At 57.0% G+C, this 64,051-nt stretch overlaps 1 protein-coding gene across 1 annotated transcript; it reads left to right on the top strand.

Moving 5' to 3' along the window:
- The first annotated feature begins 15,774 nt into the window (after window positions 1-15,774).
- On the top strand, window positions 15,775-40,415 carry FGD2 (FYVE, RhoGEF and PH domain containing 2). The gene is made up of 16 exons (XM_056137339.1): window positions 15,775-15,842; window positions 20,371-20,551; window positions 21,720-21,800; window positions 22,277-22,425; window positions 24,237-24,393; window positions 24,516-24,654; window positions 25,290-25,348; window positions 25,469-25,615; window positions 26,294-26,386; window positions 31,915-31,994; window positions 32,077-32,107; window positions 33,072-33,161; window positions 33,992-34,123; window positions 38,891-39,037; window positions 39,930-40,076; window positions 40,212-40,415. Exons 1-16 carry the CDS (start codon window positions 15,775-15,777, stop codon window positions 40,413-40,415), a joined length of 1,905 nt encoding a protein of 634 aa, XP_055993314.1.
- Window positions 40,416-64,051: the final 23,636 nt, after the last annotated feature.

The following is a 64,051-nucleotide window of genomic DNA, read 5'->3' as shown; positions in this document are numbered from 1 at the left end:
CCAGTCCTGACTAACAACTGGACCCACTGGATGACTTTAATATTTTGCCCTTAGCCCTTAGCCCAGATGACTGACTCAGAACCTCTGGGAAAGAAGCCTGAAATGAAAAATTTGGTCCACGGTCTGCAGGTGATTTCTGTACACACCTTTCCTTTCTTTCTTCCCAAGATACAGTTTACAGTGCTTTTCCCCTGGATTAATGGAAAAGTCATCTGTGGCATCCAGTTGGTCTTGTTGGTTTTGGTTTTTGTTGTTTTGGACCCATACCTAGAGGCTTACTCTGGGCTCTGTGCTCAGGGATACCTCCTAGTGGTACTCTGGGGACCATATAAGGTGCCAGGGATCTAACCCAAGTCAATGACATGTGAGGTGAGCTTCCAGCTCTTCTCCCCTTTCTTGGTTGTAGCACCTACGCTTGCCCTACGTAAGAGGAAAGACAGTGAAATGTGTGTGACTTGCGGGTCCCCCACCCGTCCTGGGGATGAAGTCAAAGCTTCATGTCGGGGGCTGTAGGGAGTTTGGAGCCATTCACAAGTGGCCCTCGGGGGGGTCACCTCTGGTGGTGCTTGGAGGACCGAGTGGTGCCAGGGACTGAACTCAGGGCCTCCTCGCTGTGGAACCTATACTCCAGTGTTTTTTTCTCCTGAATTTAAGGCTCTTGTCTTGCATTCTGCAACCCTAGTTTGAAGCTCTGCCACTGCTTATGGTCCCCTGAGCACTGCAGAGTGTGATTTCAAAATAAACAAATCAGAGAATAGATCAGCATAAACCCATCATAAGTCGAAAATATTAGGGGCCCTGGAGGTAGCTTCAAAGGATGAAACACATGCCTGGCATGTGTGAGGCCCGAATTAGGATCCAGACACCCCTTCCCCCTTCCCCAGCACTACGGAGTATTGTCCTGGTGACCCCCAAGTACAGGACCTGAGCAGCATTTAAGCCATCTGGCTCGACTGGCCTGGTATCAGCTGAAGTGGCCCCAGAGTTCCCAAAGCATTGGTTGAAAAGACCCCCTCCAAAAAAAAAATATAGTCAAAAGCACATTAATTGGCTGGAGAGATTGTACAGAGATTAAGGCCTTATATTCTGCTTTGAATTCCTGACACGGCATATGGTGGCTTGAGGTCACGCCGCAGAGCCCAGAATAGCCCGTGAGCACTGAGGTGTGTGTGTCCCAAACCCAAACCAACCCAAAGGAAAACCATAAAACCCCACATTAGCACATCCCACCTAGGTGTTTCGGTCTCTCCTTAGACGTGTCACAGTAGCTGATAGTTGGGCAAAATCCAAAGCCTGTTCTGTAGTGGTGTTAATGCGTCGTGTAATTGAAGACTACGTGGAAGTGAAAACCAGAGCATTTGCATGCTTGGAGCACTGTGGCCCCAAAGGTCAGAAGCACCGACTCAGACGTCCCCGTCCTGCGTCAGAGCCCAGAGGCTGTTGGAGTCTGTTCTGTGGAGGATACCCTGTCTCCACTGCCTGTTTGCTGCTCCGGTCCCTACTGCTGTCTCCTGCCTCAGCTCTGGGAGGCATTCCTAGCGGACGCCCATTTCCCTTCACTCCTGGCCTCCACTGCTCATGGCAGCACCCCTCATCGCATCCCACCTCCACCAGTTTCTTCTCTGCACCCATGCCCCCCTCCCTCTTTATTTTCTCTATGTGATTTAAGGCCTTCTTTAAATCAGTGACCATTAGACAGAGCGGCATCTTGAACTCCCAAGAAACCTCAATGAGCTTGGTTACTGTGTGGATATGGCCGATTGTGCTGAATCCTCTGCGGAACTCAACTTGGTCACATGGTTGTCCTTCATCTAGTGTTCTGCCAATCCTATTCAGGAAGACTCGAGTGAACAGCTTGTAAACAACAGACAACAGGCAGATCGGGCGATAGTTGCCAATGTCATGGATGTCTCCCTTCTTCTACAGTAGAACAGTCCTGCTGGTTTTTCATTGGGACGGAACCTTGCATTCATCGAAGCCCTAGCCAAACAGGGTGTTCAAACTCAATACATCAGGATCCTCTGTGAGTTGTATTATGAATTCACTACCAGGATCTCACATTCTACAAGGAAGTGATCATCCATGTCAAGAGGGGTTCGGCAGGGTGATACCATTTGAACAAAACTCTTCAGTGCCACCCTTGAGAACATCATGCGACGACTGGAATGGGAAGGAATGGGAGTGAAGATAGACAGTCGGCAACTACACCACCTCTGCTTTGCGATGACATTGTTCTAATAACACCAAACATTAGAAAGCGGCACAAATGCTGGCCGACTTCACTTGTGTGGAAAGGTCGGAGTCCAGCTGAATCTCATGAAGACAATGTCTATGAGAAACAGTCTTGTTCCTGATGTTCTATTCACTCTCAATGGAATGAACGTCTTCGAATGCAACAGTTATGTGTACCTAAGTGGAGAAGTCAACATGATGAATGACCTGGCACCTGAGTTGTGCAGGAGGAAGAGAGTGGCTTGGAATGCCTTCAAGAGCGTCGAAGAAATAGCTAAGAGGATGAAGAACCTCCGGTTCTGGGCACATCTCTTTGATTCCACTGTTTTTCCTGCATTATCATACGCCTCAGAGACCTGGGCCCTACGCAAACAGGATGAGAATGCTATTCGGGTCTCCCAAAGAGGAATCGAAAGAGCTATGCTTGCAGTATCATGCTTCACTCAAATGAGAGAAAGAATCCGGAGTTCCGACCTCCGTCAACACTCAAGAATCAGGGACTCTGTCTCATTTGCCAAGGCATCAAAAATCAGATGGGCTAGACACGTAATGAGATTTGAAGACAACCACTGGACTAGAGCCGTTACTGACTGGATTCCACAGGACGTCAAAAGATCGCATGGCCACCCACCTATGAGATGGTCAGACTTCTTCGCCAAGACCCTGAACGATCGGTTTGAGGCTCTTCGTGTTCCTGGAGTGAGCAGACGCCACTGGAGCAGACGCTACACTAGCGTGCGACAGGGACTAATGGAGATGTTACTGGTGTTCGCTCGAGCAAATCGATGAGTAACGGGATGTCAAGTGATCTCCAAAAAAAAAAAAAAGACTTAAGTAACTTAACAACATGGGTAGAAGAACATGGGCACCTTGATGGTGGTGAGATGCGGCAGCTGTATATCAAGACCATAACTGATAACACTATTATAAACATGCTACTGTAAGTACATATTAAATGCAAAAAAAAAAAGAAAAAAGAAACTATCTTGCTTTGGGGCTGGAGCGACAGCCCAGCGGGTAGGGCGTTTGCCTTGCATGCAGCCGACCCGGGTTCGATTCCCGGCATCCCATATGGTCCCCAGAGCACGCCAGGAGTAATTCCTGAGTGCAGAGCCAGGAGTAACCCCTGTGTGACCCAAAAAGAAAAAAAAAGAGCAGAAACTATCTTGTTTCGGACACACACACACACATGCACACACACACATCCACACTCAGAGATCTGAAGCTAGAGTAGCAGACAGGCAGCAGCTCTGGTTCTAGTTTGCCCTGTGGGAATTGGGTGGCAGTGTCTTCACGTTCTAGCATGAAGCCCCCGAGTGGCTGGAAACTGCAGAACACAGTGGCTCCTGGTCCCAGACCCTGGGGGAGGGGACAGAATTGGAGCTTGGTGGAACCCAGTCAATGGGACAGGGGGGCTGGGAGACCTTCCCAGAGGAAACAAGCCAGTCTACACTCTCCCCCACGATGCCCACTGCCGGACCTACAGGATCGGGAGCACCCACTCTGTGGCAGTGTGGTTCTAACTCCTGGGAATGCTGGGACCCCCATCCTGCCCTGCAGCGTCTCTCATGGACTTCAGCTGCCAGTGAGATTTGGAGTCAGAGAGATAGTCCAAGGGCTAAGAGACTTTTCTTTCTTTTTATTTTTATGTAGGAGTACTGCTATTTATTCAGCCACTGATTAGCTGATTGAATTGGCCATGAACTCCACCTTACTTTTTTTTTCATTTTTTATAATTTTATTTATTGAATCACCGTGAGAGCAGTTACAAAGCTTTCAGGTCTAAGTCTCGGTCATACAATGAAACACCCGTACCTTCACCAGCGTCCTTTCTAAGAGACTTTTCTTGCTTGTAACCGACACCAGCTTAATATCCAGTATAATGTATGGTCCCCAACACTGCTGGGTATGGGTCCCCAGAAGCCCTCAAATTAAAACATTTAAATGAAATTTTAGGTGGGGGGCCAGAGAGACAGTACAATGGGTAGGTTCAGTTGCCTTGCATGAGACCAAACTGGATTTGATTCCCAGCACCCACATCGTCAGTCCCCTGAGCCCCACAGGAGCACAAAGCCAAGTAAGCCCTGATCACCACTGGGTGTGATCCCCAAACAAAAGAAAACAACAGTTGGAAAAGCTTCAAGTGAGGTTGGGTTTCTTTCTTTCTTTCTTTTTTTTTTTTTTTTTTGGTACAGAGAAGGAGCAATTGCACAGCGGGTAGGGCATTTGCCTTGCACGTGGCCAACCCGGGTTCAATTCCTCTGCCCCTCTCGGAGAGCCCAGCAAGCTACCGAGAGTATCCTGCCTGCATGGCAGAGCCTGGCAAGCTCCCCATGGTGTATTCGATATGCCAAAAACAGTAACAAGTCTCACAATGGAGACGTTACTGGAGTCTGCTCGAGCAAATTGATGAACTACAGGAGGACAGAGCTACTGTGCTACAACTGATTGGCTGAGAGCTCACTACTGATTCTGTGCTCGGGGGTCACTCCTGGCAGTGCTTGGAGGACTGTATGTGGAACCAAGTTGGGACTGGCTAAGTGCCTTGATCCCCTGTGCTGTCTCAGGCCTCTTCAGGTGGGATTTAAATGAAACATCTAGGGCTGGAGTGATAGCACAGCAGGTAGGGCGTTTGCCTTGCACGCGGCCAACCTGGGTTCGAGTCCCAGCATCCTATATGGTCCCCCGAGCACCGCCAGGAGTGATTCCTGAAGCTACCCCTGTGCATCGCTGGGTGTGACCCAAAAAGCCAAAATTTAAAAAAATTAAAAAAAAATGAGACATCTATGGGCTTCTTCAGAAACATGGAAAGAACTCAGAGAAGGGGCTGCTGGCCGTGAGCGGTGAGATCCCACGGGAACGCCTGCTCTGTTGCTGGGGCTGGGGCTGGGTCGCAGGCGGGACGCAGTGGGCAGCACTCTGGCCACGGGCAAATCACAGAACGGTTTGTTCTTTCCGCCCTGGGAGCCCGTCTGTCATCCTCGCTGCTGCAGATGAAGGCCCGCAGCTGTGGAGATGAAAGGAGGCGCCACGGCCGCCCGCGTTCACACTCTGGGCGCCAGGCCCGGCTGCTCCCGCAGGCGCCTCCCTGCCTGCCCCCCCCCACCTGGCTCTGCGGGGGCCCCTACCCCGAAACACGCTCCCTGGCCCTCAAGCATGCCAGGCCTGCTGCCCTCTCAAAGCCGCCCCCTCTTCACGCCCAGGACCTGCCTCTGGTGACCTCGCGTCCTTCCTGAGCCGTGGGGTGGCTGCCAGGACCTGGCACAGCCTCCTGCCCAACCCCCAAGCATGCCAGCGCTGACACCAGACAGTCCACACGCCGAGAAGAGAGGGCGTTCCTGCTCCACACAGACGCCGTGCCGCCACCCACCTCCCCAGGGCTTGACCCTGCGCTGTCTCGTCCTCTGTCTGCGCCCCGTAGGGCAGCCCCCCTGCCCCATGCGCCCATCCGGGCACAGGGTTTTGCCTCCTGCTCCTCACGACACGGGAGGGCTCTGAATGAGGACCTTCCTCCAGCTGACATGACAGTCTGGCAACACGCAGGCCGGAACTCAGCTGCCACGGCGGTGAGGTGTGGAGCCTTGTGGGAAGGTGAAGAGCAGGATGGCCTGAGACCTGCCTCGCCCCCGCACAGGGGCAGGTGGCAGCAGGGCCCAGAAGACCCGTGAGGGGCGTTTGCCAGCGGAGGAGAGCAGGGGCCCGCTGGCAGGGTGGTGGGACAGGCCAGCTGGGGAGGGGGGGCCGGCTTTCCTCGGTGCAGGCAGCCCTCCCCCGGGCAGGGCTGGGTGGGCTCAGGAGGGATCCCGTCACTAGTTAGACGGCCCCTCACCAGGGCTGGGGGTCCTGCAGCGGCAGTGATGAGAAAGGCGGCAAGAGGACCCCAGGGCAGGAGGAGTTCCCACCAGACACCTGCCCTTGGCCTGTCTGTCACAGGGGCCCTGGGGGTGTCCGGGAGCTGGAAAACTTCTCCGGGAGTCCCTACTCGCACTGAAAAAGCCTTACGGAGTCCCCACACACATCACACATACACACTCAACCACGTACCACACTCTACACACACCTCTCACATGCACAGCTCACACACAATGCACACCTAGGCACACCACACGCCTCTCACACGCACAGCCCATGCTCAGCACACACCTATGCACACCACACGCCTCTCACATGCATAACTCACGCACCACCCATACATGCCTGACATGCTCACAAACACACTATGGAGATATACCACTTTGTATACATATCACACATATACACCACACACATGGTTCCTATACACAAGTCATAAAGGACACGTACGACATACATATGTACACCACACACGCACACCGTCAAAACACATTAAGTCCACATGCACTCACACGCCTATACCTTACACACTCACATATTGCCACATGCACACACACCACATGCACAACATACTCACCACATGGAGATACAAACCACACAGATGAAGCCCACGCGCACATAACATACCTGACACACAAACATATATATACCTGCAATATCCAGGCCCTCAGTCTTGGCGGTCCCTAGAAGCCCCTGAACGCGCCCTGCTGCCCCACGGCTCCAGTGTGAGACCCGGGAGCATCCTCGCCTTCCAGATCCCGAGTGGGAGCTCAAGCAGGCCAGGTGGCTTTAAGTCTCCGCCCCTGGAAGTGGTAACCAATCAGAAGGGAGAAGGGGATGGCCGGGGGCGGGATTTGGCTACAGGTAAAAGGACGCCCCTCCCCCCCATCAGCTCACCTCCTTCTATGAGACCCCTCTCTCCATGGGAACCTTGTCTCTCTTCTGAGGAGCCTCCTCTCTATGGGACAACCCTCTCTCTCCCCGGGATCCCCCTCTCTACAGGACCCACCCCCTTCTCAGAACCTCCCCCCCTCTCCGGAGACCCAGGTCAGGCAGGGCTGCGTGATGGGCCCAGTCCAGGCAGGCGCCAGGGGCCACAAGGGCTTGGAGGCCTTCCCCGGATAAGGCCCTGCGCTGGGACTCAGTCTCGGGCGCAGGGTCGCAGTTGGAGGGCAGAAAACCCGAGACCGGGCAGCAGGAAGGGTGGGGTGCAGGTGGGCAGCACAGGGGTTCGGCCCAGGTAGGGGGCAGCGTGGGACAGTCAGGGAGCCATTCATGCGAACCGGGCAGCACAGGGCAGGACCGGTCGGTCACTGGTCACGGGTCAAGGAGACTCTGAACTTCCTGAGAGGGACCTGTACATCTTTTCTGTCCAATAAACTCCTGTTCAACCCCCAAGTTCTGTATGCAGATCTTCTATACAATTCTCAAGAACCCACCAATGGCAGGAGAATTCTCTGACACTAGTTCCACTGTATCTGTCCCTGCGGGCACTGCCAGGTGTAGCCAGGACAGCTGACCACTGACCACCAGGCCCACAACACCGCCCTCAACAACAACAACAACCCGCAAAATTCACAAATTTATGAATCGAATTAGCTTTATTTAACAATTCCCGATAGTGCTGAGGGGTCAGGCATTGCATGTGGCTGGCCTGTGTGGCGCCAGGCGTGTAGTGCTGGGGACCAAGCCCTGTGCTGCCACACGCAGAACACGTCGCCCAGCCTGTGAGCATCTCTACGGGCTGGAAAGGGCCCTTCTGAGCCAGCTCCCCGAGGAGCAGAGGTAACGTGGTGAAGACGCGGGCTGGCCCTGGTCCTGCCTCGCTCCCTGATGTACTTTGCTGCTTGCTGGGTGGGGCACTGCCATTCATGAATTGTGTGTTTGGTTACTGAGCCACACCCTGCAGTGCTCAGGACTTACTCCCGGCTCTGTGCTCAGGGCTCAGTCCTGGTCTGGCTCAAGGGACCGTAGGGGATGCCAGGGATCAAACCTGGTCAGCCACGGGCAAGGCAAAAGACTATTACTGGACTCTGGCTTCAATCCCTGTCTCAAGTCAAGAGCCCAAGTGGACCAGATACGAGGACCTCGACAGTCCAGCATTATCCCGGGGGTGGGGGTGGGGTACAGGAGACCATCCTGGCTAAGACGTGGTGACCCTGGCCAGTGAAAGCAAGTTGGCCAGTCAAAAGGCAAATGGGAGGGGGGGATTGCTGGAGTGATAGCACAGCGGGTAGGGCGTTTGCCTTGCATGCGGCCAACCCGGGTTCGACTCCCAGCATCCCATATGGTCCCTTGAGCACTGCCAGGAGTGATTCCTCAGTGCAGAACCAGGAGTCACCCCTGAGCATCACTGGGTGTGACCCAAAGAGAAAAAAAAAGGCAAGCAGGCTACTGGGGAGGGTCAGGGCCTGGGAGACGGGCTCCTTCCTGTGCCAGGCATCCCTGTAGCCAGGGGCCCTCCTGCTGGTGCCTCTGCCCTCCCCCACCCTCTGAGAGGCAGGTCCTGCTGAGGCCCTGCTGGGTGGGGGTACCCAGCCCTGTTCTAAAGGGATGCTACAGCATGGTGGGAGGCTGAGGAGAAAGGGGGCCCCTGCAGTGCGGGGAGCCCCCAGGAGGGAGCCCCCAGGCTTGGGAGGACAGCCAGGAAGAAAGATTTAAGAAAAGATCCCACTCAAGGTCAGCTCAAAGCGGGCAAGGAATGAGGCAAGACCCCACAGGCACTCGGTTCTGTCCTGAGGGCTGCAGGCCCACCCTGACTCCCCGAGGGACCGGGTGGGGCACACGAGCAGAGTGATGAGACCCTCCAGCCCTTCAGAACTCGTGGGGCTTGTTTGGATCCTGATGTTTATTTTTATTTTTAAGCATGATGAATTGGTCTGCTCAGGCTGCCATAACAAAATACCACAGACGGGGAGGCTGAGGCCACAGAAATGTGTTGCTCACAGTTTTGGAGGCTGAAGTCCCACACCAGGGTCTGGCAGGTTCTACTCTGGCGAGGACTCTCCTGGCACAGAGATGGCCTCAACTGACCGCACATGACCCTTCTCCGAGAGTGCTTTCTGTGTGTGTGTGTGTGTGTGTGTGTGTGTGCGTGCACATGTGTGCATATCAAAAGGACAGAGAGAGAGAGAGAGAAAGAGCACTTCTTTAATGGCCCTGGAGTTTGGACCCCATTTTCATTTCTTTTAGCCTGAATTTTTCTGAAAGGAGCTACTTCCAGACACAGGTAGGTCGAGGGTGAATTCAGCATGAATGACGTTTATGAGAAATTGCCACTTTGGTGACTGGATATTTAATTATGTTGAAAGATTATTGCTAAATTTCTTTTGGGGTATGTAAAGTTACTGTTGCATACATATTATATATGCGTATATATCTGTCACTGTCCTCTCGTTGTTCATCGATTTGCTCAAGCGGGCCCAATAACATCTCCATTTTGAGACTTGTTCTGTGTTTGGCTTATCGAATACGGCAAGGGGAGCTTGCCAGGCTCTGCCGTGCGGGCGAGATACTCTCGGTAGCTTGCCGGGCTCTCTGAGAGGAGTGGAGGAATCAAACCCGGTTTGGCCGGGCTGGCTGCGCGCAAGGCAAACACCCTACTGCGGTGCTATTGCTCCAGCCCGTATATATAATATGGCATAAATCATATGCATGTAAGTACATATAGAAAATAATATTAACACTATGTGTATGCATCTCTCTCTATATGTACATTTTACCGTTGTCGCTCTGTTTTGTGAGAAACACATTTCAGTGGCCTCAGCCCCCGAATCTGTGGTATTTTGTTATGACAACCTGAGAAGACCAATTCATCATCATTAAAAATAAGAAATAAGGATCTAGTGATTCTTAGGCCTTAAGATCTTAGGCCTAGGGGCTGGAGGATAGCACAGAGGGTATGGTGTTTGCCTGGCACGCGGCCGACCCGGGTTCGATTCCCAGCATCCCATAGGGTCCCCTGAGCAACGCCAGGAGTAATTCCTGAGTGCATGAGCCAGGAGTAATCCTTGTGCACTGCCGGGTGTGACCCAAAAAGAAAAAAAATTAAATAATATCTTAGCTCTTACTCCAGTCTCAGAGCTCAGAGTGTCATTCCTGGTGGCTCTGGGTGTGGTGCCGGACATAGAAGCGAATCTGAGCTGAAGTGGCCATAGAAGGCACGGGATTGCCTCCAGTACTGTCCCTCCGCTCCATGTTTGATCTCTTACACACACCAGAATATCTATGAACAAAATCATCTGGTGCTGAGAATCGGCTTCAAGCTAATGTGTGACAGGGAGGTGGTGTGAAGGTGGCTGAGCGCTGGAGGCCCTGGGTTTGGTCCATCACCCGAACCCCAAACAAACAGACAAAAACCCTAACCTGCTACGCGGACCTGCTATGCACAGCAGTCGATAGAGCAGGGCTGACCATGAGTTGAAGGACTGGCTGATCTGTCCACAGTAGCACTGCACTGTAGCCTCATCCTCCCATTGTTCATGGATTTGCTTGAGCGGGCCCAGTAACGTCTCCATTATGAGACTTGTTGTTACTGTGTCTGGCATATCGAATACATCACGGGGGAGCTTGCCAGGCTTTGCTGTGCGGGCGAGATACTCTCCGTAGCTTGCCGGGCTCTCTGAGAGGGGCGGAGGAATCAAACCCGGGTCGGCCGGGCTGGCCGCATGCAAGGTAAAGGGAAAAAAAACAAGCAAGAAGCGAGGGAACCGAGATGCGATCCAAGGTCCGGGTGGGGCCTCTGCGGAGAGAGGAAGAGCCGGGCCGAGTGGCTTTCCTTTTCCTTCCCAGGGTTTGTATTCGTGAAAGTGCCATTGCTGGAGCTGCGCACAGAGGTCTTGTTGGCATTCACGAACATGTGTGTTTTTTTGATTCACCCTGAGATATAGTTACATTTGGGCTTCGGTCATACAATCATCAAACACCCACCCCTTCACAAGTGCACATTTCCCACCACCAAAATCCCCAGTATTCTCCCCCGAACCCCGTTCCAACACTTCCCCTGCCTGTGAGGCAGACAGTTTCCCCATATTCTCTCTCTACTTTGGTTACATTCAATATTTCGACACCTGTCTCACCACCACTCAAAACTGCTAGACGATTTGCTGTGTATTGCTCGTTATGGATAGAATATAATGTCCAGGAAATTCTGTGTCGTTCTCTTCCGGGACCTTTAGTTTATAGTCTCTGGGTCTTGGCCATTGATGAGATTACATGATCCGGAGCAGTTCACGGGTGTGACTATCAGGCAGTTGTCTTTCTAAGGAGACCAATTGTTCTACCTGTTCTAAGAGCAGAATTTCCCCAGTATTGAATATATACCTATAATACAACCTTAGCATTTGGAAGGAATCATTGGGGGAAAATTAGGAAAAGAGTTCAAAGGAATTACAGAATTTTTATAGTCTTTGAGTCTTGGCCACTGATGGGATTACACGGCGCCAGGGGGCCAGTTGGTGGGTGTGACCCCCGCCTACTGGAATTTGGAGGATCTAGGTGGAGGATGCTCGGCCCAAATCCGAGTAGGCTTGGAGATCTCGGCCCCGGAACCCGCGTGACTTTGTCCCTCTGCCAGTACCTTCATGTGTGCGGAGAGTGGTCTCAGCATGGTGGTGGCTGGTCCTGGAGGTCTTTGGCTGTCAGAGCCCTGGTCGGGGCGGGGAGGAAAGCTCAACCCGCTCCCCTCCAAGGGACCCCGGAGGCGAGGACAGTCAGGTGCGGGCGCAGGAGACCGCATTCGTGGCCGCGCGACATCTTATTATAACATCTTATTATCTCATTCCTACTTTGGACAAACTTGCAGGCTACCGAATGTAGCCTGCCCACACGGCAGAGTCTGGCAAACTCCCTGTGGCATACCCAATATGCCAAATACCAGTAACAATGATGGGTCTCATTCTCCTAAAGAGCCTTGGATATAATCTCAGGGCTAGGATGAAGGAGACGTTACTGGGGCCTGCTCGAGGCAATCGACGATTAACAGGATGATTTGTGATTTGTGACAGAATTTTAACTCAAACAGTATTTTCACACGAAAAATATCCAATAAAAATTTTCCTTCTTTTAGAAATTTAATAATAATCTATTACAAAACAAGGATTTCCATAATCTAGAATAAGAGCACCTAAAGTTTCAGATTCCAGGATTTAAACCCTTACCACAATATGTTCTTTCATATTCTTATTTGTACTTTCATTCAACTGTGTTTTCTCCAAAATGAGATATAATTGACATATTATTTTCAAGTGTACAAGAAAATTAACATGTAGCATATCAGTTTCAAGTATAGATGGTGACGTGACAGATGTGTGATGAGAGTATTTTCTGATAAAACTGTATATAGTATCATGTCATCCGCAAATTGGTCTATATCCTTGTCTTGGGGCTGGAACGATAGCCACAGTGGGTAGGGCGTTTGCCTTGCACATGGCCAACCTGGTCGATCTGGGTTCGATTCTTTTGCCCCTCTCGGAGAGCTAGGCAAGCTACCGAGAGTATCTCGCTCGCACGGCAAAGCCAGGCAAGCTACCTGTGACGTATTCGACATGCCAAACACAGTAACAACAAGTCTCACATTGGAGACACCACTGGGCCCGCTTAAGCAAATCGATGAACAACAGGAGGACCGTTCTACCATGCTGCATCCTTGTCTTGAAGTGATAAGATCAATTAAAAGTGAAGATGGACATTTTTGATTAGCACGTTTTTATTTTTAAAATTAAATTATTTTTGCATCTTTTGTCGAAATAATGAATGTAATCAATGAAGAGAAGAGTTAAGTGGAAATCATCTGCCTCACAGGCATTTGGAGGGGTGGGAGGGGGGTATACTGGGGTTCTTGGTGGTGAAAAATGAGCACTGGTGAAGGGAAAGGTGTTTGATCATTGTGTGACCGAGACTTAAACCTGAAAGCTTAGTAACTTTTCCCACAGTGATTCAATAAATAAATATAAAAAGAAAAATAAATAAATTAAAAAAAATTAAGGTGGAGTTCATGCCCAGTTCAATCAGCTAATCAGTGGCTGAATAAATAGCAGTACTCCTACAAAAAAATTAAATTATTGTTAAAATATTAGAAAAAGGGCATTAACTCTTAAAAAAAAGAAGAGAGGCTGGAGAGATAGCACAGCGGGTAGGGCGTTTGCCTTGCACACGGCCGACCCGGGTTCGATTCCCAGCATCCCATATGGTCCCCTGAGCACCGCCAGGATTAACTTCTGAGTGCAGAGCCAGGAGTAACCTCTGTGCATTGGTGGGTGTGACCCAAAAAGCAAATAAATAAATAAATAAATAAATAAAATAAAAAATAAAAAAAGAAGAGAGGAGGGGCTGGAGCGATAGTACAGTGGGTAGGGCATTTGCCTTGCACACGGCTGACCCGAGTTCGATTCCCAGCATCCTATATGGTTCCCCAAGCACCGCCAGGATAATTCCTGTGTGCAGAGCCAGGAGTAACCCCTGAGCATTGCTGGGTGTGACTCAAAAAGAAAAAAACGAAACAGAAAAAAAAAAAGAAGAGAGGAGAGTTCGTGAGATCTGGGGGTGGAGGTCCCGCCACCCATGGCGGGGTGGCCTGTGTGCTTGCACAGGTGCTGGGGCCTGTGATGAGTTTCCACCCGAAGCCGGGACAGAGTGAGTGGACAGCAAACGCGGACCTGAAGGGCAGATCTGTGAGGCTCCCTGAGGGCCAGACCCAGGTCTGCTTTCTGGGAGGGCCAGGAAGTCGCTTGGTAGAGGAGGCACCAAGCAGAGGTGACCAAGTGCCGGGGGGTGGGGTGGAGGGGCAGGAAGCCTGAGACAGAGCAGCAGGGGTGGGTGGTGCCCAGCAGGAGGGCATTGGCGTTGCCTGTGTGAGGCCTGGGTCAGCGCCAGGCGCCACTAGGGAAAAGAGGAAGAAGCCAAAGAAAGAACAGTGGGTAGGGCTTGTCCTTCATGCAGCCGACCAGGGTCCGATCTCCTGCATCCCTTATGGTCTCCCAAGCCCTTCCAGGAGTCATTCTGAGTGCAGAGCCCGGAGTAATCCCTGAGCACAGCTTGGTGTGGCAAAAAAAAAAAAAAAAAAAAAGGGGAAAAGGTCCTCTGGGGCTCTTACTAAATCGTTGGAAGATTTCTAGCACTTTTTACTTTTAAACCTTTTCTGTTTATTTTCACTTTGGAAATCCGAGCACTGCTGTGTTCTTGTGGAGAGATTTTGTGGAGGACAAGTTCCTTGGCCTCCCCATCCTCCATCGTCCTTCTGTGGGATGGGGACCGCGGGCCAGAGAGAGTCCACCAGCTTTGCACAGAGCAGGGCCAGGTCTGAGAACGGGCACCACATACGGGCCCTGAGCACCACAGGAGAGTTCCTGAGCAATAAGGCGGGAGTCGCCCCGAGCACTGCTGGGTGTGGACTCCCAGCAGAGGCATAACAAGGAAGAACTTCCTGAGAAGACGGGGTCCAGCTCTGAAAGGAGAACACTGAGCCAGTCTCACTATGGGCGCTTCAGGGAGGGCCTGAGAGGCAGACAGCGGCCTCCTAGATGACAGATTCACAGACCCTTGGCGCTGTCCCTGACTCACAGGGACCACACTGGGACACGCAGTGCTGGGCATCCAACTCAGGGCCTGGAACAAGCCAGCCATGTCAGCCACTTGAGTCACATAGCCTGTTCCTGGGACATTTTTGCTATTGTTACTGGACCACATCTGGCTGTGCTCAGGGCTCACTCCTGGCTCTGTGCTCGGGGACCATATGCAATGTCAGGACTGAGGTGGGTCAGGTGAGGCCAGCCAGGAGAGCACATTGCTGCATTTGCTCCAGCCCCCAGAGACTTCTGTGTGGTAAAGAGCCGGTGTCGACAACCACGCGCAGGCTGACATGCAGAGAAGCTGTGGCAAGGAAGCGGAGACCTGGATTCAGTCCCGCTACCACATGGTCCCAGGGTCTCCGGGAGCAGCCGTCCAACACCTCCAGATGGGGCCCTAAATCACACGCAAGACTTGTTGAGAGGGGCTGGAGCAACAGCACAGCAGGTAGGGCGTTTGCCTTGCACGCGGCCAACCCGGGTTCGATTCCCAGCATCCCATATGGTCCCCCGAGCACCGCCAGGAGTGATCCCTGAGTGCAGAGCCAGGAGTGACCTCTGAGCATCGCTGGATGGGACCCAAAAAGCAAAAATAAAATAAATAAATAAAAAATTAAAAATAAATGCAGTACTGCAGGGACTGGAGTGATAAGACATCGGGGAGGGCGTTTGCCTTGCACGTGGCCGACCCAGGTTCGATTCCCAGCATTCCATATGGTCCCCCAAGCACCGCCAGGAGTGATTCCTGAGTGCAGAGCCAGGAGTAACCCCTGAGCATCGCCGGGTGTGACCCAAAAAGAAAAAAAAAAAGACTTGTTGAGAAAGGAGCCGGTGTGAAACCCTCCGACCGTGTGAGAGTTCAAGCGTGGTTGGCGGAGACTCTCAGGCAAGAGGTCACCATTGGCAGAGGCAGAATCTGTCTGGTGGGCTACAGCAGGGTCAGCTCCCCGCCAGCGCCTGGCGGGGCCATGCTCCTCCTCCCCCTAGGCTGGGCCCAGGCCCACTTCCTCCAGCCGGCCTCTGAGGCAGAAGCAGCACACAGGCGGTTCCAGATGCTTGGGCCGCGCTCTGTCCTCGGGTGGGGCAGTGAGGAAGCCGTCTGAGGGGCCCCCGTGGCCGGTCCGGAATGGAGTGGACAAATGAGGACAAGGTGGCATCGGTGTCCAGGCTGGTGACCGAGTTTGAGAGCGGCAGGTACGGGGCGGCTGGGGAAGGGTCACTGTGATGGGCCAGGAGCATTGCCCCAGCTCCTGTGGGGGTGAGGGTCTCAGACAGGACAGGTGCCCCCCGGGCCCCGGCCGCAACCCCGGCCATGTACTCTCTGGGCTGTTCCCTCTCTTGCCCACACAGTGCCAGGCGCTCGTTTCGGGTTCCTTGGGCAGAAGGCAGGGGTCAGGGCTGACCAGAGCTTGGTCGTGGGGGTGGGCAGCTGCGGGTGGTACAGGACGATGTCGACCTGAGTGTGGACACACTGGCACGGAGCTAAGCTGAGGCCTTCCAGGAGTGGGGCAGGGTGGGCGCACGGTGGGCGCAGGGTGGGCAATGGGAAAAGTGACCCGGTCTCAGCACCCCAGGCACTCCTGGGAGTGTGTTCGTGCTTTCACTGCACCTGGCGCAGCGCTGTGGTTGCTCCTGTTCCCATTTTACAGGTAGAAAGTGGAGGCGGGGGGGGGGGGGGCGCTCCATGCGCACAGGCAAAGGGCCACTGCTGGGTAGCTGGGCTGGCCTGTGGGAGGGCGTTGGTCAGGCGGGAGGCGGGGACAGGGTTGTGTGAGTGTGTGTGTCTGTGAGAGTCTGTGTGTGTATGAGTGTATTTGTGTTTGTGAATGAATTTGTCTGAGTGTGCATGTGAGGGTGTGAGAGTTTGTGTGTCTGCGTGCATGAGTGTGTGTGTGTGTGAGTGCATAAGAGTTTGTATGAGGTGTGTTTGTATGTCTGAGTGTGTGTTTGTGCGTCTCTTGTGTGTGAGTGTGTGTGAGTGTGTTTGTGTGTCTGAGATTTTGTGTGAGTGGGGGAGGTGTGAATCCACTCTGCAGGCATTTCTCACCCCCAGGCTGAGTTGGGGAACGTCCTGTGAGGAGACTGGGGAGAGCCTGGGGACACTGGAGCAGGAGGAGCTCTGGGCAGAGGACACCCATGCTGCTGTCACTTTCAGGGAGGCCAGGGCAGCCCTGGACTGGGGATGCCCCCTGCTGTCCCCATGGAGGCCAACACGCACTCGTCCTTGGGGAGACGACTCCTTCCGGAAGGGCACTGCCAGAGAGGGTGCAGTTCTGACCCTCTCTGCAGCTGGAAGGATGCGTTGGTCCTGAACACTTCTCACAGAGCTGTGCATGCAGGACCCACTCGAATTATCCCAGGGCAGGGGAGTGAAGGCACTTGCCTTGCATGTGGCTGACCCCAGTTCGATCCTCACCTTCGTGAATGGTCACCCAAGCTTCATCAGGAGTTAACACTGAGCACAGAGCCAGGAGTCAGCCCTGAGCACTGCCAGTGTGCCCCCAAAGCAAAGCACAAACCAGAAAGAGTGATTCCCGTGGGCCAAAGAGGCATATCAAGGGTTGGGCAGGTACTTTTACGCACAGGAGGGCCCAGGTTTGACCACCAGCAATACACAGTCCCCTGATTCCTGAGAGCAGAGGCAGGAGCAACCCCTGAGCATTGCCGGGTGTGACCCAAAAGAAACAAGAAGGAATGAAAGAAAGAAGGGAAGAAAGAAAATACCTGCTCTGAGAATTTTTGTCTGTGATGTAAAAACAGGCCATGGTACCACGGTGCCAGTTCATGGACATGATCTCCTGGGAGGGGCCCAGATACCGTGGGAAGGGCACCCAGAGCAGGGAGAGCATCCCGTGGACTTCCTGGCGGAGGTGTCAGGCTTGTGGCCCCAGAATAGTTCCAGTTTCTGAGCTGGTGCCCTAGCCATCCTGCCTCTCCGAGACCTGTGCTAGCCAAGCTCTGTTCAGCACCGAGGACAGCTCTGGGTGCCACCGCCGGCCCACCAGCCCACCATGTACAGATGGCGCTGCCCCCCACTCCAGCGTCCCGGCCTGTTGGAGTGCAGTCCCTTGGCATGTGAGTCCCGCGCTGGGTTAGGCAGCCCGAGGGCCAGAGGGAGATGGAGGAGAAGGGTGGGGAGGAAGCGTGCCACCCCCGCAGTGGGAAGGACCCCTGGACCGTTGCTGGGGCAGCTGGGAGGTCTCTGCAGCTCAGCTGATGTGAAACTGGGGTGAAGAGGAAACAGAAGCCCGCCCGGGTAGCGGAGAGAAATGCAGAAGCTGAACCCAAATGTAGAACAGAAAGCCCGGGCCCAGCCCCCTCTGCGAGTGTCAGCCCTGGCAGGCGCAGGGATGGGGGTGGAGGGGGGCTGTGCGACCTGGGGCAGCCACGCTGATGCTCTGGTCTGCTTCTACTTGACTCAGATGGGGAGGAGCAGTGAAGGGCCCAGGCTCAGGGACTCATCCTGCTGTTCGCACCCCGACTGGGCCACTTCCTAGCTCTAAAGTATTTTTCCACTCTGGACCTCAGTTTTCTTAGCAGCAAAATGGGGGTAACAGAACCATTCTCACAAGAGCTTCTGCCCCGTGCTGCCCATGCCAACATATCCAGACTGAAGACAGAGGGGCACAGTCCCTGTCGTTGCACAGACTCAGCGGGAGACACTCAGTGCAGGAGAGACTCTGTGGGAGAGACTTTGTGGGAGAGACTCCATGTGAGAGACACTTTGTGGGAGAGACTCCGTGTGAGAGAGACTCCATGTGGGAGAGACTCGCTGTGGGAGAGACTCTGTGGGAGAGACTTGGTGTGGGAGAGATTCTGTGGGAGAGACTTTGTGGGAGAGAATCCATGTGGGAGACACTTTGTGGGAGAGACTCCGTGTGAGAGAGACTCCATGTGGGAGAGACTCGCTGTGGGAGAGACTCTGTGGGAGAGACTTGGTGTGGGAGAGATTCTGTGGGAGAGACTTTGTGGGAGAGACTCCATGTGGGAGACACTTTGTGGGAGAGACTCCGTGTGAGAGAGACTCCATGTGGGAGAGACTCACTGTGGGAGAGACTCTGTGGGAGAGACTTGGTATGGGAGAGACTTTGTGGGAGAGACTCCATGTGGGAGACACTTTGTGGGAGAGACTCCGTGTGAGAGAGACTCCATGTGGGAGAGACTCGCTGTGGGAGAGACTCTGTGGGAGAGACTTGGTGTGGGAGAGATTCTGTGGGAGAGACTCCATGTGGGAGACACTTTGTGGGAGAGACTCCGTGTGAGAGAGACTCCATGTGGGAGAGACTCACTGTGGGAGAGACTCTGTGGGAGAGCCTTGGTGTGGGAGAGACTCTGTGTGGGAGAGACTCTGTGTGGGAGAGACAGTGTGGGAGAGACTTGCTGTGGGAGAGACTCTGTGGGAGAGACTTGGTGTGGGAGAGATTCTGTGGGAGAGACTCCATGTGGGAGACACTTTGTGGGAGAGACTCAGTGTGGGAAAGACTTGCTGTGGGAGAGACTCTGTGGGAGAGACTTGGCATGGGAGAGATTCCATGTGGGAGAGACTCTGTGTGGGAGAGATTTTGTGGGAGAGACTCAGTGTGGGAGAGACTCCATGTGAGAGAGACTCCATGTGGGAGAGACTCCGTGTAGGAGAGACTCTGTGGGAGAGACTGTGGGAGAGACTCGCTGTGGGAGAGACTTGGTGTGGGAGAAACTATGTGGGAGAGACTCTGTGGGAGAGACTCGCTGTGGGAGAGACTCGTTGTGGGAGAGACTTGCTGTGGGAGAGACTCGCCGTGGGAGAGACTCGCTGTGGGAGGCCTCTCTTACCTAAGCCATTTAACTGCCCGGTAGAGCTGGAATAGGAGAAAACTGCCTCCTGAGCATGTTGCTGCCCCAGACTGGCCCCAAACGCACCAAGTGTGCTGAGGCCACAGACCTCACTAAAAAGCCGAACCAATAACTGCAACAAAACAGGGGCTGGAGTGATAGTACAGCAGATAGGGGCGCATCTTGCACGGGACCAACCTGGGTTCACTCCCCTGCACCTCATCTGGCCCCGAGAGCCCTGTCAAGGAGCAAAGATCCAAGATCACGCCTGAAAACAGTTGGGTGTGGGCCAAAATCCCAAACCAACAACAACAAAACTGCCTTTGCCGGCCAGCCCTCAGCTGCAGGCCACAGTGCCACCTTCTCGCTCTGATTCATTCCTACGGTCTCAGCCTTGCCTGCTGCAGGTGTGAGCCCGGGGCGGGCTACAGAGGGGTGTGATCTCCCAGACAGGGACCCCAGTTCCGTGTGCAGAAGGAGGGGGTCCTTCCCTCCTCTCGTTGCGGGGCCTCCTCATAGGCCTGGGGGTCGCACAGCGGGCTGCACAGTGCTCAGGCCCTGGCCCCGTCCAGCCCTGCCAGGAAGCCGTAGTCGGGGCCTGCGTGTGCCAGATTAAGCCCTTCGAGCTCCCTCCTAGCCCGGCTCACTTCACACGAAACAGGGAAGTCCGTGGTCCCCCAGCGGGATGAATCAGTCCTCACTGACTCATCCTGGAAGCTGGAGTTCCCGCGAAGGAAAGTGTCGGACAGAGTGAGCGTTCGCTCAGCAAACTCCCCTCCCAGGCAGCCACGCGGGGCCGGGACACGCGGGGGTCTGCCTCAGTCCCCCCAGACCCCCCTACCAGGAAGCTCCTATGTCTTTCCCTGCTCTGCAGACAGACAGGAAGCGCTCAGGTCTGCTCTGTCCTCAGGACCCCCGGATTGGCTCCTCCAGCCCAGGCGCTGGAGGCCGGAGCGCCTCAGCCCTGGGAGCAGGTTGGCCAGCGGCGGACGGTCAGCAGGGTCTACCTGAGCTCCCTGAAGAACAAGCTGTCCAGCGGGGTCTGGAGGAAACCATGCCAGCCTGAAGCCAGCCCTGAATCGGGGCCACAGGTGCCGAGGGCGGGGCGGTCCCCTCGCCCGTCTCTGATGCATGCCTCCTCCCTGCCAGCCCTGTGCATCCCCTGGGCGGCTTGGACGGTGCTCCCCCCGCATCCTTGCCCAGGTCCCTCCCTGGGGAAGGCCGCTCAGGGCGGGGGACTCAGCACAGCTTGGATCCGGGTCACTGGAAAGCTGGTCTCCTGCCTCGCTGACCTGTTTATTCACGGAACGGGTGCAGGCGCCACTGCCCTGACATGAACCCCCCCTGGGCGGGGTCCTGCCCTTCCTGGCACCCACGGGGGCTGCCCACAGTCAGGGGCACCTCCTGCTCCCTGCCTTCCTGTGCCTCAGTTTCCTCATGCGTAAAGCAAGGGCAGGGCCTGTTGCTGTACGTCCTGGTCACCGCCGGCTGCATAGTTGACTCTCTCTCCCCGCCCCCACTCCCCAGTGGCCACTCTCAGCTTTCTATTTATTTGATTTTTGGTTTTGGTTTTTGGACCACACCTGGCGATGCTCAGGGGTTACTCCTGGTGGTGCTCGGGGCACCCTAGGGGAGGCCGGAATCAGAACTGGGTCTGCAGCATGCAGGGCACACGCCCTCCCCTCTGTGCTGTCGCTCCTGGTCTGTGTTCTTGCCGATGGGACCTCCCAGCAGTGCTCAGGGCCTCCTGCAGCTGTGCTCAGACCCGTGACACAGTGCGGGCCCCCACGGCCAGAGGCAGCACGCGCAGGGACCAGGCAGGGCGTGTTCAGGGCCTGTGCTCCAAGCCCCCACGCTCTCCTGGCCTGAAACCTTTGGATGTGGTCCCGTCTCAGCCTTACATCCTCCTTCCCGTCCACCTCACCTGAAGTCCAGCATCTCCGAGCGTAGTCACGGTGTGGCCAGGGTGTCCACACGGGGATAGTACCTGGGGTGGGTGCGTGGAGAACCCGGTGGGCAGGAAACCTGAGGGAGCGTGGCCACGGGGCCCTGGTTCTCTCCATGTTGTCCTGGGGTCTCTCATCTCCCAGGGGCCTCTCCATGGGGCCTCACCCCGAGCAGGAGCGCTTGGGGCCTTCGATGCTTCTTCAGGCTCAGCCAGACGGACCTGCCTGTCGTCCGCCCCGCTGTGAGTCATCTGTCAGGACCAATTCTCGGGCTCAGATGTGGCCTCCCTCCCACTGTCCCCGCCTGCCGCAGGAACCCGCGGAGAAGAGGGTTGTCCGGGAGCTGCTGGAGACGGAGCAGGCCTATGTGGCCCGCCTGCACCTGCTGGACCAGGTGACTCCCACCTCCCCGGGCTCTCGCATCCCTCCCGCTCTCCTGTGGCCCTCCCCAGAGTTAGGACCCTGGGAAACTCAACAACGGCTGGGACAGAAATCAGAGCCCTGCGCAGCGAGCAGGGCCGTGCTGCTCGGTGGTCGAGGGTGTGTCTTGGGTGTGCCGCGTCCTGAGACCAAAGAACCAGCCCTGGCCAGAGCGACAGTACAGCGAGGAGGCCACTTGCCTTGCCTGCAGCCTACCCGGGTTCTAGTCCCTGAATCCTATATGCTGGATGTGGCTCCGAAACAAAAAAATACATTTTTAAAATGTTCTTGGAGGGCCAGAGTGATAGTCCAGGGGGGAGGGCGTTTGCCTTGCATGTGGCCGGCCTGGGTTCGATCCCTGGCATTCCACATGGCTCCCTAAGCACTGCCAGGGGTGGCCAGGGCCGCGGGGTCACGCCACGGGCGGGCAGGCAGTGACTCCGGGCGCAGGTGTTCTTCCAGGAGCTGCTGAGAGAAGCGCGCAGCAGCAAGGCCTTCCCCGAGGACGTGGTACGGCTCATCTTCTCCAACATCTCCTCCATCTACCAGTTCCACGCTCACTTCTTCCTCCCCGAGCTGCAGCGGCGACTGGACGACTGGTGAGTGCCGGGACCCCACTGGACCCCGGGGATGTCGCCGCACCCACCGGCAGCTCCTTCTTTGGGTGCGGCTTGGAGGAGGATCCCGGGTGTGAGTGTATGTATGTGTGTGTCTGCATGCTTGGGTGTCCTGTGAATGAGTGCATGTGTGTTCATGTGTGTGTGTGTATGTGTCACTGTCACTGTCCTCCCGTTGTTCATCGATTTGCTCGAGTGGGCCCAGTAACGTCTCCATTGGAGACTTTGTTGTTACTGTGTTTGGCATATCGAATACGTCACAGGGAGCTTGCCAGGCTCTGCCGTGCGGGCGAGATACTCTCGGTAGCTTGCCGGGCTCTCTGAGAGGGGCGGAGGAATCGAACTCGGGTCGGCCATGTTGGCTGCGTGCAAGGCAAACGCCCTACCGCTGTGCTATCGCTCCAGCCCATGTATATGTGTATGTGTGTTTATGCACATGTATGCATCTGTGTGTGCATATATGTGCATCTGTGTAGATGGCAGCGTCCAAATCTGAGTGTGTACGTGCATGCCTGTGCTGCGTGTGTGTGCATGTGTGTGTCTATGAGCACATGTGTACATGCATGTGCACACATGTACGTGATTGCGTGTGTGTGCAAGTGTTGTGTCCTTGACAAGAAGCGGGGGTCCTCACTGAGCCAAATGACTGGGGACCGCAAGAACAGAGGATGCGGCCAAGCGCCTGCTGCCTTCGCACCCATGGCTGTCACCCCCTTACATGGCCCCTGTGATGAGGCGAGTCTTGCAGGAGCCCTTTGTTTCCGGGGTGACCTCTAGGTGCCAAGGGCTCCGCTCTGTGAGGCACTGCCCAAGTGCTCAGTGCTCAGTGCCTCAGCCCACCGAGGCCACGGGGAACAGTACTCAAGTATTTTGAGGCAAAATTTCTTTAGATATATATTTTTTCTTTTTGGGTCACACCCGGCGATGCACAGGGGTTCCTCCTGGCTCTGCACTCAGGAATTACTCCTGGCGGTGCTCAGGGGACCCTATGGGATGCTGGGAATCGAACCCGGGTTGGCTGTGTGCAAGGCAAACGCCCTAGCTGCTATGCTATCGCTCCAGCCCCTCTTTAGATATTTTTGAGGTGGAATTTCTCTAGATATTTTGCCAAGGACACTATGTCTGGGATGTCTTTTAAAATTATTTGGGGTCCCCAGATTGGGGCTGGTGAGATAGTACACTAGTTAAGGTGATTTCCTTGCACACAGCTGACCTGGGTTCTACTCCCAGACATGACATATGGTCCCCGAGCAGAGCCAAGAGTGACTCCTGAGGGGCTGGAGCGATAGCAAAGCAGGTAGGGCATTTGCCTTGCACGCGGCTGACCTGGGTTCGATTCCCATCATCCAATATGGTCCCCTGAGCACCGCCAGGAGTAATTCTTGAGTGCACGAGCCAGGAGTAACCCCTGTGTGTCGCTGTGTGTAACCCAAAAAGCAAAAAAAAAAAAAAAAAAGAGTGACTCCTGAGCACAGAGTCAGGGATAAGCCCTGAGCTCTGCCAGGTGTGTCCCCAAGCCAAAGTGACCAAAGAAAAGAGGCGGCCGGGCCAGAGCAACAGCACAGTGGGCAGGGGTTTGCCTTGGACGCAGCCGGCCCAGGTTTGGTCCCCAGCACCCCGCATGGCTTCCTGAACCCTACCAGAAGTGGCTCCTGAGCACAGAACCAGGGACAAACCCTGAGCACAGCCGGATGAGGGGCCCAAACAAAGCACAAACATACAAACAAACAAACAAACAAAAAAAAGCGGCATCTGCAGCTGAGGATGGGCTTCCCCCCCGCCCCGCCCCGCAGGACCAACACGCCCCGCATCGGGGATGTGCTGCAGAAACTGGCACCCTTCCTGAAAATGTATAGCGAGTACATCAAGAACTTCGAGCGGGCGGCTGAGCTGCTGGCCCTCTGGGCGGACAAGTCCCTGCCCTTCCAGGAGGTTCTCACCCGGATCCAGGTAGCGGAGCTGCAGCTGCCCGAGCCAGGCTGGGCATCTCCAGCTCAGGGGTGTCCCTGCCCAGTCCCCCGACGCCCCCTCGCTCACCCCCACCTTCTGCCCCCTTGTGCACCCCCCCCCAGAGCAGCGAGGCCTCAGCCAGCCTGACCTTGCAGCACCACATGCTGGAGCCCGTGCAGAGAATTCCCCGCTACGAGCTGCTGCTCCAGGAGTATCTGCAGAGGCTGCCGGCACAGGCCCCGGACAGGGCGGACGCGCAGAGTAGGACGGGTGGGGGCTGGACAGGGCGGACGCACAGAGTAGGACAGGGTGGGACCCAGACAAGGCGGATGTGGAGAGTAGGACAGGTGAGAGCCGGACAGGGTGGACGTGCAGATTAGGACGGGGTGGGGGCCCGGACAGACCGGAAGTGCAGAGTAGGACAGGGGCTGGGGGTTGGTGGGGGTGGGGGGCAGTGGTCCCTCCTACGTGTGAGCACCCACTGGACACCAGAGGGTCAGCAGCTAGCCACACAGACGCGGGCCTGGCGGACACTCTACCCATCCTGACAGCCAAGGTCCAGCTGCTTCCTCAAGGCCATCCGCAGCAATGGGCAGAGCAGGGGTGTCTGCACCCGCATCTGCAGGAGACCCCCCGCACTTCCCGCCTCGGGCTGGGCTCAGGGAGCAGCGAGGGCCCCGGGAACCAAGGCCCAGGCCCTGTCTTGCGGAGGGGGGGGGTGGTCTGGACTCTTGTGCCCATGGCAGGAGGATCCCCTCACACCATCTGTCCACGGACCAGGCCAGCAGGGCAGGCGGCTCTGGGTGCTCCCCGGGGGCCTGGGTTCCTTGGTTAGACCTCCGAGACCCCCCTGCCCTGGCCTGCCGAGGGCTAACTCTGGCCCTGCCCTGCCCCAGAAGCCCTGGACATGATCTTCTCGGCTGCCCAGCACTCCAACGCGGCCATCTCGGAGATGGTGAGCTGCCCTGCTCCCCGCTCCCCTGCCCTCCCCTCCCGGGCCTCAGCCCCTCCCCCTCGCCCGCCCCCGCCCACACCTCCACCCCGGCCAAGCCAACCTGCCCAGGCCCCCTGTCAGGAGCGGCTGCAGGACCTGTGGGAAGTGTACCAGCGCCTGGGGCTGGATGACGACCTCGTGGACCCCTCCAACACGCTGCTCCGCGAGGGCCCGGTCCTCAAGATCTCTTTCCGGCGCAGCGAGCCCCTGGAGCGCTACCTGTTCCTGGTGAGGGGTGCCCCCTGCAGGGCGCGGTCTGGGCTGGAGCCTGGGCCGGGGGGGAGTAGGACGGGCCCCCCTCAGCCCATGGCTTGGAGGCTGCAGCTGCATCCCAAGCTCGGTGAGCCCAGGAGTGAGGGGGGCCGAGCAGGGGTGCACAGCCCCCCCCCCCCAGAAAGCCCTGGCCATCATGGGATGAGGGGTGGAATCAGCCAGTTCCTTCCGGCCCCACTGAGACCACGAGTTGCCTCTACGAGTGGCTCTCTGGCCCAGAGTGGCCATGACCCCAGAGGCGCACAAAAAAATCTGGGAACCCAGTGGCTTTTGGCAGAAAAAAAAAAAAAAAGAAAGCCGTGGCCACCTTTTTTTTTTTTGCCCACTCCCCCATCCATCCCTGTCTCTCTCTTCCCATCTCTTGTCTGTCCACCCTGCCCACCCCCGTCCATCTCTACCCATCCCCTCTTCTGCCCCCTTCCCATCCCCCGTCCATCACCCCGTCCACGCTCCCTGTCCATTTCCGTCCATTCCCCTTCCCCTCCCCTTGTTTGACCCCCTTGGCCACCCCCTGTCCATCTCTGTCCATCCCTTCTCATTCACCGTCCACCCCCTGTCCAGCCCCTGTCCAGCCCCTGGCCCTCCCCCGCCCATCCCCAGTCCACCTTCCACCCGCCTGGTGTCTGTCCGCAGTTCAACAACATGCTGCTCTACTGCGTGCCCAGGGTCATCCAGGTGGGGGCCCACTTCCAGGTGAGGACTCGCATCGACGTGGCCGGGATGAAGGTGAGCAGACCCCAGACTTCAGAGTGGCTCCACTGGGCGGGCCCAGGTGTGGGGCTGGCAAGAGGCCGGCCCTGGCCCTGGGGCAGGAGCCAGGCCTGGCAGGTCCTGGAAGGCGGGGACGGGGGCCTGGAGGCAGTTTCCCTCCGGTCTAGCCCCGCTGGGCCCCTCCCAGGCCCTGCTCAGCCGGCCGCTCCTTGGGGCGCTGGGCGAGGTGCATCTCTGGGGCTGCCCTGGGTCCGAGGGGTTGGTCTGGGAGCCACTCCGGGCTCCGGGTCCTGACAATGGGATGCTGTTCGTGAAAGAGACTAGCAAGTCAAGGAAAGATAGGCAGGAACCCGTGATAGGAAGAGAGCCCGTCTGGAAACTCTGCTGACCAGCTTTCGGGAAAGGCAGATTAGGGGGACAATTAAGGTCAGCCCCGGAGCACAGCACCAGTCTTCATCAGGTCCTGGGACGGAGGGAGGGAGGAAGGATGGAAAGAGGGAGGGAGGGAGGGAGGGCAGGCGGAGTCAGACTGGGAGACAGGCAGCCCGAGTAGAGAGGTGGACAGGTAGGCAGGCCAAGATCAGGATCACAAAGAGCAAATGCAGGGCGGAGTGACCGCTGGGTTCCCCAGATGGTCCCCTGAGCACCCTCAGGAGTGACCCCTGAGCCAGACCCAGGAATAAGTCCTGAGCTCCCTGGGTGTGACCCCAGAGCCCAAACAAGGAGAAACTGCCTAGTGGGGGCCGAGTGCCCTGGCCCGTGGCCACAGCGCCCTCTCCCGGACACGCAGGCTGGCTCGTGCGTCTGTCCAGGTTTGTGTGTGGGTCTGGCCCCCACCGCTGTGATGGACCATGGCTTATGTGGCCAGCCCCTCCTGGGGCGGCCGGGATCTCAGCTCCGTTCTCCCCAACGCCCAAGGGGGTCCTAGTGTCCCACCTGCACAGCGCCAGCCTGGGACAGGATGGGAAGGGTGTGCACCGTGCCGGGGGCTCCGTGGACAGCTGTGCGAGTTGGGCACTGCAGAAGCGCGTGTTCCTGGGATGAGACTTCAGGGCTGAGAGCAGAGAGAGTTCAGGGGGTACATCGGTGATCACAGGGTAAGGCAGGGGACAGCACGCGTTTCCTGACAGAGATGCCGTGAGGGTTTGGAGTGAGGGGGGTCCTGTTCTGTTAGGGAGCTGGAGGAGGGGCCCTGTCCCGAGACTCCCCCCTCGACCCTCCTCGTTTCCTCACTCTGGCCCCTCTGTCGGCCCCTAATCTCCTGCCCTAACCCTCCCGCGGGCAGTGTCCATCTGTGTTCCTCCTGGAATTTTGTGGAGCAAAGCTGCTCTAAGGCCCCCGCTAATCTCGAACCCCTCTGCAGAGCGGTGAGTGTGTGTGTGTGTGTGTGTGCCCTTGTGTGTCTGTGTGTCTGTGTGTGTCCATGTGTCTATGTGTGTTTGTGTGTCTATATATGTTTGTATTATCTCTGTGTCTGTCTCTATGTGTGTGTTTGTCTGTGTGTGTCTGTATTTGTCTATGTGTGTCTGTGTTTGTCTGTGTGTCTATGTTCGTTTATGTTGTCTCTGAGTCTGTGTGTCTATGTGTGCCTTCTGTGTCTGTGTCTCTGTGTGTCTGTGTATGTGTCTGTGTGTATCTGTGTGTCTGTGTGTCTCTTTGTATCTGTGTGTCTCTGTGTGTCTGTCTGTGTGTCTATGTATGTTTGTATTGTCTCTGTCTGTCTCTGTGTGTGTGTCTGTGTGTGTCTGTGTTTGTCTGTGTGTGTCTGTGTGTCTATGTACACTTACATTGTCTCTGTGTCTCTGTGTCTATGTGTATCTGCTCTGTGTGTGTGTGTGTGTGTGTGTGTGTGTGTGTGTCCCTCAGGGACCCTCATCATATTTCTTCCTCCTTTTCTTACCCAAACCTTTTCTCATTTCTGTCCCTGTCTGAGTTTTGCCGGATTTCCTCCCAGGTGCTCCTGGCCTGAACATCAGGGAGCCCCTCGCCAGCCTTGGGGCCGCCGCTCCATCCAGCTTTGCCACAGTCCCGTCCTTCACTCCGCACCCCTCCTTCCGCCCTGACCCCCCAGGTCTCTCCTATCAGTGTGCAGCGTCCTCTCCTGCACAGGGCCCTGGTTCCAGGCACGTCCAGCGGACTCCTCCTCAGGGCCGCAGTCTGGTTCCGGAGGCCCAAAGGGTCGACCTGGCCCGCCTGGCGAAGGAGGTGCCGTGTGGTGCCTTGGGGCAGCACGGGGTGCCGTGCAGGGGCTCAGAAGGCCTGAAGGAGCCGGGCATGCAGGGATCGGCCAGCAGAGGGCAGCATCGTCCTGCTAAGCCGCTCAGACTCCAGGTGCGGGTCACGGCCTCCCTTTGTGGCTCTCCATTGCCTAATTCCCAGGGTGGGTAGAAATGTTTTTTTTTTCCCCCCACCTAACCCTTGAGAGCCAAAACCCCGAGTGTGAATGTGCATTCAGTTCTTTATTTTTAAATTTTAATTAAGAAATTATTTTAATTGAATCACGGTGAGCCTTCTGCTCTTTAAGTGCTGTGCAACCTTCACCAGGTATCTTGCCCTCTCTGGATTCCCATTTTTCCCTTGGGACTTGAGGGTTGTAAATAAATACGTGCCTCCCAAGATTGCTATGAAGATTTCTTCTCTCCCGCACCCTTTCTTTCCTTTCTTCTCCTTCCGTCCTTTCTTTCATCCTCTTTTTCCTTTTATTCCTGTCTTTTTCTGTGCTAAAACTGCAGTGCTCAGGGACTTCCACTTGCAAAGCATGTGCTCCATCCTCTGGGCCATCATCCCCCCTCCCCCCCGGAGATTTTCCCTAACTTTGTTGTTGCACAGTTGCCTTGCTTTCACTTGGCCCGGGTTCGACCCCCAGCGTTCCCCGTGGCCCCCGAGCACGCCAGGAGTCAGCCCTGAGCATCTCTGAGTGTGGACTCCCCACACACGAAAAAAGTCCCCACAACACGCTGACTGTGCTGTTCCGCCGCGTGGTTACGTCGCGGCTTTGGAATGGTGCCTGCCGTGCTCAGGACAGAGCCCGGGGAAGTGACCCAGAGCTGGGGACAGACGTGTGACCTCACGCCTGCAGGCCGCTTCCGCCCTGACGCACAGTTTCCTCTAACTTAGGAAAATGTTGGGGTGGGCTGGCTCGGGCCCACCCGTCTCTGCACTCAGGAGCCACCCTGCCGGCTCCGGGCACAGCAGGGCGCCTGCCGTCGAACCCAGGCTGACGGGCAAGGCGACCCTTCTCCTCAGAGACATTCTCTCTCCAGCCCCCTTGCTGTGGGTAGTCGAGAAAATGGCCCAATAACTCCTCACACCCGCAGGGAGTCGCGTCTCATCAATGTTTCCTCTGGTTTCCCCTTCTCTCTCTCTCTCCCTCTCCACCCCCCTCCATCCCCCACCCCCCGCCGTGTGTGTGTGTGTGTGTGTGTGTGTGTGTGTGTGTGTTTGCATGTGTGCACACCCAGGTCTCATATGTACAAGGCATGTACTTTATTTATTTATTTATTTTGGGGTCCCACCCGGCGATGCACAGGGGTAAGTTACTCCTGGCTCTGCACTCAGGAGTTACCCCTGGCGGTGCTCAGGGGGCCATATGGGATGCTGGGAATCGAACCCGGGTCGGCCGCGTGCCAGGCAAACGCCCTCCCCGCTGTGCTATCGCTCCAGCCCCAAGGCATGTACTTTACTTCGGAGCCATTCCCCAGCTGTACTTCTTTAAAGCAAGGGGCCACTCCTGCTGGCACTCAGGCGCGTGGGCGTGCGCGGGCAGCGGGGAAGGACTCACACGCGCGGAGAACACGCTTCTCCCACTCGTGCTATTTCTCATCCCTGCCTCGCGCCCCTGGATTACTCAGAGTAAATCTCAGATTAAAAATAAGTTCTCCTCCTATAAATACCCCAGGATGTCTCTGTAACAGATAAGAATTCTTTTCCTTGTCCTGAAGGGCAGCATGACGGGGCTGGGGAGGATGGCGCAGTGGGCAGGGCACTTGCCTCACACACAGCCAACCGGGGCTCGATCCCCAGTGCCCCCGTAGGGTCGCCCGGACTCATCAGCTGTCAGCCCTGAGCACGCTGGGTGAGGCAAAGCAAACCAACACCAGTGCCAGGGTCATTGCATCTAACAGATCGTTGCTTGGTTGTGAAAGACCCTTTGGCTCTTCCCCCATCTGAACTGACTTCTCACGGCAGGTCCGCTTGAATCATTTCTGATTCGATTCTTCCAGCCCCTCTTACTCCCCCTCCCTTCACGCTCTTCCTTCTCTCTAATTTATTCCTTTAAGATATCAGATGGGCTGGAGTGATAGCACAGCGGGTAGGGCGTTTGCCTCACACGCGGTCCGACCCGGGTTCGATTCCCAGCATCCCATATGGTCCCCCGAGCACGGCCAGGAGTAATTCCTGAGTGCATGAACCAGGAGGAACCCATGCGCATCACTGGATATGACCCAAAAAGAAAAAAAAAAGATATCAGATGGGCTGGAGTGGAGTGATAGCATAGCAGCGGGTAGGGCATTTGCCTTGCATGCGGCTGACCCGGCCGACCCGGGTTCGATTGCTCCGCCCCTCTCGGAGAGCCCAGCAAGCTACTGAGAGTATCTCGCCCACACGGCAAAGCCTGGCAAGCTCCCCGTGACGTATTCGAGATGCCAAACACAGTAACAACGAAGTCTCACGATGGAGACATTACTGGACCCTCTCGAGCAAATCGATGAACAACGGGAGGACAGTGCTACAGTGCTTAGAAGATATCAGATTGGGGGGCTGGAGAGAGAGAGAGATCCATGGGTAGGGTGCTTGCTTTGCACGTGCTGAACAGGGTTCAATCCCCGGCACCCTCATGCACTGACTGCCAGGAGTGAGTCCCTCCTCACAGAGCCAGGAGGAGCCCCTGGGCACTGCCAGGTGTGGCCCGAAACAAAACAAGACAAAATAAGAAATCAGATTCTGGTTTCGCTGCCTGTGCCCACGTGGTGTCATGTGACACTTCCCCAGACCCCCTACCCAGCTTGTTAGCTGGTGGGTAATGCGCACACTTGGCCAATGGAACTCTCTGGAACCCTCGCACCTGGAGAGGGGCAAGGCAGGGCACCAGGGCAAGGGCTGGGTCAGTGGGTTCAGCAGCGGCTCCTGGGGGTGGGGGGAGAGAGAATGGCAGAACCTTGGCGGGGGGCAGTGCTGGGACAAGTGAGTGCTGGCAGGCACTTTCCCTGCGTCCAGAGGGTGGGGGTGAGGGAACTGGGGGTGGGGCTCCCAGGAGGGTCTGCTGGTTGGTAACAGTGCCCTCATTGGGCCCCAAACCTCCCCATTTGGGGTGCAGTTTCCGTTTGGACGGGTCCTGTGGCAGTCACTGTCCCCTCCACCTCACACCTCACCGACTGGGCTGCTGCGAGGGCGGGGGCTTGCACCGGGTGGGTGCTGGCGAGGGCCGTCCCCTCCCCAGGGCCTCCCTCTGGCTCAGCTGTTCTGCGGACATGTCCAGCACCTGGTTTGGGTGGGTGGGCGGGTGGGTGATGCACCCCCCATCTCTCTCCCTTTCCGGGCAGGTCCGGGAGCTGAGTGATGCTGAGTTCCCCCACTCCTTCCTGGTGTCAGGGAAGCAGCGAACCCTGGAACTGCAGGCCCGGTAGGCAGCGGACGGGTGCCGGGCTCGGGAGAGGGTGGGGGGGCCGAGGGCGCCCCCTCAGGCCCTTTCTCCGTCTGAGCAGGTCCCAGGAGGAAATGAGTTCCTGGATGCAGGTATCAGAAAGCCTGGGGCTCTAGCGAGTGTGCATGTGTGTGTGGAGCGGGGGGGGGGGGGTGCATGTTTGTGCATGTGTGTGTATGAGTGCGTGTGTGTGTGCGTGGGTACATGTGTGTACGGGTACGTGTGTGCATGTGGGTGCATGTCTGCATGTGAGTACATGTGTGCATGGGACTGCGTGTGTGTGAGTGCTTGTGTGTTTGTGCACATGGGTACATGTGTATGTGTGGGTACATGTGTGTGTGTACCTGTGTGTATGTGAGTGCATGTGTGTGTGCGTGGGTGCATGTGGGGGGTACGTGTGTGTGCATGAGTGTGCATGTGGGGGTGCGTGTGTGTGGGTACATGTGTGTGTGCATGTGGCTGCGTGTGTGAGTGCTCGTGTCTGCGTGGATGAGTGCATGTGTATGTGTGGGTGCATGTGGGGGTGCATGTAGGTGCATGTGTGTGTGGATGCATGTGTGAGTACATGTGTGTGTGCGTGTGGGTGCGAGTGTGTGGGTGCATGTGTGTATGTGGGTGTGTGCATGTGTGTGCGTGTGGGTGCATGTGTGTATGTGGGTGTGTGCATGTGTGTGCGTGTGGGTGCATGTGTGTATGTGGGTGTGTGCATGTGTGTGTGTGGGTGCATGTGTGTGTGCGTGTGGGTGCAAGTGTGTGTGTGTGTGTGTGCATGTGTGTGTGCACATGTGGGTGCGTGTGTGTGTGCGTGGGTGTGTGCGTGTGCACAGGACTTGGTGCTCGCTCCTGTCTTGCTGTCTCTCCGCCTAGCTGGATGGCGCTGGGACAATCATCTCAGCTCCTGAAACGCAGTTTTCATGCTTGTAGTATGGGGCTAATGGCTTCTCCCTGCTTTAGTCAGCCAACGGGCTTGGAGCCCACTGCCTGGCCCAGGGGCTGTCGCATGCTAGGTGGGTGGGGGATGCAGAGATGCCGAGAGAGTCTCATGCCCCCCCCCAGGCCTTCCAAGCCGCCATCGATCAAGTCGAGAAGAGAAGCGAGACCTTCAAGGCTGCGGCCCAGGGCCCCGAGGGAGACCCCCGAGAGGAGGTAGGGGGAGCCTGGCTCCCGCCATCCCTCGCTGGGCGAGTCCCCAGCGGGATTTGCTTTCCATCCCACTCTCCCTGCGGCTTGGAGGGCTGGGGACGGCCGCCATCAGGAGGGACCACCAGAAGCCCCTCTACCCAGCACTGCCTGCCTCTGAGACTCAGTGCCAGAAGATTCTTGTTTAGCAAAATCTTGTTCTTTTTTTAAACATTTATTTTGGGTCCAGAGACAGTCCAAGGAATGATTCTTGTCTTGTTTGTGGCTGGCCCCTGTCCTATCCCAGCACAGCAGATGGTCCCCAGCACTGCCCGGAGAGACCCCTGAGCACAGAGGCAGGAGTGAGCCCAGGAGTGCCAGTGATGAATAAATTTGTTTGGTCTTGGGCCACGCCTGGCCGCCTGGCCGTGCTCTGGAGAGCGGGTGCTGGGGAAGCGGCCTTGGGGCTCCCGCCTCTGAGCTGTCTGCCCACCCCTGGGCTTCGGGGTTTTGTTTTGTGTTGGCGGTGATGGTGAGGCTCCAGGGGCCTCCCACGGACACATTCAGTTCCCGGGGGCCTCCGGTGGTCCCTTTCCCAGGAGGCATTTCCTCCTGGGTAGATGGCACCGTGGGGGACGCGGGAGAGTCTGGGCTTCATTCCGATCTGAGCGCTGGCTCGTGAGGGGTCTCTACAGCCGCTGGCTCTCTGGCCCTTCGTGCGGCCACGCCTGAAGCGGGGACCCTAACCTGGCTCTCCACAGGCTGTAGTACACGCTGCTGCACTGTGGCCAAGACCAGGAGGGCAGTGGCCTCGGGACAGGAGCGGAGGGTCATGAGCTGCCTCTCCTGACCCGCAGCTGCAGTCTGAGGAGCTGGGCCTCCGGGCGCCCCTCTGGGTCCGGGACAAGAGGGTCAGCATGTGCATGCGCTGCAGGGAGCCCTTCAACGCCCTCACGCGCCGGCGCCACCACTGCCGGGCTTGTGGCTACGTGAGTACTGCTGCCCCGGGCACCTGACACAGTCACTCACTGATGCAACCCACCAGTGCACTTCGTGATGGGGCACTCACCCACCAATGCAACCCACCACGAATGCACCCACCCACCAATGCAACCCACCACGAATGCACACACCCACCAATGCAACCCACCACGAATGCACCCACCCACCAATGCAACCCACCACGAATGCACCCACCCACCAATGCAACCCACCATGAATGCACACACCCACCAATGCAACCCACCACGAATGCACCCACCCACCAATGCAACCCACCATGAATGCACACACCCACCAATGCAACCCACCATGAATGCACACACCCACCAATGCAACCCACCACGAATGCACCCACCCACCAATGCAACCCACCACGAATGCACACACTCACCAATGCAACCTACTACAAATACACCATCAATGCAACCTGCCACGAATGCATCCACCCACCAAAGCAACCTACCACGAATGCACCCACCAACCAATGCAACCTACCATGAATGCATCCCACCACCAATGAACCCCACCCACCAGTGAAGCACACCCATCAGTCCGCTCCATCCATCAGCACAACCCACCTACCAATTCATCCTACCCACCCACAGTGCCATCCATGACCAATGCACCACACTCACAGTGCCACCACCATGAGGCATTGTCTAGTCACTGCACCTGGCACATGGATCACCTCACCGGGGCCTCACAGTTTGGGGTTGAAGTGGGGTCTGCTTCGTCCCCCTTCTGCAGTCCAGAGAGGCTGACCGTTTTCTCTCTGCACTTCCCAAGGTGACTGAGCAGGCCACCTTTCCTTCCTGCGCTTTCTGGGCCTGTTCCCGAGGCCTCTGGTCATAGAACAGAAATGATCTCTTCTTTCAACATTGGGGGGTCCCAGCCCCTGGGCCCCTCTTGGTCCTTGCACCTAACACCCCTCGCCCCAGGCCTGGTAATGCTCCCCCAATAGCTCCTGTTCATGATGGTCATTGGCTCACGGTCCCCTGCCCTTCTGGACAAGTCCTCAACAGCCCAGCCCTGGACAGCTCAGTGGCTATGCCAGGCTCAGGCCTCAGTTTCCTCACGGGCGCCTGGAAATCTAGGCCCCTCCTGCAGAGAGGGGGAGGGTCCCGTAAGAACGAGTCCAACCCTTCCTTCCCGCCCGCCCCCCCCCCCCCCCCCCGGAGCAAGCAAGCAGCCTGTGGGCTCCTCACCTGCTTGGGCTGCACCCCTGCCTGCTGGCAAGTGCCACAGGCCTCTGTGACCTCAGCTTCATGACCTGGGGAAGGGAGGCCACCGACTGGGCAGGTTGGGGCCAGTCAGGGTGGCCCCAAAGTGTGTGAAACTGCAATCAGGGCCAGGACACACCTTGGTGGATCTGTCTGTCACGCCCTTAAGCAGCTGGGAAGGGCCTGGGCTCCTCCGTGTTTTTGCTGGGTCCAGATCTAGCGGCCAGACACTGACGGGGAGCACAGAATCACGCAGGGATGCCGGCGCGCTGCCTTCCAGAAGCACGGGGCAAGTGTGCCCACAGTGAAAGGAAATGTCGGGGCCCGGGGCAGAGATGCAGAAAGAAAATATATATATCCTAAGCTGGAGTGGGTAGGGCACTTGCCTTGCATGCAGCTGACCCAGGCTGACCCCGGTTCGATTCCTCCGCCCCTCTCAGAGAGCCCGGCAAGCTACGAGAGTATCTCGCCCGCACGGCAGAGCCTGGCAAGCTCCCCGTGGCGTATTCGAGATGCCAAATACAGTAACAACTGTCACAATGGAGACATTACTGGGCCCGCTCGAGCAAATCGATGAACAACGGGAGGACAGTGATACAGTGATATATCCCACTATATATATATATATTGCTCGAGCAGGCACCAATAATGACTCCATTCATTCCTGTCCTGTGCTAGCGTAGCCCAGTGGCATACTGGGGGCTATTTCAGGGTCAGGGGAATGAGACTTGTTATTGTTACTGTTTTTGGCATATCAAATATGCCACAAGTAGCTTGCCAGGCTCTGCTCTCTCTCTCTATATCGATTTGCTCCAGTGGGCCCAGTAACGTCTCCATTGGAGACTTTGTTGTTACTGTGTCTGGCATATCGAATACGTCACGGGGAGCTTGCCAGGCTCTGCCGTGCGGGTGAGATACTCTCGGTAGCTTGCCGGGCTCTCCGAGAGGGGTTGAGGAATCGAACTCGGGTCGGCCATGTTGGCCGCGTGCAAGGCAAACGCCCTACCGCTGTGCTATTGCTCCAGCCCACACATAAATATATATATATACACAGATACATATATACATATTATTATTATTATTATTATTATTTTCTTTTCAACTTGTCTGCAAGTTTAAGTGTTTTCAAAATAAAGAGGGGCGGGCGGCTGAGAGACCTGCAGGAGATCAGGCCCCTTGCAGAGCACCTGGCGTCACACACGGGCCCTGAGCACCAGAGAGACCCCCTGATCTGCCTTTGTCTTGGGCCCACACCAGGCAGTGCTCAGGGCTTACTTCTGGCTCTGCAGCCAGGGGTCACTCCCGGTGGGCTGCATGCACGCAGGTGCCTACCCCTGTACTGTCTCTGCCCCGGAAGAGATCTCTGGGCACATGGAGAGACCCAGGCCCCATCTACCCACATCCCCAGAGTTGGTCAGCCGGAGAAAAGGCTTAATGGGCTGGGATCTGCTTCGAGTGGGAACCCCAGGGTCCAGCCCCGCTCTGTGTGGTCCCCTGGAAACCGCTGGGAGCAACCTGCCGGTATGGAGCCCGGGCTCCAAGTCACGTTAGGAAATTATGCATGCTAATCTAAATGCTGGGGCCTTCTCCGTACGCACGCAGACGTGAAACCATCCTCCCAGCACGGCGGAGGCCCTGTCCTGACGGGCACCTGTGCAGGTGAGTCACCCTTTCGGTGGTTCCCTGCCAGTTTCTGTTGCCTCGCCTGCCAGGCGGGAATCCTGGTGAGGGTGGGGCTGCCCAGGCTCCTCCCGCCCCTCCCTGGCCCTCCCTGGTACCCTCTCCCCTTCTCCTCCCCCCCACACCCCACCCTTCCTGGACTCCAGCCTTCCTGCCGCTGGCTGCCCTGTCTCTGCCTTTCCTAGCTGCTCTCCCTGGCTTTGGGCCATGTTGGCCTTTTGGGGGTGGGCTAGGCTCCGGGGGTCCACCCTGTGGAGCACACACATGCAGGTGGCAAGGACAACCAGGTCTTCTTTTTTTTTTTTTTTTAATATTTTCTCCCCTTACATGAATTATTTTTTTTTCACTTTCTGTTGGTCGTTTTTTTAAATTAATTAATTAATTAATTAATTAGCCTTTTTTTGGGTCACACCCAGCAATGCTCAGGGGTCACTCCTGGTTCTGCACTCAGGAATTACTCCTGGCGGTGCTTGGGGGACCCTATGGGGTGCTGGGGATCGAACCCGGGTCGGCCGCGTCCAAGGCAAACGCCCTACCCACTGTGCTATCGCTCCGGCCCCCAGATCTTCATTTTCATGTTAGTTCTCCAGACTACGGTGGATTCTGAGTCAGTGAATGGCAAAATTTGCAGGGAAAGTCTTTTTTCTTTTTTTGGTTGTAGCAGGATGGAACCCCCTGGGGCCTCGCACAAGCAAGGCAGATGCTCTACGCTGAGCCTCCCCAACCTGGCATGCCTTTTCAACAGAACTGGGACACTTTGTAAAAGCCAGGTCTTGCCGTTGGGGGACTTGCTTCCAGTTAGCTGGGTGTCCTGAGGAGCCCCCTGCACCCTCCACTGTGCCAGGCCCTCGCCCCGGGGCAGCCATGAGCCAGAGGTGTGGCAGGGGTGTGAAGACAGAGACACGAGGGGCTCAGGTGCAGCTGGGCGCAGGCCAAGCCCGGAACCAACGGGGAGAGGTGGGGGCCCCACCCCAGAAGCCGGGACTGACTCCCCAGTAGGAGCCCTCCCCATGAAGGAGTCCCAGGCAGCACGCCCCTCTCTCTGCCTCTGTCCTCATGAACCGCCTCCTCCTCCTCCTCCTGTCCCTGTTGGTCGCCGCCCAGCCATGGTGCAGACTCGGTCACAGTGTAGACGCAGCCACGGTGTTCACACAGCCACGGTGCACACACAGTCATGGTGCAGACATGGTCACAGTACACACAACTATGGTGCAGACACGGTCACAGTGCAGACACGGCCACAGAGTAGACCCATCCATTGTGCAGATACAGCCACGGTGCACAGATGGCCACAGTCCATACAGTCACAGTGCAGACATGGCCACGGAGTAGGCACGGCCACTGTGTAGACACATCCATTGTGCAGACATAGCCACGGTGCACACACAACCATGGTGCAGACACGGTCACAGTGCAGACATGGTCACAGTACACACAACTATGGTGCAGACACGGTCACAGTGCAGACACGGCCACAGAGTAGACCCATCCATTGTGCAGATACAGCCACGGTGCACAGATGGCCACAGTCCATACAGTCACAGTGCAGACATGGCCACGGAGTAGGCACGGCCACTGTGTAGACACATCCATTGTGCAGACATAGCCACGGTGCACACACAACCATGGTGCAGACACGGTCACAGTGCAGACATGGTCACAGTACACACAACTATGGTGCAGACACGGTCACAGTGCAGACACGGTCACAGTACACACAACTATGGTGCAGACATGGTCACAGTGCATACACAGTCAAATGCAGACACAGCCACAGTGCAGTCACGGCCAAGGTGCAGACTGGTCCTTCTGCGGCTCAGCCCTGGGCCCAGCCCCTCCACTGTCCTCACTCAGGTCGTGTGCGGCCGGTGCTCCGACTACCGGGCCGAGCTCAAGTATGACGACAACAGGCCCAACCGTGTCTGCTCCGACTGCTACACCTTTCTCACGGGCAACGTGCTCCCCGAGGACAAGGAGGACAGGCGGCCGGGCATCCTGGAGGTGAGGGTGCCTCCCTGGGCTGCGGCGTGCTGGCCCTGCTCCCCTTCCTCTCTCTGCCCACCCCCTGGCCTCTCTGCCCCCTGCCCCGCCCCCTCCATCCCAGGAGACCCCCAGCGCTGCCGTTCCCCAGACGGGAGCCCGGGTGGGGAGCCAGTGCTGGGAGACTCATCTGGACGGCAGGGGCTCCAGGGACGGGCTGGGGAGTGCTCCTGAGAGGTGCTCAGGGGCCCCTCTCTCCCAACTTCTCAGCCAGCCAGGCTGCGGCTTCAGTGCTGGCCCCAAGGATGAGCTGCTTCCCGGGTGTGCGGGGCATGAGGGCGTCTGGAGACTACTGGGTGATGTGGGGGGGACCAGGCAGGGGGAAATGCCCAAGCGGGGGTCGATGGTTCAGTTCCCGAGCAGAGAGGCTGTGCCAGGCCCCCGGGAGGAGCTCACAGCTGCTCCCCGAGGCCCCGGGGGCCGCACACTGCGTGGCCCCAGTCCAGCTCCTCAGACGAAGGGGCCCCTGCCGTGGAAGGTCCTGGAAGGTCACGTCCACGGCCCAAGCCCTGCCTCGCCCCGTCTTCCCCTGCCTTCTCTTTCTGAGGGGCGGGGGTTGGGCGCAGTGCTCAGGGCTGACTCCTGGCAGAGCTCAGGGGACCATGCGGGGTGCTGGGGACCGGGCACGGGCCGCACATCCTCGAACTCACTGCAGCCTGGGAGGATGTCAGCGCAGGGGTCCCTCTGCAGGCCCTGCCTCAGTCTGGGGACAGCTCACAGATGCCGAGCCCGCCTCACCCGCCCGGTCCAGGTCCAGCTGTGGACAGGGGCTGAGGGACCCACCCTGACCCGGGCACCATGTCCCTCTGCTCGCTGCCTGGCCAGGCACATCTCGGGCCCTCTCTGCTTCCAGAAAGGCTCGGCCACGGGCGTGGGGCAGACCGTCATGAGCGGCTTCCTGCAGCTGCTTGGGGACCGCTGGGGCAGGAGCGGCCCAAGGGGCTGGTGCGTGATCCCCCGGGACGACCCCCTGGTGCTCTACATCTACGCTGCCCCTCAGGTAACGGGGTCCCAGTGCCCAGGGCGGGAGGTCCGGAGATGGGGCCCTTGGGTCGAGGGGCTTGAGGGGCATCAGGGCTTCGTGGGGCCTGGGGCTAAGGGCTGAGCCGGGGCCCTGCCCCCCACTCTACTCCAGGACGTGCGAGCCCACACCTCCATCCCCCTGCTGGGCTACCAGGTGACCCCAGGCCCGCAGGCCGACCCCCGGCTCTTCCAGCTGCACCAGTCGGGCCAGCTCTACACCTTCCGAGCCGAGAGCGAGCGGCTGAGGGACAGCTGGGTGACGGCCATGCAGCGGGCGGCCAGCGGCAGGGGCCCCGAGGAGGAACTGTCCGACTGAGCTGCAGCATCCCCCCTCGGCCACCAGCAGAGCTTCCGACGGTGTTTGCGCTGGGGCCACACACAGCTGTGCTCAGGGCTTACTCCTGGCTCAGTGCTCATCCTGGCGGGGCTCAGGGATCATCCAGGCTGCTGGGGGTCGAACCAGGGTCGGCCACGTGCAAGGCGAGTGCCCTCCACACGGTGCTGTCTGGGGGCCCCCGTCCACTCATTCTCGGCCAGCTGGTCCTGGGAAAGTTCATAAACAAGCACCTGTTTGGGGGGGGGGGGGGAAGCTGTGCTGATTACCCAGGGGGTCCTGGGACACGGGGACAGGGATACCCAGCACTGAGGCCAGCGAAAGCCCAGGCAGCCCGACCCGCGTCGTGTGTACTCAGCCCGAGTTGTGTTGTGTGATAAAGTTCCGGCGTGCAGAAAACCCCGAGTTTGACCCGGTCTCCTCAGCACCACGGCACGTGGCTCCCACAGCCAACTGCGAGAATAAATAACACAGAGGAAAAAATTAAAAGTCACCCCAACCTGACTGAACTGATCTGTGATGGGAGTGCGTGCGCCTTGAGCCTTGAGGGGGTGTCCAGGCGGCTCTCACGCAGCTCAGCAGGGTGAGGGCGTGAGCCAGCAAGCCCCTGGCTGAGCTGAGAGGCTCCAACCTGGAGGGGATGGACTGGAGGGAGAGATAAACGCCCACTGGGATGGAGCACTGGGTCCGCGACCTCAGGAGTTAAGGTCCACACTCCCCAGAGGGTGAGCTGAGACTTGAGGACAGCCAGCTGGGGGTGGGTAGAGGGGGGGAGAGAGGGAGAGAGGGAGTGAGAGGGAGAGAGAGGGAGAGGGAGGGAGAGAGGAAGGGATAGAGAGAGGCAGAGAGGAAGAAGAGAGGAAGAGAGTAGGGGAGAGGCAGGGAGGGGGAGGAGGGCAGAGAAGAGCACCTTTCACAGAGGGCCTAATAGGCACCCCAGGGGCAGCATGCCCTGGGCCCGGCCTTCCAAACAGCTGCTCTCTCTCTCTCTCCCTCCCCGCTCCTTCCCCTCTGAGCCCAGGGAAACCTCCTAGTGACCCAGGGCCGATTCATCCCTTCAGTCACAGTGTCCGATTCATCCCTTCAGTCACAGTGTCCGATTCATCCCTTCAGTCACAGTGTCCACGAGCCTCTTCTCGTGCCTGGCCTGGCAGCCAGACAACACTGTCTCCATGGAGTCTGCATGTGAGAAACGCGCCACAGGTCAGTGCATGGGACAGAAGCGGGCCGGCCTCGAGCACTGACAAAGAATAAACCGCTGACTGCAGAGCAAACCTGCACAGGAAGCCAGGCGAAGAGAAAAGCGGGAAAGGCGGCAGTGGAGGGGGAGGGGGCTGAGGGGGGAGTGTGCTTGTGTGTGGGAGTGGGCACACACGGATGTCTTAATTTTGGTGTGTGGTTTTTTTTTTTGGTGGGGTCGTTCAGTGCTTGCCCAGAGGCGTCGGGCCTGGTTTGATCCCCCCCAGTCCGAGCCTGGGGTGAGCTCTGTGTGCAGAGACGCGGGGGAGCGAGGGCAGCAGGGAGACCGGAGCTGGGTGCCATGCGAGGTCAGAGAAACGAACAGGGGCGCAGGGGAGAGGGTGGCGGAGCACCAGCAGAGCAGGGGCGAGGGCCAGGAAGAGAGCGCAGTGGGTAGGACCTGCCCCTGCTGGCAGCCCGACCCCAGTTCAGTCCCTGGGGCCGCAGATGACCACAGGTGAGCATCCCAGCGGTCACTCCGGGACCGACAGGCAGCCCCGAGCACCACCACATGTGCAGAGACCCCTGAAGAATAGCCTGAGGGGTTGTTGGGGAGGTGGATCTGGAGGCCTCTGAGGCCCCGTGAGACGGGGGTTCTGACGGGAGACTGGGGGCCCGTCCTTGCCGAGTGGGGGGCGGAAGCAGGGTCCGAGGTCTAGGCTGGAGCCGTGCAGAGGGTGAGGGGAATCGCTTGGGTGTTCTTGGGTTGTTGTTTTGTTTGGGGCCACACCCGGAGGTGCTCTGCGGTTACTCCTGGCTCTGCACTCAGGCATCACTCCTGGCGGTGCTCAAGGAACCATATGGGACACCGGGGATCGAACCCGGGTCAGCCGGCTGGCAAGACTTTGCCTCTGTTTGCTGGAATTGCTCCTCGACCACACTGCGGCACTGCTCCCCGGCCCAGAAGTGACTCACGTGGCACCTGAGTCCTTCGCATGCAAGGAGACTGCCTTCGTCGCCCTTGGACCCTCAATGCAGTGTCTGGCTCACGCAGCGACGCTGGGGCTACTCCCGGCTCTGTGCTCAGGAGCGACCCCTGGTGGTACTCGGAGGAACCACGTGCCGAGCCCTCACCCTGCCGGGACTCTGGTCTCTGGGGGAGAGCGTTGGAGAGATGATTCCTTACGTCCTGCCACGCCTCACTCAGGCTGTGCACGGGCATGGCGTTTCCACACTCTCTCTGAAAGCTGGCTCTGGCCAGGTGGGGACCCTGGTCTGCACGGCCCCACCCCAGGACCTGGCAGGTGAAGGGTGGGGCCACCTCCACGGGACCTCAAGGAGAACTTGTCTCCCTCAGAAAGCCCCTTCCCTGGCCCCAGGAGCTGGCCCACTGCCTACACCTTTGGCTTGATTCATTCATTCGTCATTCATTCATTCCACCATGGTCCCCAGTGCCATGACTGGGCGTTTCTTCCCTCACACCTGGCGGTGCTCAGGGCTTCCCCCCGAATCACTGCTGGTGGGCTCCGGGGACCACATGGGCTGCCAGGGACGGAACCGGGTGGGCGTGTGCTCGGCAAGCACCTCCCTCCCCTGTGCCACCTGGGGCCTCATGACTGGGAGAGCATCGTGCCTTCCACTCTGTTCTCTGACGACCTTTGCCATGCCAGGGCTCGAACCCAGGGCCTCAGGCCTGTGGGACACTCTCTGCCGAGCCACCTCCCAGCCCTCTGTAACAGTCTTTGTTTCTTGGGGTCCTCCCAAGCAGTACTCAGGCCGAGCGGCTACTCCTGGGGACACTGGGTCAACTGGGCCAGAGACTTCATTTTTTCTTTTTTTTGGGTTTTTGAACCACGTCCAGCGATGCTCAGGGGTTACTCCTGGCTCTACACTCGGGTCACTCCTGGCGGTGCTGGGGGGCCACATGGGAGGCCGGGGATTGAGCAAGTGCCCTCCCCACTGGGCTCTTGCTCCGTCCCCAAAGGCTGGGCAGTTCTAAACCTCAGCTGGGCAGTGCTTAGGCCCAGCACGGCGGTGGTGTCCAGTGCCCACCTTCCATGCTGGTGCATGTCCAGGGGTGGCTGCAAGCTCTCTAGCCCAGTGACAGCCTTGGGGCCCCGATTTCACTGATGAAGAAGGGGAAGGAATGCAGGTGCGGTAACCTGGGCAGTCACACAGCCTGTAAGTCATTCCTATACTTTGGGCTCCCTCAAATGTGCTCCCCTGGAAGTGCTCAGAGCACTGTGTGTGGTACTGGTGACAGAACCAGGCTTGGCCACGTGCAGGCAAGAGCCCAACCCCTGTTGTGTCTCCGGCCAGCAGACTGTTCGTCACAGACCCAGACTTGGTCCGGCTGTCCGCTCCGTGTCAGCCCGTCCAGCCCTCTGTGCGCCTGTCACCTCACCGCTCTGCACACTCAGGTCTTCTCCACATCAAAGGGGGTGACCACGGGGCAAATGGAGGTGGGCTCCTGCACCCAGGACCCAGCGTGCTCTCGGGTCCTCACACCGAGCACTGCCTGTGGAGTAGCTGGGGTGAGGTGAGGGAGTCCTCGTCCTTGCTTTTAGGGAGTGCCCTTAGGTCCCCTGGGAATATTCTGGAAAGCTCCCAGGATGCAGGCTAATTCACAAGCCCGTTAAAGCAGAACCCTAGGCTGGGGCCACGATACTGCAGTGCTCACCCAGTGGTGCTCAGTCGTGCTCCTGGTGGTTCTCGGGGACCCGGGCATGGTTCACCACCAGAGCAATCTTTCCGACCCGCTGTTGGTATTTAAAACTTCCTGGTGGGGTTGGTGCTGAAACTCAATCATAAATATCTTTGTGACTTTGTAATTCATGGCGATTCAGTCAAAAAACCAAACTCCCTGAGGAGGGCTGGTGAGATAGGACAGCAGGTTGGTCATTGGCCTGCATGCACCAGCCCTGGTTCGATCCCCGGTATCCTCTACAGTCCCCCGAGCACTGCCAAGAGCAGGCCCTGAGCACAGGGTCAGGAATAGCCCTGAGCACTGCCAGGTGGGCCACAAGCTAAAACTAAAACACCTCCTGGTGAGGGCTGGAGAGATAGTCCAGTGGGCAGGGTGCTTGCCTTGCGCATGGCAGACCCGGGTTTGATCGCTGGCATAACATATGGCCCCCTGAGCCCACCAGGAGTGATCCCTGAGTACAGAGCAAAGGTAAGCCCTGAGCACTGTCAGGTGCGGGCCCCAAGTCCAAATAAACAAAGCTCCCTGGTGAGTCTCCCTCAGCAAAACTGCCGCCATTTCGTGAGCCCAAGAGCCCCCAAGTTCTGGCCCCCAAGTTTCCCCAGGAGGTTATGTGAGTGGGGGGGGTAGTGTGGAAGTTGATCCACCATCAAGCCGGTTTCTTGAAATATAATCTGCACAGCACAGACCCTGCCCCGTGCCGGACAGTTGGTGCGTTCTAGCCAGGGGTGAGGGCACATTCTCACCGCGACTGGTTGAGGGCTCAGGGCTAGGGCTCATGTTGGTGGGCTCAAGCCCCGGCGGCCCCCAAGCACCGCCCGGCAGCGTTGGCGTTCCCTGGGCAGCGTGGCAGAGCCAAGTGTGTGTGTGGTGGGGGCTGAGTCCTGAGCAAAGCGGGTGAGGCCCCAGGGATGAAGACGAGTCCTAGCCTCCAACTAACCTGCTCTCGATCCCTGGCCCTGGCTACTGGCCATCTTCCTCTGGGTTCTGTGTTGTGTTTGGGGCTCACACCGGGGACATGCAGAGCATGTGCTCAGCCCACTTGTCTCCCCAACCAAATCACGCAGTGTGTGCTAGATGTGGGCACAACACACTCCTAGATACAGGAGCCTGCCAGGAGCTCTCCACACTCCAGGCCCCGTGGCACAGCCTTGGGGGGCCACCACCATAGGCAGAAAGGCCTTTCGGCCAGGTGTGAGTGTGTGGAGACGCGTCCGTGTTACTGTGTGAATCACAGGGAGACTCTTTTTCATGACTGAGTAGTGTTCCCCTGTGTTGTTGATGTACCAAACTGGTTAGCTATTTATCACCTGAGGGCCATGTCAGTTTCTTTTTTTATGCTTGGAGCAATTATAAATAATAGGGCCACGCATTACCCACATTCATGTTCAGGTGTTTGCATGAGCTCTTTCTCTGGGGTTCATCACTAGAAGTGGGTCTCTGGGTCACATGGTAACCCTGTGAGGGTCTTTCCAGAATGACTGTGCCACTGTACATTCGCACTGAGCAAAAGTACCCATCGCTTACGCCCTGGTCAGAGTATGATATGGTTTAAGTTTTGTTGTTGTTTGCTTTTCATTTTAGCTATTCTCAGGGGTGTATAATACTCGCAGCTTCTTAAAAGTTTATGAGAGTTTTAGAAAAACATCACATTCCATTCCGACTCTTAATATGTACAATTAAGGTGGTTATTTTTGGTCACCAGGGTCTGGGGAAGAGGGAGGAGAATGATTTGTTTTGTTTGGGTTTTGTTTTGGTGCCAGGGAGCAGACCCGGGATCTCACACATGTGGGCACGTGCTCTGCCACCCAGTAGCAGCCTGGGCCTTACGCGATTTCTGTCTGCGAGCTGAGCTCTGGGACGGAGCAAAGGCGTGGCATGCAGAAGGTCCAGCCTCAGTCCCTTAGCACCACAGGAGCAATCCCACGGCAGAGCGCAGAGCAGGAAGAACCCCTGAGCACCGCCAGGAGGGGTCCAAAACCCAGAAAGCCAAATTCTTTTTGTTTCGGGGCCACGTTCGACTGTGCTCAAGACTTACTTCTGACTCAGGAGTCACTCCAGGAGGGGTTCGGGGAACCATATGGGGGCCAGAGCTCAAACCCAGGGCAAGCGCCCTACCCCTGTATTATCTCCCTGGTCCTCCAAGCAAAATTTGATTTGTCAGTTACAGATAAATAGCATTGAGGGAGAGGGGGTTTATGGATTTTTTATTTGTTTTTGTTTTGTTTTGCTTTCGGGGTCAGGGCCAGCAATGCACAGGGGTTACTCCTGGTTCATGCACGCAGGTATTACTCCTGGCGGTGCTCGGGGTGACCATAGGGGGTGCTGGGAATCGAACCCGGGTTGGCTGCGTGCAAGGCAAACGCCCTACCCGCTGTGCTGTCACTCCAGCCCCAGAAGTTTATGGATGTTGTTAAATAGACCTGTAATGCTAAATACGTCTTTGCAAATTTATACTGATTTAAGTGTTTACAGTAGGGTGGGAGGAGGGAGTCGGGCAGGGGCAGATGGGGAGACCCCCACAGTGGGGTGTGGGCAAGCGAACCTCTCGCTGCCTGTCCTGTGGGGACAGTGTTCGGGGGAAGGCCCCAGCCAGCGTCAGGAACGCTTTCCAGCCACGTCCTGGGGGGCTTCCACCTCCAGGGCAGACCCACCAGAGACCCTCGACCTCCACCGCTCTCGCCCCGCCCGCCCAGCGCAAAGACCCTCCCCAGGCGCTCCCGGCTCCGCGCGCCCCCTGGCGGTCATTTTCCAAACAGGCAGCGGAAACCCTATCCAAGGTCCTGGCCCCAGCCCCTGCCCACCCATCCACCCACACACACACACACCTGCACTTGCACACGCACGCACACCCCTGCACTTGCACACACACGCACACACCTGCACTGCACACACACATGCACACACTCCTATATGCAAAGGTTGTATTCAACTCATCCGGCCCCAAATAAGAGAGGGTGTCTGAGGAGCACTGTGAGGTGAGTAAGGAGCTCCCGGCTCTGCCCAGGAGCCTCCCCTGTGGGGGTCAGCATGGACAGGCCCGAGAGACTCGGCCACTGACCGGAGCCGGAATCACTCTCGATTCCCTGAGAGCTTTCTGGGAAACAGAAAGAAACATCCCACTTAGGATGGCCAGGGGCCCGCTGACCTCCGCTTCCTTCCTCATTCATAAGGGGGGGCCGGCATGTGCTCTGCCCATTCATAAGGCTGCTTCCGGCCAAGTGATAAAACGGGGGCAAAGGGCCCAGAAAGTGCTGAGTCAAGGGCAGCTGCCCAGCAAGCGGCTGTTTTCCAGGGTTTGTCTCTGCCTCCCTTCCCGGCCGGGCGGCCGTGATGTCGTAAGTGACACTCTCTTCCTCGTCCTCCCCACAAGCTGTCCAGGGCGGGCTGGGGCAGGGATCAACGAGGGACCCGAACAGACCTCCAGTGCTCAGACCCAGACCAGCTCTACCTGAGGGACCGAGAACTCTGGGATACGACGGCGGAGGTCACTTAGAAGTCCTGCCTGGCTTTAATGAAACTGCAGGAGTGAGGCCACAGCTTAGGGGAAGGGGCTTGTTCCTTGCCGACAGGGCCCCAGTTCAGCCACTGGCATCTCCCGACCTTCCCACCCTGAGTACCGCAGGACGGGCCGCGGGGCCCCCCAGGCATCCTGCTCAGGAGAAAACCCAGGAATCTCTGACTATTACTGCTTGAGAAGCAGCACCCCTTCCCCCCAATAAACTTTCTGTTTGTTCATTTCTTTGGGGCCACACCTGGCAGTGCTCAGGGCAGACTCCTGGTCCAGTGCTCGGCCGGGATTGAACCGGGGTCAGCCCCCTGACGGCCTCCACCTGCTGTAGATGCTCTCCAGCCTGGTACTGCTCAGGGCCATCTCAGTGCAGCTCGCCAAGTGTGTGGACTCTGCAGCCAGTGCTCACCACACACGCGGGCCTGAGCTCATGGCTCTCCACGTGTGCTCGCCCACGGATGACATGACGGCCCAACCTCTTCCCGTCCCCACTCAGTGCCGAGACCCGCACCTGCCCCGCATCTTCCCATGCCCTTGGGCTTCCTCAGGCAATCCTGCTTCCAGGGCGGTCATGTGTTCGAATCAAGAGCCAAAAGGGAAAGGCACAACGGATAAGCTGGAGCGGCTCCCTCGTGGCCTGTTGCCGGAATCTTCTCTACCAGGCGGTGGTTGGATAGCAGTGGGCCCGGGTGGGTTTTGGTTTTGGTTTTGGTTTTCCAGTTCATATATATATATTTAAATTGGGATTCACAGTCACAAAATTGTTCATGATTGGGTTTCAGTCATACAATGTTTACAACACCCAATCCTTCATCAGTGTACATTTCTGTACACTGGGTAGTGGGGTAGTGGGGTAGTGGGGACGAGCTTGGAGAGGACCCTGTGCTCAGAGGCACTACCCACCCCTCTATGCCAGACACTTTTATTCTCTCTCTCTCTCTCTCTCTCCTTTTGGGCCTTATGGTTTGCAGTGCAGATAGATACTGAGAGGTTATCATGTATATCTCTTTACGTACTTTCAACACTGTTCCTGTCCAAACGATCATTTCCAACAATTATTGTCATACTGAGGGCTGGAGGGATAGCACAGTGGTTAGGGCGTTAGCCTCGCATGCGGCAAATCGACCTGGGTTTGATTCCTCCACTCCTCTCGGACAGCCCAGCAAGCTACTGAGAGTATCCCGCCCACTCGGCAGAGCCTGGCAAGCTCCCCATGGCGTATTCCATATGCCAAAAATGGTAACAACAAGTCTCACAATGGAGACGTTACTGGCGCCCGCTTGAGCAAATCGGTGAACAACGGGAGGACAGTGCTACAGTGATTGTCATACTGGTCCTTTCTCTATCCTAACCACTTCACATCTTAAAACACAAGGATTATCAAGGTGGGGGGATGCTTAGTGAGCTGAAGGGCACGCCCGAGGACCCTGGTAGCCAGCACGGCCCCCAAGCACCCCTGAGGGTGGCTGGAAACAAAACAGCAAAGAACATTGAAACCACTGGAACCAGCGCAAACACTGGGTGCTCCAAGGGGCTCAGGCAGCAAGGCCTTTGTGCACATGTATGATGCCCGCGTCCCCCTAGACGTGATTCAATTAGGAAAACGTAATTCATGGAACTTTCCCGCAGCCATTCCAGTAAGCCATTCTGCGAGCACCTTCTTCCTGGCTCTATTCCTCCGTTCGAGCTCTCATCCCCAACAGCAGGCAGCGTGTGTTTATGGTCCCGGTAACTCCGGGGTCCCAGGGACTGTGTGGAGACCCTCCAGTTGGAGGCGCAGGCTTGTCTCCAAGGCGTGCACAGGAGGCCGGGGTATATGTAAAAGGGGAAGCATGTTTGTGCTTCTCGATGCATTAAGCGAGTTTCCTGGGAAATCGGTTAACAGCGTCCCTGGTTTGCTGTGAACTTCCTCAAGCGCAGGCAGGTGGGCAGCAGGGCTGAGCCAGGGACGTGAGTTCCGAGAAGCCCAGCCAGTTCGGGGAAGGAAGGCTGGGGTGGATTCAAGTCAAAGTCCTCCCAGTGCCAGCAGGCCAAAGGGCACGACAGGGCCCCGCAGAGCTGAGGGCAGGAGCGTCAGCCCTGCCAGGACGGGCCCAGAGCTGGGAAGCTCCAGCTGGGGACAAAGGCCGCGGGGCGTATGTGTGTGGCCTGTTGACTCAGAGACCAGCCCTGGCCCCTCCCTGTGGCGATAGTGCCCCCAGCCCACAAACCCACTCACCTGCCACGTGGCTGTGAAGCTTTAGGCCTCTCAGGGCAGAAACGGTTTTACTTCCCCTGAAATTGAACTGGACCAAAATTGCTTTGACCAAAACAACACGGCCGAGTGATGTGCAGCTTCCGGCGGCCTCCCGCTTTTACGGCCGTTTCTATATCCTGGGAACAGTCTCGGAGGCCACACCGTGGGGAGAGAGGTGCGGGCATCGGAACCCTTGTTTCTTCCTTTTGTTTTGTTTTGGGGGTCATATTGGCAGCGCTCAGGGGTTCCTCCTGGCTCTGCACTCAGGAATCACTCCTGGTGGTGCTCAGGGGACCAGATGGGATGCCGGGGATCGAGCCTGGGTTGGGCTTGTGCGAGGCAAACACCCTCCCCGCTGGACTGTGGCTGCAGCCTCGGCATCCGGACCCTCCTAGACACACGGTCGGAACAGGCCATCGGTGGGCCACAGCTCCAGGAACCAAACCAGAGGAGGAGGCGCCCAGCCAAATCACAGGCCCTGCAAGAAGCAACTGATTGTTGTTTTAAGTCTCAAAGGTTGGGTGTGGTTTGTTACCTCGAAGATAACCTAGGCAATCTCCACCGGAAACATCTAGTTCCTCGGGCTATCAAGGGCATCTCCTATTACTTAGCAAACAGGATTGTGGAAGCCAGAATCATAAATGTCTTCATGAGGAGCCCAGTGACGGCTCAATGGGCTGAATTTGTGCTTGTCACGCAGGGGCCCTGGGTCCATCTCTGCGCCTCTGAACACAGGGTCCTCTCCAAGCACTGCCAGGAGCAATTCTGAGCACAGAGCCAGGAGTACCCTGAGCATCACGGGGTGTGGCCCCAAAACAAAACAAATAGTGAGAAAGAAAGCAGAGGCAGAGAAAGACACAGACCATCCAGAATTGCTGAATTCTGTGGAGATGATATGCTCCCCTTCAAATCATAGAGTGAAGCCCCACCACAAATGACTGAATTATTGCATTTGTTTTTATTTTATGTTGGATTTTTATTTTATTTTTATAAAGGCTATCGAATGTAGCCTGCCCACAGGGCAGAGTCTGGCAAACTCCCCGTGGCATACCAAATATGCCAAATACCAGTAACAATGATGGGTCTCATTCTCCTAAATAGCCTTGAATATAATCTCAGGGCTAGGATGAAAGAGACGTTACTGGGGCCTGCTCGAGGCAATCGACGAATAACAGGATGATGAAATGAAATGAAATGAAATGAAAAGTTGTTCACAATAATTGATTACATTCGATATTCCAACACCAATCCCACCACCAATATTTCGAATTTACCCAACCACCACCCAAGCCTGCTCCAATAGCAGGCCCTTAATAATTTACTTTGTATTCCTTGTCAAGAGTAATCTGCTAAAATGATCAATGAGTTTCCTTAGAAGAAAGTTGTGAAGATTGTTGTATCTCAGTCTGGAGCCAGTAAGCCCTTGTCTAAGAGATTTACTGCATGTTGTTACTGCATTGCCCCCCATCCAATGTGGTGTGATACTCCTGGTATATCAGTGGTGTGGAAGATGAGAAGTCACACTCAGGAATTCTAAAATTTAAAACAGGTTAACATGACTTCTTATTGTCTAGTTCTCGCTCTTGGAGAGCCCGGCAGGCTACCGAGAATATCCTGCCCACACGGCAGAGTCTGGCAAGCTCCCCGTGGCATATTCGATATGCCAGAACCCAGTAACAATGTTGGGTCTCATTCCCCTGACCCTGAAGGAGCCTCAAATGTGGCACTTGCTAAAATCTCAGGGCTAGGACGAATGGAGACACTAGTGGTGCCTGCTCGAGGAACTCGATGAACAACAGGATGACAGTGATAGAGTGATACAGTGAACACAACCGGAGTTAAGTTTTTAACTGGATGACGACTTTGGGGTGAGGGGCACTCTGCAGTTTGTGGCTCTCTTCTGAGATATATTTGTGAGTCTCTGGATCACGGCTGTTAATGGGCTCATATGGTACCAGAGACATTGGTGGCACTGCCGGGCTCCTGGAAGCACAGGGAGATGGGGGAGTTTGCCCATTCCCGACTCTGTGTGAACCTGGAGATTTCAGTCACAAACCGCATACCTGGGTTTTTCAGCAGATTTGCTCATGGATAAGGCTGGTTCGAGCCTGTGGAGAGTGGCCGTGAGCATGGCGCTGAGAGTTCTGGAGGTTTTCGACTGCCAGGGCTCTGCTGGGGTGAGTGAATCTCTCTACCTGTCCCCCTCTGAGCTGCCCTGGGTAGGAGTTTCAGCCTGGGAAGGGGCCAGGGGGCATCTCTGCTGTATTATTAAATTTAAATGAAGTCATTCAAGTAGGCCCTTGGGCGGGGTAGAGGCTCAGTGCTTGGCACATGTGAGCCCCTGGGTCTGGTCCCCAGCACCAGATAGAAAATCAAGTGTTCATTAACCCAGTAGGTGTCCCTCAACAAAGGGGAGAGACAGCCGGGACACAGCGCAGAGAACGGGGCAGTGAGGCTAGGTGAGAGGTGCCGAGACGGAGCTGTGTTCCGGCCGCAGGGAGAGGCCTGGGTCAGTCCAGCCAGGATAGCTCTGGTTAGGTAGACTTCCAGTTCCAGGATTAGCAGAAAGCCTCTCGCTGCTGTTGAACTAGCTTGTGCTATTTGGTGATGGCAGTCCTAGCAGATGAGTGCAGCTCCATGCTTGAGCGCAAGACTTCTGTCTCAAACGGGTTCTCTCTCAGTCATTTCTTGCATATCAAATTGGCTGGGGTTTTTACAAGCTAAACTTAGTATTCCTTGTATGGAGAAATAAACTTCTAGAGGAAGTTTGGGAATAACATTGCAGCCCTAACAATGTACTTAACCCAACATTCTTTTGATAATAGAAAAATATTGAAAATGATTTTATTGAAAAATCTCTTTGATATGACATATCAAAAACAGTAACAACAAGTCTCACGATTTGTTGTGAGACATTGCTGGCGCCCGCTTGAGCAAATTGATGAACAACAGGAGGACAGTGCTACAGTGTGTAGGTGAAAATCTTTGGAAGGTTGCATTTTCCAAAGATGGAAGCATAACTATATTCTATTTCCCATGATTTTTCTTGGTGGGGGGGTTGGGGTGAGGGTTGGGGGGGTCATACTCAGTGGTGCTCAGGGACTATTCCTGGCTCTGTGCTTAGAGATCACTGCTGGAAGTTCTCAGAGAACCATATATGGTGCTAGGGACTCAAAACTGGGCTGGCCACATGCCAGGCAAGCTCCTTGCCTCTTGTACTCTCTCTCTGGCCTTTGTTGCACTTCTCATGTCACAACGTTTGCTATAATTTATTATGTAATAGATAACTTGGGATAACCCAGATCCCCCACCTTCCAGTAGCTAGACCGTTACACCCACCAACTGCCCCTGGCGCCGTGTAATCCCATCAATGTCCAAGATCCAGAGACTATAAAACTAAGCTCCCGAAGGCACGAGGCTGCATTCACGGCCATGCAACCTCTGATTGTCTAGTTCTTACTCTCAGAGAACCTGGCAGGCTACTGCGAGTATCCTGCCCGCACGGCAGAGTCTGGCAAGCTCCCCATGCCGTGTTCGATATGTCAAAACCCAGTAACAATGATGGGTCTCATTCCCCTGAGCCTGAAAGAGCCCCCAGTGTGGCACTTGCTAGAATCTCAGGGCTAGGACGAATGGAGACGTTACTGGTGCCTGCTCAAGGAAATCGATTAATTACGGGATGACAGTGGTACAGTGATACAGATAACTTGGGGCTGAAGTGATAGTACAATGAGTAGGTCATTTGCCTTACAAGCAGCCCATCCAGGTTTGACTCCCAACACCACATATGGTCTCCCATGCCCTCCAGGAGTAAGCAGAGCCAGGAGGAAGCCCTGAGCACTGCCGGGTGTGGACCACCTTTAAAAGATGAGTTATATAGAGCCTATGTGACCACCAGTAGGGAAACTGTTGAATAAATTACAGGGCCTGGAGTGTTATTTCAATGAGTCAAGTACTTACCTCACATTGGTTTACCATGGTTCGATCCCCAACATCCCATGTGGTCCCCTGAGCCCCGCCAGGAGTGATCCCTGAGCAGAGTAAGCCCCGAGCACCACTGGATGTGGCCCAAAAACAAAAACTAAAAAAAAATTACAGCTCATGCACATAATAAAATCACTGTCACTGTCACTGTCCCTGTCCTCCTGTTGTTCATCGATTTGCTCGAGCGGGCCCAGTAACATTGTGAGACTTGTTACTGTGTTTGGCATATCGAATACGTCACGGGGAGCTTGCCAGGCTTTGTCGTGCGGGTGAGATACTCTCAGTAGCTTGCCGGGATCTCTGAGAGGGGCAGAGGAATCGAACCTGGGTCGGCCATGTTGGCCACTTGCAAGGCAAACGCCCTACCGCTGTGCTATCACTCCAGCCCACACAATAAAATACTATTAAGAATAATTCAAATAGCTTTTTTCCTTTTTTCCTATTTTTCAGTCGTACCTGGAAATGGCTCACAGGTTACTCCTGGCCCTGCATTCAGGAATTACTTCTTGCAGTGCTTAGAGGACCATATGGGATGCTGGGGATTGAACCTGGGTTGGGCGTGTGCAAGGCCTTACCCACTGCACCACCTCTCCACCCTCTCAAATAGCTCTTAAGAAATGATGAAACTGGGCTGGAGAGGTGGTAAAGAGGGTAGGACATTTGCCTTGCATGCAGCCGACCCAGAATCGATCCCCAGCACCCCATTCGGTCCCCCGAGCCTGCCCGGAGTGATCTCTGAGTGCTGAGCCAGGAAGAAGCCCCCTCCCCCCTAAAAGAAAGCTATCCAAAAGAATTTAAGTGTGGAATAGTATATAACCGATCTGTGCATCTGTAGGGCAATGTGTGTGTGTCTGTGTGTGTATGCTTATATATATTTTATAGAGAATTCACCTTAGAATATGTGTATGAGCAAAGACAAATGAATCTAACAGACATCGGTAAGAGTTTGGTAAGACACTGATTATTAGTTATTGTCTCTGGGAAGAGGAGTGGGTGGCGTGAGAATAGAAGTGGACATATGCCTTTAAAACTTAGTATTTGGGGACCAGAGGTAGAGTTAAGGCATTTACCTTACATCATGGCCAGGTACACCCCCGTTTTATATCATTAAAACAAAAGGAAGGAAAAGTGTGGAAGAAACGAACTGAAATAAATGAATAAAACTCTGAACGTCATCAACATATTATCTACAAAAGCAGTTAAAGCGTTAAATACTGGACCAGAGAGATAGTACAGCAGGTCGGGTGTTCGCCTTACATGTGGCCCACCCAGATTCTATCCCCAGCACCCATATGATCCCCTGAACCCTCCAGAAGACATGCCTGAACACAGAGCCAGGAGTTAGTCCTGAGCTCCTCCAGGTATAATCCCTCTCCTTCCCAAAATAAGAATTTGGGGCAGGTAACTTAGGGGTTAGAGGCTGCTTCGTGTGGGGGGCCGAGTCCCTGTAGTCCCTGGGCAGTGTCCCCGAAGGCCCCGCTGGGAGTGACCCCCGAGCTGACAGGTGTGACCCAGAAATGAAATCAGAATAGAAAAGCAATTTTACTTCTAGGAACTAATCTCCAGTGAAAAATACGATAAAAATTTTTGCCATGAGGATGTTTTCACGGCTACATTTAATATCCTGAAAATAGTAAAAACAACCTAATTATTGAACACTAGGAAATTCGTTAAAGCCCTTAACAATCCCGGTGTAGGCACCCTCCTTCTTGGCAAACTGCGTGGAGGGACGCTCGGAGCCTGGTGGGGTGATCTTGCGCAGGGACCCCAAGACTCTGAAGCACCCACGTTGCGTGTAGCTGATCCTCGGATCTGTGGATGATCCCTGAGCACCGCTGGGAGTGATCCCCAGGCCAGAGCCAGGAATCAGCCCTGAACTCTGAAAAGCAGACAGCCTTCTGGGCAGATGAAGGAAGGGGACAGCGTCTCTCTGAGAGGTTCAGTTCCTGTTCACTTTGTTTTCTTCTTTTTCCTCTGCATTTTCAACCATAAATAAGTGTTCTTTCACAATCTTTCATAAAAGCAAGAGCAGCAGAAGTTTTGTCTTTTTTTTTTTTAAAGATGAATCTATGCATAGAGGCTCCAAGGTAGAAAACTGAAATTTTGTTATTAAGGAGAGGCAGTTCTTCAAGTACAAAGACCATCCGAGCTCTGTTGTTAGGTGGGGAGTTTTCTGCGCTGTCCAGAATCAGCATTTTACTGGCCCTATTCACTTTCCCAGCTCACTGGACAGCGGGGACCAGGGGACCTTCCGGGGGGGGGCACCTGCCCGCTACACCCATCAGCACATCTCTAGACGACAGCGGCCACCCCCAGGAGCCCCCGTTGGAGCAATCTCCAAGCTGTGTTTTCTGAGCCTTTTTTTCCCTACTGCATCTTAAAAATCACCAAGTCGGGGCCAAAGAGATGTTACAGGCGGTCGAGCACTTGCTTTGCATGCTCTGTGGCAGCGTAAAGCTGTGTAGATCCCCAGTGCCCCACATGCCCCCCCCCCCCCCCGCCTTCCAGGAGGGTCCCTCCTGAGCACAGCCAGGAGCATCTGTGTGTGGGGAAGTCGCCCAGCTGGGAGGTAGTGGGTGAGGCGCTTGCCACACCAGCGATGGGGGGTGTGGGGCGGGTGTTGTCCTGAGCATCACACTACCCGGAGGGGACTCAGGCAGGACTGGGTGTGGGATCCCGGGGCGCCCTCCAGCCCCCTGGTCCCACTTCCATGCCCAGGGCCCTCCTCCAGCTTGAGGGCAGCACAGGGGCACTTGGCTTAAGTCCCACAGGCCTCCACTGGGCCGGAAAAGCTGGGGACCGCGAGTCCCTCCTGTCCCCCCCCCCCCCACCGCCTGAAGTCCCATGAGTCTGGAGGACCTGGGAAGGAGCAGGTGGGGGAAGGGGCTGCCCCTCTTGCCGGCCCCGTGGGCATCCCCTGGGTGGGTGAGGGATGTGGCTTGACCAGACCTTTGCCCTCCATGCCGAGTATCCCCAGGTGGCCGGATACAAAACAGGATGCCCGGTTACATTTGAATTGCAGAAAAACAACAAATAATTGCTTTGGACGTCCCACACGGTGTTGCAGAAACCCTCCTTTGACTGGGAACCCGGTGGATGTTCTTATTGACTGAGCCCGGCCCTCCCCTGGACACCTCCTTCCTTGGGGTCTGTCCCCCACCCACCCCAGCACGGTTGTGAGTCAAGGGGTTAGAGTTGGCTGTGCTGGCGGGTAACCCTGCACCAAAGCCGGTGTGGGGAGGGCCCTGAGCTCCCCAGGGGGCACTTCACGTCTGAGAGGGCTGACCGGGGGACAACTGGAGCCATACCTCCCCGGGCCGCTGCCCTGAGGCGCGCCTTCCTCCCGCTTTCTGAGAAGAGATCTCCCGGGAAGAATGGGCTCGGGTGCCGGCTGGCTTCACCTCCGGGATGGTCAGGGCCCGTGTCCTGGGTCACGGGGCCGACTCCAGGAGGAAACCGGGCCACAGGCCGGCCTGGTGCCAGGCACTCGGCAGTGGGCACCGCTGTCAGGACCAGAGGACACGTGCCTGTGGGGCTGGAGGAGGCGAGCTCTCGGTTTCCCCAGCTGGCCTTCGGGAAGCTTCTCACTCCCATTTGGAGAGCCCCTAGCTGAGAATTTGGGAATTTGCACCGGACAGATGCCACCGTCAGCCCTGCCAGGGGTTTGGTTTTCGTGGAGTAGTAGAGCCCGGCGGGGGGCAGCCGGAGATCAGAGAGGTTGGCTGGAGCACTGAGAACGCAGGCGAGCCCCCGGGTGTCCCTGGTGGGGCAGCGCTGGCTTCCGGGAGCGTGCCTGGGGCATTTGTGTGGGGGGGTGTGGGGGGTAGGTAGAAGGCTGTATGGGGGACACTGAGGGAAGCAGCAGGTGCAGGAAACGCCTGCAAAGCCCGGCCTCACTTCTGCTTCTGGAAACCCCCCTCCCTAGGAGCTCGCCACACACGTGCACAAGCAGGCATACACACTAACACACACACGCACACACAAGCACGTACGTGTGTGCACGTGCACACACAGGCTTATTCACACAAGCTCACGCTCATATGCACACAGTCACATGCTTATGAGCACACACAGGTACACAAGCTGATGTGCATACTCGGCACTGGCACGCACACGAGCACGGATGCTCACACGTACATGTTTGCACACACGCATGTGCACGGGCTCACGCACACACATGCCCGCAAGTGCTTCCCGGGGCTGAAGGGATGCCCCGAGGTGCGGCCACCCTTTTCCAGCTTTGCCTCTGCCCCGCCCCGAGGGACCCTCCTGCTTCTTAGAAACGGAAAGGCTGAGGAGAAACGCCACCGGTTCCCTTTCCTCAGTAAGAGGAACTTGGAGGGGCCTGACAGGACAGTCTCGAGCCTTCTCGGAAACTGCCACCGCTGCACTACGGAGGAAAACCGCAGGCCGGCCGGCCGGGGACAGGCCCGGGGAAGACGGCCGCCGACAGAGGGTCTGGGCTCAGCCCACGAGCGAGGCTGGACACTGCCACCTCCCCTGGGGGAGTCTCCCTGGGACTCCCCCTCTCCTCCACTGCCCAAGGTCCTCTCCCCGACACCCCCAGCCCAACCCGTCTGAGCTTGGGACACCGTCCTGGGACAGTCACACCCACTGCCCGTCCCACACAGAACCACTGACTTTCCAGAGGGTAGATGCGGGTTCTGGGGGTCCGGGTGGGGGTGCAGCTGCGGTTTGGACAGCTGCATCTGCACCTCCAGGAGCAAGGCCGGGACCACCCAGGTGCCCACTTGGCCCTGGCTGCATTCCCTTAGAGCATGGCCTCCGGGTCACAGCTGGGCTGCCTCCGTGACCCCCCCAGGAACCCCCAACACCTGGAGGCCAGGCTGAGTCACCGCTGGCAGGTCATGAGAGAATCAAGGAGTCCCTCTTGTGCCGCCCACCAGGCCGCCCACCTGTCCCGCTGCCCCTGAGACATGGGCCTGGCCTCGTGCGGACACCAGCATCCCCGGCCTGCAGATGACTCCTGGAGAATCCAGCCGGCTGCAGGGCGAGGGGCCACACTGGCTGTCCTCATCTGAGGTGAGTTTCCAGGGAGCTGCCGAGTCCCAGGTGGTCACCCTGGGCAGCAGCCTCTCACTCTGGGACGCGCTCCCTTTCTCTTCCTGCCTGTTTCGGACACTGCCTTTGACCAGAAGACTGCAGCAGGGGTGTGTCCTGAGGACAGGAGGGTTCTTTCCTCTGCCTGCCTGGGGGCGTCAGGGACCGGCCTAGAAGGGGCCTCCCTGGGTCCCAGGGCTGAGGAGGCAGAGCCCGTGCCATGAGTCATCCAGCACGTGTGCGCAGTGAGAGTGCAGGGTCAGGGTCCAGTCAGCCCACTCTGCAGGCCTGGCCACCCCAGTCAGCATGAGGGGAGGGAGGGGAGGAAGGGGAGGGGAGGGGAGAGTGCTGGTCAGTGCTTCCGGGCAGGGCAGGGGCCCCCCTGGCCACAGCAACATCCCTTCTGCTCCAGCTGCCTGATGGCGTTCTCAGAGTAACTCATCAGGAGAGTATGCAGTGGGGAGGGCGCTCGGCGGCACCCTGCACGGTCCCTGGGCCCCGCCTGGACTCACTCCTGAGAGCACGGTCCGAGCATCGCCTGGTGTGAGCCTGAAACAACAAAAGCAAATGAACTCATTTCGGGCTTTTACTCCTTTTGGTTTGGGGCCACACCTACAGTGCTCGGGGAGTGCTCCCGCTCCTTACTCGGGGGTCGCTAGGGGGTGCTCAGGGGGTCCTGTGGTGCTGGGGTTGAGCTGAGCCTCTGGAACACCCAGCACGTGCCCGGCCCATTGAACTCTCTCTCTCTCTCTCTCTCTCTCTCTCTCTCTCTCTCTCTCTCTCTCTCGGCTTTTTAGCTTTTGTTTTGCTTGCGGTGGGCCGCGAGGGCACCCTCCTGGCTCTGCACTCCGGGCTCAGTCCTGCCAGGGTGCAGGGAGCCCTGACCGGTCGCCCTCCCCCTCCTCATGTGCCGTCTCTCCAGCCCCCTTGCTTCTTTCCTTTCCAAACAGGGGCCAAACCCCGTGCAGTGACGCAGTGCTGGGCTTGGACTCAGGGCCTCGAGCGCCCGGCCTGGGCGCTGCCATGTGATGTGCCCCCTCACCCCTCACTTCCTGCTCCCTGAGGCTGCAGGGCAGGGGCAGAGCAGAGATCACGGCTCTTACCTGTCCCTCAGAGCACACAGCAGTAGCCCCTGAGCACGGGTGGGTGTGGCCCCCGGACCACCAGACAAAACACCCAAAACAACGCCAGGGGCCTGGCCCGACCGACCACCCCCCACACACTCTGCCTTCCACCCTGCCAGCCTGGCGCCCCCAACCCCACCCGCCCCCCACAAAACCCACATCACCCCCACCACCTGCACAGCGCACAGCGAGCCACCTGGGGCACGCACGGCCAGAGTGCCCGTTGAGTCTCCTTTCTGGGACCAGAGGCCTGCTTTGCACGGTGCCCCGAGCACTTGCCAGGAGTGGCCCCCAAATAAGCTAGACTTGTCTTTAACGCAAAACCCTGCACCACGTTCCCATCTCCCTTCACTTGTCTGGGCCACTCTCCATTTCCGGTCTAGCCTCACAGCCCTGCCTTTATCTCTTCAGCCAGGAGGCATTTCAGATTCGCCCAAACTCACTCCTGCCCCTGGGCCTTTGCACTGGCTACAAGGTTTCCCAGCCCACTGCCTCCTCCGCTCAGACGCCCTCTCCAACAACACCACAGCCAGGCCACCCCCTCTCTTGGGACCCACAGCTCAAAATAGCCCCCTCTGCCCCTGCTGTGTCAAGCAGCGCCCACAGATCTGCGTCCCGTCTGCTCCCCGTGGAAGAAAGCCTAGAGACAGGCAGACTGTGCCATGCACGGGGGCGCAAGGGGTGCTGCACACACCGCCACGGGCAGGATGCCCGTAATGGCAGCTGGCGGGGCGGGGGGGGGGGGCGGCTGAGGTACAGGTGGATCCAGCGAGAGGACCCCTGCCCAAACAGTCCAGGCCCCGGCATGGCACACTGACTCTTGGAACCTTGGTGTTGCCATCCCTGAAATGGGCGTGATGGTGCCACCTGCACTTCAGGCTGCCGTGAGGAAGGGGAATGTGAGGCGGCCCACGCTGCTCCCCGCCCCAAACACGCTCTGGGATCCGGCGGGGGGAGGGGGTCTTGTGAGAGCATGTGTGAGTGTGGATGTGTGGATGTGAGCATGTGTGAGTGTGTGTGAGTGAGTGTATGTGTGTGTGAGTGTGAGAGTGTGTGGATGTGAATGTGTGTATGTGTGTGTGAATTTATGTGAGTGTGTATCTGAATATGTATGTGAGTGTGTGTGTGAGTGTGTGTGTATGTGAATGTGCGTGAGTGTGTGTGAGCATGTGTGTGTAATGAATCTATGTGAATGTGTGTATGTGTATGTGAATATGTGTATGTGGGTGTGAGTGTGTGTATGTGTGAGTGTGTGTGAGTGTGTATGTGAATGTGTGTATGTGAATGTGTGTATGTGTGTATGAATGAGTGTGTGTGTATGTATGTGAACATGCGTGAGTGTTTTTGAGTGTGTGTATATGAATATGTGTGAATGTGTGTATGTGAATATGTGGATGTGTGTGGATGTGTGTGAGTGTATGTGAGTGTGTATGTGAATGTGTGGATGTGTGTGAGTGTGTCTGAGTTATGTGTGAGCGTGTATGTGAGTGTGTGTATATGAATATATGTGAATGTGTGCATGTGTGTGTGTGTGGATATGTGGATGTGTGTGTGGGGATGTGTGTGAGTGTGTATGTGGATGTGAGTGTGTGGATGTGTGTGAGTGTGTGTATGCATGTGAATGTGCGTGAGTGTGTGAGCATGTGTGTGAGTGTGTATGTGAATATGTGTGTGTGAGTGTGTGTGTTGGAGGTCATTTGGCTGATGGATACACAGGCCCCCTGCCCCTCCCTGGTACTGTACCCCAGAAAACTGGGCCAGGCCTCACCCCCTCACAGTCGCCCCCTGGGCAGCTGGGCAGCTCCCGGGGACCTTTGCTGACAAACCAGCACATTCACTGGGAGCCACAGATGTGTCCCAAGGGCAGGGCAGAGGGTCCAAATCTCGACCCGGGGCCCAGGGTGGGCTGGGGCTGACCATGACAGAAGAGTCAGGGGTGCTCGGGGGGGGGGGCGACCTGATGGGACGGAGGCCCCTGCCCTGGCCACCCTGGGAGGGCCAGCTTCTGCCCCAACATCCGCCACTGCAGCCGCATCCGGCTACCCGCCTGCATTCCTCTCTGCGTGCCCATGACCTCACCCAGGCCGCAGCCGCCCACAGAGGAGGTCGGAGCCCCAGACACGGAGGGCTGCTCCCAGTGGTCAGCTGCCGGGACCCAGGCAGGAGTCCCGGACACGAGGCTCCTGCTGGCCAGGGAGTGAGGGAAAGTCACGGCCACTGCTGAGCCTGCCCACAGCAGAGCCCCGCAGGTCCTGTCCACACACTTGCTAAACGCTGGTCAGCTGAGGCCCCTGGGGGCAGCCTGGGGTGTCCCAGGTGCCAGGTCTGGCTGCCTCCCTGCTGCCCGGGAGGGCGTGGGAGGGACGGAACGAAACTCCCCTTAGGAAGGAAGCACGCAGACAGCGTCGCTCACCGGGCGGGCGGGGGACCAGGGGAGCCGACTCAGGCCTCAGGAACGGGCGGGGCAGGGGGCCTGGCACTTCCTCCGGCCCGTTCCTGTTGCATCTTCCCAGTTTCCCGGGGACAGGCAGTGACCTGTCGGCCGCCCGTGTGGGAAGCAGCTTGGCGTGGCCCTCACCATCTCATTAGCGGTGAATCACCCGGCACTCACCTGGCTCTGGGACCTGTCCCACTGCCCTCCAGAACCAGCTGGGCCACCCCGAGGGCCAGACACCACCTTCAGCTCCCAGTCCTCAGTGGCACCTGCAGAGCGTTCATTCAGCCCACAAATATGTGTTGAGCCAGGTGCCGTGTTGGGTGCTGGTGACAGGGGAAACCAGGGGTGACCCAAATCCCTGCTCTCCCGGAGTCACCTCCTTCAGGGGAAAGAGCGTAAATAAGTGTGTCTGGACTGAGTCACACACATCCCAGAACGCGAAAGGAAGCTTGCGATGTTGTTGTTTGTTTGGGGCCCAGACTGCGATGCTCAGGGCTCAGCCCTGGCTCTGCACTCAGGGGTCACTCCTGGTGGGGCTCGGGGGACCACATGGGGTGCCTGGGATTGACCCCTGGTTGGCCTTGTGCAGGACAAGTGCCCTCCCTGCTGCACGATCACTCTGGTTCGTGATTTCCAATAGGAAATAGCACAGAGATAGCACAGCGGGTAGGGCGTTTGCCTTGCACGCTGCTGGCCAGGCCGACCCTAGTTCGATTCCTCCACCCCTCTCGGAGAGCCCGGCAAGCTACTGAGAGATCTCGCCTGCAGGGCAAAGCCTTGGCAAGCTTCCTGTGGCGTATTCGATATGCCAAACACAGTAACAAGTCTCACAATGTTACTGGGCCCGCTCGAACAAATCGATGAACAATGACAGTGGTACAGTGCTACAGTGCTTCTGAGTGGGCCTTGCAGGAAGTCTGATGGCGGAGGAGGAGGAGGAGGAGGAGGAGGAGGAGGAGGAGGAGGAGGAGGGAGGAGGAGGAGGAGGAGGAGGAGGGCCAGGGCGGTGAGCAGAGGAGGAGGAGCAGGCTCACCAGAGCAGGGCAAAGCCCCCTGGGAGACCGTTGGCTTTTGGTAGGTCACGGAGGCCTGGGCCACCCCTAGTGATGTCTGAGGGCTCCTCCAGGCTCCTGCCTCTCTGTGGTCGCTCCTGCTGGGACTCGAACAGGACTCGCAGTGTCAGGGATTGAGCCACAGTGGGTCCTGCCAGGCCAGCGCCCCGCCTGGCGCTCTCTCCAGCCCCCGACCTCCAGCGCCTGTCCCCTGAACTCTGCAGAGGCTCTCTCCGTCCGGCATCCCACATCCCCCTCAGTCGGACCCGGCTTCTCCTGGCCGGCACAGGGTCTGAGAGCGAAGGTCAGGGCCAGGCCTGTTTCCCTGCA

This window comes from Sorex fumeus, unplaced genomic scaffold (assembly GCF_029834395.1).
Source record: "Sorex fumeus unplaced genomic scaffold, SorFum_2.1 ptg000123l, whole genome shotgun sequence".
NCBI classification, from domain to species: Eukaryota; Metazoa; Chordata; class Mammalia; order Eulipotyphla; family Soricidae; genus Sorex; species Sorex fumeus.
Note: the sequence above shows the minus strand (reverse complement) of the source record. Positions and strands in the feature narration are given on the sequence as shown.

Coding starts and splice junctions, on each gene's coding strand:
- FGD2 (XM_056137339.1), top strand. CDS start 15,775: ATGGAGTGGACAAATGAGGACAAGGTGGCATCGGTGTCCAGGCTGGTG. Junction 22,426..24,236: donor CAGCGGCGACTGGACGACTG/GTGAGTGCCGGG, acceptor CCCGCCCCGCAG/GACCAACACGCCCCGCATCG. Junction 24,394..24,515: donor AGGTTCTCACCCGGATCCAG/GTAGCGGAGCTG, acceptor ACCCCCCCCCAG/AGCAGCGAGGCCTCAGCCAG.